Consider the following 59,360-nt stretch of genomic DNA (forward strand, 5'->3'; position numbering starts at 1 on the left):
CCTTTAGTCCCTGTACTTGAGAGCACAGAGCAAAGCAGACGCATCTCTGTAAGCTTAAAATAAAAACAAGCCAGGCGGTGGTGGCGCACGCCTTTAATCCCAGCACTGGGGGAGGCAGAGGCAGGCAGATCTATGTGAGTCGAGGCCAGCCTGGACTACAGAGTTTTGCGCCAGGAAAGGCGCAAAGCTACACAGAGAAACCGTAGCTTGAAAAACAAAAACCACAAAAGACACATTTGCCAATCTAACAAACATGATCAATCACATGGGTGAAGGACTACCAGAGCCCTACAAAAGACATTCTTTCTTTCTTTTTTTTCTTAAGACAGGGTTTCTCTGTTGTTTTGGTGCATGTCCTGGATCTCGCTCTGTAGACCAGGCTGGCCTAGAACTCACAGAGATCCACCTGGCTCTGCCTCCCGAGTGCTGGGACTAAAGGCGTGCGCCACCCCACCCCCCCACCCCACCAAAAGATATTCTTAACCCTACTTAAAACAAGAAATTAGGATACAGAGGAATGGCTCAGCAGTTAAAAGCACTGGCTGATCCTCCAGAGGGCCTGGGTTGAATTCCCAACACCTACATGGCAGCTCACAACTATCTGTACCTCCAATTCCAAGGAAATCATGGCACCAAGCAAGCAGCATGCATGTGGTACATGCAGGCAAAATATCCATACACATAAAACTTTTAAAAATTTTTGTACGTATATGTATTTCTTTTCACTAATTTTTTTCACTTATTTTACATCCAAAATGAATCTTTAAAAAAACAAAAACAAAAACAAAAACAAAACAAAAACAAGGAAATTAGCCGGTCCTGGACGTGCACACCCATTAATTGCAGCATTTGGGAACCTAAGTAGGACTGCCACAATATCAAGGCCACTCTGGGCTACATAGCAAAACCCTGTCTCAAAACTCACAAAAAGGGGCTAGCACGATGGTTCTGCAGGTTAAGGCACTTGCCACCAAACCTAACAAACTCAGCTTGAGCTCCTGGACCCCCAAGGTGGAAAGAGAGGCTTGGAAGTTGTCCCCGATGTTCACAGGTTTGCACATCCACATCCACACATATACACATATATACAACATATACAAGCGCAATTAAAAACTTTGAGCAGAAAACAAGATCAAGAAAAGCAAAATCAAAAAACCATACAACTAAAAATGCTTAAAAGATGAACTCGGACGTGCACCTGCGCCCACCCAGAACCCAAGCACCCCTAGTGTGCCCCATGTCTGAGTACTCACCTCAAATTCTCGGATGTACGGTGCAATGCCACAATAAGGTTGGTTATGATGTTTTTCATGTGGCAGCTTTTCTAGGGGTGGCAGGTACGGGATGGGGTCTCGAGGGGCAAAGAGGGCCAGAAGGTTGGGAGGCAGAAACTGTGTCATCTTGCCAAACCTGAGACCAGAAACCTTACATTAGGGTACTTGAGCACAGGTTCCCTCCAGGACCCCTTCACTCAAAACCAATCAGACAGTAGAGAGGTCTTGAGGATGCAGCTATCCCGAGCAAGCGGGTGGAAGACATCTGCATGAGAAAGGAAGGCCTTGGCAGGAGCTGAGAAACAAAAGACAGAAAACAAGGAGGAAAAGGAGCAGGTGTGGGGCCCAGGGACCTGAAGCACCACGTTCTGGTGGTTGCTGGCTTCCTACCTTGGGGAAGACTATGAGGTAGGGGTCTCAAGGTACTCCATAAAGATCAAGCCAGGGGATCTGCGTAAAATACCTAGGATCCCAGAGGCGAAAGGAATTATGGGTAGAGGTCCAGGATGCGACAAAAAAAAAAAAAAAAGCGAGGAAAAGAGGCAACATACAAAAACGCAAGGGCCTGTGGGTAGGGGACCGCGAGAGGTGGGGGGGGGGGGATGCTGAGGGAACGAGGGCTGGAGCGCCCAGGGGACTCTGGGTAAAGGATGTGGGGGAGTTGAGTCGGGAAGCGGGCCTCAGGCGCGGGCAAAGGGTTCGGGGACCCGCAATGGCTTGTGGGTAGCGGCCCCGAACCCCGTTAAGCCACTCATTCACTCACTCACCGCGCGGCGCTCTCCTCGGCCTGACGTTAGTCTCAGGCCTCGCGGCCGCCGCTCGCCAACAAAAACTCCCGCTCTGGCTTCCACTTCGGCGGCGTCCGCGTCAGCTGGCTTCAGAGGTCCGCGCCGCGCGCGCTAAGCACGACGTCCCTCACAGCCCGCGCGGCCTCAGCTCGCGAGCAGAACGGGGAGTGGATCCGGCCTCGAATCCCTCCGCCGTTCGCACTGCGCATGTGCTGCACAAATCAAAAGAAATCCATAGTGCGGGCCGGGCCCTACCGCGGCTACTGCGCACGCGCAAAGCCAAGACTCCGCCGTCAGAATCCTTAAATGCCCGAGCAGCCGAGACCTGGCCACCGTACTGCGCATGTGTGCTCAGGCCTCCACCTCGCGCTCTATCCAACCGCCTATGCCCGCGAGACACTTACCGATGCTCCACCCCTTTTTCCTTACACTTCCCGGACCTTGTACGCATGCGTCAACGTAAAGCTTAAGAACGATATCCTTCCGCAGCCTGTTAAAAAGTACCTGCCTGAACGGGCTCGTTGTGTTTATATTCTATTTAATGGATAAGTTCTTTCCCAAGTTTCTTCTATGTTCTAGCCACTGTTTGGACTCTAAGGACACAACACGTGACAAAATAGTCTTCTCCTTCTTGGAGGTCACATTGTTCGGAGAGATGATATATTTGTTTAGTGGATATTTCGGATATTTCTTTTTGTGTGTTCTTTTTCTTATTTTTTTTTTAAAACAAGGTTTACTATGTAGCCCAAAATGGCCTTGTATTTTGTGTGTATATATAGGTGTATAAACATTGTGTGTGTATCTGTCTATCCTGGAACTCACTCTAGACCAGGCTGGCCTCCAACTCCCAAGGATCCTCCTGCCTCTGCCTCCCTAGTGCTGGGATTAAAGGCCTGCGCCACCACCGCCACCACCGCCTGGCTTTTTCTTCTCTTCTCTCTCTCTCTCTCTCTCCCTCTCTCTCCCCCTCTCCCTCTCCCTCTCTCTCCCCCCTCTCCCCCTCCCTCCCTCCCTCCCTCCCTCTCCTCCTCCCCCTTCCTCCCTCTCTCCCTCCCTCTCTCCCTCCCTCCCTCCCTCTCCTCCTCCCCCTTCCTCCCTCTCTCCCTCCCTCTCTCCCTCTCCTCCTCCCCCTTCCTCCCTCTCCCCCCTCCCCCTCCCTCCCTCTCTCTCCCTCTCCCCCTCTCCCTCCCCCCCCCCTGACAGTGGCCCCTATAGTAGCTCAGGCTAATCCTCTAGCTTTCACTCCCATACTTGCTGGGATTGCAGGCACCCTGCACCCAGATTATTTGGATCGAAGAGATTATTTGGTGCTTGGATCAAACCCAGGGCTTCCTTCATGGTAGGCTACTCTACAAACAAGTCCTCTCCACCCTGACCTTTAACTTTTGGCAATCCCCCCCGACACAGTTTTCTGAGTGCTGGAATTACAGAATTTTGTCACTACCCAGGGTTTGTAGTTTAAATCCTAGCCTGGACTACAGAGAAGCCTGTCTCAAGAAAACAAAAAAGTTGTTGGGGAGATGTCTCATGTAGGAGGTTGCTGAATAAGCATGAGAATCTGAGTTCCATCCCCTGCACCCAGCAGAAAGCCTCAGCATTAGTAGCTGTAATCCCACAGCTCTGGGGCTCAGTTGCCAACCAGTCAAATTCCAGGTGTAGTCAAAGCTATTGTCGGGATGATTAAGGTGGACAGTGACTGAGGCAAAACAACAAAATTGATGTGTGTTGACCTCCGGCCTCCACCCCAACATTCGGTGCGTGGTTGTGCACAGCTTTAATCCCTGCACTTCAGAGGCAGTTGGATCTCTGGGAGTTCAAGGCCAGCCTGGTCTACAGAGTGAGTTCCAGGACAGCCAGAGTTACATGATAGAACGACGACCCTGCATCCCTTAAAAAAAAAAAAAAAAAAAAAAAAAAAAAAAAAAAGAGGTAGCCCAGGAACCCAGACAAGGTAACCCAGTAACCCAAGATGGCATTGAACCCTCTAAGTAGTGAAGGATGACCTTGAACTTCTGGTCCTCCTAATTCCATCCTCCCAGACGCTGAGATTACAGATTTGTATTGTTATTCCCAGTTCATACAAGTGACAGGGATTGAACTCAGGACTTTCTGTGTGTTTGTTGTTTTTGTTTTTTTTTTTGAGACAGGGTTTCTCTATGTAGCCCTGGCTATCCTGGCTCAGTCTGTAGACCAGGCTGGCCTAAAACTCACTAAGATCCCCCTGCCTCTGCCTTCTGAGAGCTGTGATTAAAAGGGTGTGCCGCCATGCCCAGCAGGGTTTTGTTATTTTAATCATGTCTGTCTGTCTGTAGTGGGGTGTACACATGGGTACAGGTGACCTTAGAGGTTAAAAGAAGGTGTAACCTTTTGGAGATGGAGTTACATGTGGTTGCAAGCCTCTGGATATTGGGTGCTGGCAATTGAGGTCAGGTCCTCTGGGAAAGTGACACATGTTCTAAATCCCTGAGCCCAGGGCTTCCTGCACACTGGGTAATCTAACCACTTTGCCAAGTCAGGTCTTGCTGGACTGAAGGCCGGTCCCCAACGCACTGTTCCTGCCTGAGCCCCCAGAGTCCTGGAGTTACAAGCATTCACCGTCGTACCAGGCTGAATATTGTTGTAAAGATTTGTTTTTATTTGTCTATGTCTGTGTGTACGCAAGTGTCAAAGGAGGCCTGAAGAAAGCATTGGGTCTTCCGGAACTACAGTTACAGACGTGGTTAGTTACCTGATTTGGGTGTTGGGAACCAAACTCAGGTCTGCTTCAAGAGCAGCAACTAATTTTAACTACTGATACATCTCTCCAGCCTGACATAAATTTTTTCTTGACTATCTGAGAGGAAATTGCAGTAGTACTTCGGCCTTCAATACTGTACACAGATCATCCAAGAAACAAGGACACTCTCCAACAGAACCACAGCCTGTCACCGCTAAGAAGAGTGTGTTCCATGGCGGCTACTACTATAATGTAGAATTTGGGAAGTGGAGGTAGGATGATTAACTTGAGCTATACGAGACTCGGTCTCAGGACTGGAGCGATGCGTGGTTCATACTGTGTACTGTTCTTGCAGAAGTCAAGAGTTCTGGTTCCCAGCACCCAGAGTGGGTAGCTCACAAACACCCATAAGTCCAGCAGAAGATCTGCTGCCCTTTTCTGGTTTCCACCAGCACCTGAACTCAGGTGCTCCCCATACTCACCAATATACATATTTTTTTTTTAAAAAGACCCTATCTCAAAACACAATAAAAATTAAAAAGAGGGCCTCAGTGGCACACATCTTTAATCCAGTACTCGAGAGGCAGAGGCAGGCGAGTCTGTGAATTCAAGGCCAGCCTGGTCTCCATAGGGAGTTGCTAGACAGCTACATGGTGAGACCCTGTCTAAATAAATAAATAAATAGAAAGTGGGGGGAAAAAAGAATTTTATGGAGCTCTTAATCATATTTTGACAAATGATCCAGGAATGTTTTTATTTTAATGTAAAATATGATCCAATCAAACAAGTTTGTAAGACCTTACCTCAAAACAAAAGGCATTGGAGAGTCCGTACGCCTTTAATTCCTGCTCTCTGGAGGCAGAGGCAGGAGGATCTCTGTGAGTTCAAGGCCAGCCTGGTCTACAGAGCGAGATCCAGGACAGCCAGGACTACACAGAGAAACCCTGTCTCGAAAAACCAACCAACAAGTGAGTGGGGAGAGGAGAAGAGGAGACAGCAGGCAGGGTGTGGGTCAGCAGCAGAGCATTTGCCTCTCGTGCTGGAAGCCCTGGGTTCCATCCCCAATACCTGAGTCCTTTTTTGTTTATTCAAGACAGGGTCTCTCTGTGTAACAGAGTCATGGCTGTCCTGGAACTTGCTTTGTAGACAGGCTGGCTTCCAACTCATAGCGATCCTCCTGCCTCTGCCTCCTGTGTGCTGGGATTACAATACATGAGTCTTAAAAAGCTCTTAAATTGGGCACAGTGTCCCACACATGTATTCTTAGTAATAGGGACACTGAGGATGGAGAGTTCAGTTCCATCCTGATCTACCCTGTCTTAAAAACAAAACAAAAAAATCCTCCAAAAAACAGAACAAGGGGCTGAAGAGATGGTTCAATAGTTACGAGCTCTGGCTACTCCTACAGAGGACCTGAGTTTGATTCCCAGCACTCACGTGGGGGCTCCCACCCGTCTGTAACTCCAGTCGCAGGGAATCCCAGTGCCCTCCTCTGGTATGCGGGAGTCCAGGCATGGACATCGTGCACAGACATCATGCAAACACAACACCCACACACATGAAATAACAAAATAATTTTTAATTAAAAACTATTCCAAAATAAGTTTAAATATTTTTAAATGTAGCTCACCTTCCCTCTATAATAAGCATATTATATTTAATAAGTAGGAACTTTTGCATCTGAAGTGATTGACAGAGCCCTTGATGTGGACAGGGAGAAGTTGGAGAAAGGGGCTGTTGGAATAGGTTCTAGATTTCAAAACGTTAAGACATCTGTTAAACTGGCTCTGTGGTGCATGCCTGTAATCCTAGGGCTGGCAAGACGGAGGCAGGAGTATTAAGTTTGCCATCAGCCTCAGCTACATAGTTCAAGGTCAGCCTACACAACCCCTATGAGCCTTTGCTTCAGTAGATAAAATGGTTCAGTGTTTAAAGTATCTCCACCAAACAACATCAGAACTGAGTCCTGATCCCCAACAACCATGTAAAAAGCTAGATAGAGCAGACCTTGTTCGTAATCCTAGCGATGTGGGTAGGGGGAGAAGAGACAGGCAGGCTCCTGGACTCAGACAGTAGTGTGGAACAGCTAGCCGGCTGGAGTGTGCTGATGTAAGTCTTGTTTTTCATTTAAGCATAGCACAATGAAGTAGGAGCATTTTTGGAACTGAATGAAGGGTGTTCAAGAACTGGGCCTTTGTGGGGCTAGATGGCTCAGTGGTTAAGAGCACTAACTGCAGGCCGGGTGGCGGCGGCGGCGGCGGCGGCCTTTAATCCCAGCACTCGGGAGGCAGAGGCAGGCGGATCTCTGTGAGTTCGAGGCCAGCCTGGTCTAGAGAGTGAGATCCAGGAGAGGCACCAAAGATACACAGAGAAGCCCTGTCTCGAATCTGCCACCCCCCACCCCCCCATTCTCCCACCCAAAGAAAGAGCACTAGTGCTCTCCAAGAGGATCTGAGTTCAATTCCCAGCTCAGCAACCACAGGTGGCGCAAGGCCACCTACAGTGGGATCTGAAAGCCTCTTCTGGCATAAGGTCGTACATACAGACACTCATACAGGTTCACTCTGTGTGTGTGTCTATTGGTGGATATATGCATGTAACCATGGCTGCTGGAAGAGGCCAGAAGAAAGTGTGAATCCGCTGAAACTGGTGTTATAGTGAACCACGCATAGTGAGTGCTGGGAACAGAACTGGAGACCTCTGGGATGGCAGCAGGTGAACCATCCCTCCGGTGAGCCATCCCCTGACAGTCTATTGGTATGCATTCCACCTGGCTCCTAAAATATTTTTAAGTATTTATTTATTTGTTTATTTTATGTATATGAATGCTTTGTTTTCATCCATACCGGAAAAGAACATCAGATCCCACTATAGATGGTTGTGAGTCACCACATGGTTGCTGGGGCTTGAACCCAGGACCTCTGGAAGAGCAGCCAATGCTCTTAACCGCTGAGCCATCTCTCCACCCCTTAAAATAATTTTTAATTTTATCTATTTACTATTTATTTTGGGTACTGGAGATGGAACCTAAGGCCTTGTAAATGCTAAACAACATTGTAAATAATCATGCCACCAGCCCCTCACTGGGGATTCTACTCAAATGCTTGACCATCAAGCCACATACATATCCAGCCACATACATATTCTGCTGTTTTCTTGTAAATATCAATAACCAGATAACCTGTCCTGGGTCTCACTCTGTAGCCCAGGCTGGCCTCAAACTCACAGAGATCCGCCTGCCTCTGCCCCTAAGTGCTGGGATTAAAGGTGTGCACCACCACCACCCAGCTCCCTTGGGCCTTTCATAGTCTGTTTGCCATACGGAATAACAGTCTAAGGTTCCAGTGATTAGAGTGTGGACATCCGCTTCCCCAGTGTAGACACAGAACAAGGAGCAAGGATTCCAGCTGGCTTAGCCAGTGTTCTATTGCTGTGAAGAGACACCATGACCATGGCAACTCTTATAAAACACTTAATTGGGGTGGCTCACAGTTCAGAGGTTTAATCCATTATCGTCATGGCAGGAAGCATGGCAGCACACAGGCAGACATGGTGCTGGAGAGGTAGCAGAGAGTTCTACATCTGGAGTCTCAGGTAACAGGAAGAGATGAGTCACTAGCCTGGCTTGAGCTTCTGAAACCTCAAAGCCCACCCCCAACTCCCCAGTGACATACTTCTTCCAACAAGTAGGCCACACCTACTTAAACAGGCCACACCTCCTAATAGTGACATTCCCTATGAGCCTATGGGGGCCATTTTCATTCACATCACCACACTGAGCCATGCATGGGTGCCACAGGAAGGTGGGAGGGAGCGTGCTGGGCAGGACCGTAGTCCTAGTCTGTGCAGGACAAGCGACCTACTCTAACCTTTGAGAAAATAAAAACCTCGTGTCAAATGGTAACACGGACTTCACGCTGATGAAGTGTTTTAATGTCATTTGAGGCTCAGGTTTGACACACAGCTAAAGACACACAGGGAAGGAGCCAGCTGAGTCTTGAGAGGCAAGCCATTATCCCAGCTGCTCTTCAGGCTGACGCCAGAGGATGGCCAAGTCAAAGCCCACCTGGGCTACAGAATGAGTTCAAAATCAGCCTGGGCAACTTAGCAAGACTTTGTCTCAAAATAAAAATGAAAAACAAGAAAGGACCGGAGAAATAGCTCAGTGGTAGGGCTCTCCTCTCATCACACAGACTTTGGATGTCCTCCTCCATCACTCTCAACATTATTTGGAGACATTGTCTCTCACTGAACTAGAACCCACACTCAGCTAAACTGGTTGGCCAGTAAGTGCAGGGATCCTGCTATCTCTGTCTCCCCAGGGCTGCCATGAGCAGATTTTTTAATACGCGGTCTCACTATGTAGGCCTGGAACTTTGTGTGTGGATCAGGCTGGCCTCAAACCCAGAGCTCTGCTTACCTCTGCCTCACCAGTGCTAGTACTAAAGGTGTGCGACAGCACACATAGTTTCACAACTGACTTTTTTGGAGGTGGGGGGCAGAGGCAGGATGATCTCTGTGAGTCCAAGAAGGACATAAAGCTGGGAAGGGAAATGGCCAAGTTTAGTTGCGAATGACATCTTTTGGTCCAGGTCTCCATTCCGCCAGCAGAGGGCGTGAGGGATACCTTGCCCAATAGTGACTAGGTATCAATGCCCTTTACTACCTACCACCCTACCCCATCAGCTGGGACTATTTTTTACCCAGTGTCATTAGACACCGGCGGCTGGAAGCCCATCCTCTGTTTGCCCTTCGGCTCCTGATAGTGACCCTGCGCATCTCCCCGGCCAACTCCAGACCCTTCCCGGCAAGCCCCGCCTCCTTTGCCGCCGTTCTTGGCGTCAGCCCAGACCTTCCATACTAATCTCAAAGCACTTACCGAAATTCTAAGTTCAAACTCTGGTGCTTTCAGTAGCCAGGGATCGGGCGCACATACGTAACAGTTCACAGTTGCGGAAGAGGCCCCGAGAATTCGGCAAGCACCAGGACTTGCTGCAGAGCTCCTTAGGAGTGATGGTCAGAAACGCAGAGGAATAAACACAACACTCCAGACACATTCATTGAGAAATACTAGGGAAGAAAGAAAGCCAGCAACGAAACCAGGCGTGGTGGTACACATTTGTCATTCCAGCTGTTGGGAGGCAGAGGCAAGAGGATTGCAAAACTGAGGCCAGTCTGAGCTACATACCCAAATCCACTGTCAGTAAAAAATAAAATAATAAAAGGTAGAGAGATACAGAGGCTCCCAGCCAGAAAAACAGATGTGAGCGGCGACTGGGAAAGCGGATACGTTCTCCCCCAAGATGGTAACCTGGGAGGACAGACTAGAGACAGAGGAACTGGAAGAGGGAAACACTCTGCAGATAGACGCCATGGCTCACGACTGTCATCCCAGCAATCCGAAGGACGAGGCAGGAGGATTGCCACGAGTTCGCGGTCAGCTTAAGTTACAAGCTGAGAAGATTGTCTAATAACAAACACATAAATAAATAGCCATGATGGCATACACCTGTAATCCCAGCATTTGGGAGGTGGAGGCAGGAGAATCATAAATTCAAGGTCATTTCAGCTACACAGTTCTAGGCCACTTTGGGCTACTTAAGATCCTGTGTCATGAAACCAAAAGCCAAACAAATAAAATAGATGACTACAAGGGAATGCTCCTGAGACCCACGGAAACGCGGGTGGCCGTGGGGAGGGTCAGGTGTGGCAACAGCAGAGGGCGCCGTGCGCCCCGCGGGGTCACGCCGCCCCCTCCCCCGCGCCCTGGCCGGACTTTCCATGCTATTTTTACGCGCGGACACCGGACACCCGGCTGGGCCGGCTGCGGCACCGGGGCCGGGCGTCGGAGCCACACGTCCGTCCGCCGGTCGTCCGAGTTGCGCGCGCTATGGAGCCGGGGTGCCCGCCGCCCTGCGGCTGCTGCGAGCGGCTGGTGCTCAATGTGGCCGGGTTGCGCTTCGAGACCCGCGCGCGCACGCTCGGTCGCTTCCCGGACACGCTGCTGGGGGATCCGGTGCGCCGCAGCCGCTTCTACGACGGCGCACGCCGCGAGTACTTCTTCGACCGACACCGGCCCAGCTTCGACGCGGTTCTCTACTACTATCAGTCGGGCGGACGGCTGAGACGGCCGGCGCACGTGCCGCTCGACGTCTTCCTGGAGGAGGTGTCCTTCTACGGGCTGGGCGCGGCGGCGCTGGCACGGCTGCGCGAGGACGAAGGCTGCGCGGTGCCACCCGAGCGGCCGCTGCCGCGCCACGCCTTTGCGCGCCAGCTCTGGCTGCTCTTTGAGTTCCCCGAGAGCTCGCAGGCTGCGCGAGTGCTCGCCGTGGTCTCTGTGCTCGTCATCCTGGTCTCCATCGTGGTCTTTTGCCTCGAGACGCTGCCAGACTTCCGCGACGACCGCGACGACCCGGGGCTCGCGCCGGTGGCGGCTGCTACTGGCCCGGTGAGGGGCGGGGATTTGGGGAGGGCCAGGGCGGGACCTTGGAAGACCTGGCCAGCCAGAAGGTGCGGCAAAGGGCAGGAGGATGGAAGCACTAAAAAAATCCTCGGAACAACCCAATAGTGACTGAGGATGTGCCTCAGAGGTAGACAACTTGCCCAGAATTCCTCAGTGAGGGACTGGTATGTGGCTTAGTGGTAGATCTTCTGTATACAATCACGAAGTGAAGGCTGGGGTTTGTGTGACCTTGTGATAGAGCTGCAGCCTCCCCCTACACTGTGAGGGACCTGGAGAGATGGCTCAGCTGTTAAGATCACTGACTGTGGACCTAGATCCAATTCCCAGCACCCACATGATGGCTCACAACCATCTGTAACTCCAGTTCCTTGGGATCTGATGCCCTCTTCTGGCCTCCTTGAACACCAAGGCACACACGTGGTGCACAGACATGCATGCAGGCAAACCACCCATTCACATAAAATAAATAAATAAATAATTTAAAAAAAGAGTCCCCCAGTGAGGGGCGTGGCTCAGAGATAGAGCCCCTGCCTAGATTCCCCAACTGAGAAGCTTGAGGCAATGCCTCGGTGGTAGAACTCCTGCCTAAAATCCATCAGTGAAGGGCTGGGGGCATGGCTCAGTGGAGAACAGCTTGCCAAGCAGGTGCAAGGCCCTGGGTTCTGTCCCTAGCGGTGTGAAATGAGCATGTGGGGTCAAAGAGGCTGGAAGACTGCAGTGCCGGTGCATCTGGCAGGGAGATAGGAAAGGTGCACGGTCAGGCCAGGGTTTACTGCTGGAGCATGGTAGGTTGAGGTTTAGGACTGAGACCTGAAGTAGCAGGAATTTGCACAGAATCAAGTTGGAGTGTGGAGCTGAGGGCCATACAGCAAAATCTGTAACCATTCTGAGTCATTATAGTCTGGGCTGGGTTGAAGGCGACAGGAAAGGCTAGGCATGCAGAAGGCAGAACCAGAGCGGGGTCCTGCCCTTGGAGATTCAATGTGTGTGCGCACACGCGTGCGCAAAATACTGGAAGGAAAGATTCTCCCTGATCAACCATGAAATCAGGAGTTCCCAGCAGTGAAAGAGCAGGGACTGTATTTTGGTTTATTTAAAGAATTGGGGCTGGAGAGATGGCTCAGCGGCTAAGAGCACTGACTTCTCTTCCAGAGGACCTGGGTTCAATTCCCAGCCCCGGTATGGCAGCTCACAACTGTCTGTAACTCCAGGATCCAGCACCCTCACACAGACATACATGTAGGCAGAACACCAATAAAATAAATTTAAAAAAAATTATAGACACGGCAAAAATGTTATAAACAGGGTCTCATTATGTAGCCGAGGGTGGCCTGGAACTTGCTATATGGACCAAGAATGGACTTAAACTCACAAAGATCCAACTGTTTCTGCCTTCTGAGTGCTGGGGTTGAAGATGTGTGCTATGGCAATTGACCCTGTTTTAATTTTTGATGTTCTATGGTGGAACCCAGGACATTGGGCAGGCCCTCTACCGCTGATCCGAGCCCCCAGCCCCTCACTGGGTGATGCTAGACAGGAGCTCTACCATTGAACCACACCACTAGCCCCTCACTGGGGGATTCTAGGCAGGAACACTATCACTGAGCCACACCCCAGCCCCTCAGAGGATTTCTAAGCAGGGGCTGTGTCAATGACTGCATACATCCCCAACCGTCTTCCCCCTTTTATCTTTAAAGATTTATTTTATTTTATGTGTGTGGGTGTTTTGCCTGAATGTGTGCACATATGCACCTCGTGCCTGTCTAGTGCAATGCGTCTCCAGAGCTGGAGGTGCAGACAATTGGGAGCTGCCATGTAGATACTGCAAATTGAGCCCAGGTCCTCTAGAGGAGCAGCCAGTGCTCTTAACTGCTGAGCCATCTCTCCAGCCTCTCACTTTTTATTTTGAAACAGAATCTCACTAAGTTACCCATATCTGCCTTGAGTTTACTTCTCCTGCCTCAGTCTACTGAGTATGACAGGCTTGTACCACCAGGCCCTTGAGACACGATCTTTTTGCCCAAAGGTCTGAAGAACAGAAAGTCAGCCATCCAAAGAGAGTCCCTAGGGTCCTGGGTTGTACAGGACAGTCAGATCGCCGGGGAACCTTGGGAACATGGCTACTTTGATACTGAAGCAGTGACTAAAGGTGTTGGCCCGTCTCCCTAACCCCTTTCTGTCCCCTCTGCAGTTTCTCACTGGGCTGAATGGTTCCAGCCCCGTGCCAGGAGCTCCTTCCCGTCTGCCCTTCAGTGATCCGTTTTTTGTGGTGGAGACCCTCTGTATCTGCTGGTTCTCCTTTGAGCTGCTGGTGCGTCTGGTGGCCTGCCCAAGCAAGGCCGTATTTTTCAAGAATGTGATGAACCTTATCGACTTCGTGGCCATCCTGCCTTACTTTGTGGCGCTGGGCACCGAGCTAGCCCGGCAGCGGGGTGTGGGTCAGCCGGCCATGTCCCTGGCCATCCTAAGGGTCATCCGATTGGTGCGTGTCTTCCGTATCTTCAAGCTATCCAGGCATTCGAAGGGCCTACAGATCCTGGGTCAGACGCTGCGGGCCTCCATGCGTGAACTAGGTCTCCTCATCTTCTTCCTCTTCATTGGTGTGGTCCTCTTTTCCAGTGCAGTCTACTTTGCTGAAGTGGACCGGGTGGATACCCATTTCACCAGCATCCCAGAATCCTTCTGGTGGGCCGTGGTCACCATGACCACAGTTGGCTATGGAGACATGGCACCCGTCACTGTGGGTGGCAAGATCGTGGGCTCTCTGTGTGCCATTGCCGGCGTGCTCACCATCTCTCTGCCTGTACCCGTCATCGTCTCCAACTTCAGCTACTTTTATCACCGGGAGACAGAGGGTGAAGAGGCAGGGATGTACAGCCATGTGGACACGCAGCCCTGCGTCACACTGGAGGGCAAGGCTAATGGGGGACTGGTGGACGCTGAGGTCCCTGAACTCCTGCCGCCACTCTGGCCTCCCGCTGGGAAACACATGGTGACGGAGGTGTGAGGGACAGCGGGGGTCTTCACGAAGCAGTGGGCGGGAGGGAGGAGGGGCAGGTGCTGGGTTAAGGAACAGAGACTGAATGTGGAGTTATGTCACGTGGTAGCTCCTCGGGGGGGCCTTAAGTAGACATGAATGGCCAGGGTTTGCATTGAGTCCAGGGGGTCCCCATCGGTTGTTCAAATCTACAGGACCCTATGAGTAGCACTAAAAGAGGCTTGTCATGGTTGTGAGTTTCCTGGGTCTAAGTGGGGTCTCATTCAAGTATGTGATGAGCAGTCATGTGGCTTTGTGTCCTCTAGGGCCACGTTGGCTCCACTGTTAAGAGTGATCATGTGGCTGCATAGTCATGCACAGAAGTTATGTGGAGATGCACAGAAGAGTGTATGGATTCGTGCTTCTTCTAGGACCCACGTTATTTTAGGTTCTGTGAGCTATGGAGCCTTGCAGACAGACTGTGATCACCCTGGGTCCTGATGGGAAAAACTGGGTTAGAGTATAAGAGATAGGAGGAAGCAGAGACCCAGAGAGTGAGGGACAGAGACCCCCAAGCGACAATCTCTGCATTATATAATGTTATAGGGCTGGAACCTGTTTAGGGCCATGCAAAGCTGAGATGTGTGACAGTGTGAGTCTTCTAAGGGCCATACAGTTGAGTCTGATGACTTCTTTGGTCTCATGGGACCATGCTGACTCCTGTCACTGTGAGTCCTGTGGGAGTGTATGTGAGGGCCATATGACCATAGGACCATGATAAGTAGTAGCATCAGGACCCAAGAGTCACAGCACAGATAAACTAACTGCAAGGGAGCAAGCATGGGCACGTGGGTGTGTGTGGCCCACTGAGCAAGCTTGCTCGGGGCTATGCACTCTAGCTGGCAGTTTCTGTTGTCCTGGGTCCCCTGCCCCATCTATCTGGAGGCTCTGTGGGAACTAGTAGTCAGCTTACCTTGCTCACTTGGGACCCGGGGCTATGCTGCCCGGAGCTGTAGCACAGAGATTCAAAGACTGGAGCTACAAGGGAAGAAAAACACAGGGAAAGAGTAGGACCAGTGGGACAGAGACCTAGAGAAGAGAGAGGAGAGAAAGGAAGGGTGAGAAAGAGGAAGGAGGAGAGGGAGAGAGACCCAGAGAGAGGAAACCAAGAATGAGGGATGGCCCAGAGTGGTGGATGTCAGACATGCAGAAAGAGGGAGAGATGTACTAAAGAGAAGAGAGAGAAGGGAAGCCATGTAGCCTTGAGCCCAAGGGTCACCCTTTCTGTTCTGAGTCATAACAGACTCTAAGCCATGGCGTCAGCATCCCTCACAGCCAAGGAAGGTCACTACACTCCTGGAGGTGCTCTGTGTTTCCTAGGGCAGAAACCCAAGGCTGTAAAACGCTGTGGCTTCCCCCAAGGTCACACAGCACGTCAGAGGGCCAGGACTGGCATCGGCCTGCCTGTTCACCCCCACAGCTTCTGGTAGGCAGGTATTACCAGAGGCCACTGGTCCTGTGTCTTTTTGTTTCGTTTTGTCTTTTGAGACAGGGTCCTTCTATGTAGCTCCTGGAACTCACTTTGTAGACCAGGCTAGCTTTGAACTCACAGAGATCCTCCTGCCTCTGCCTCCCAAGTGCTGGAATTAAAGGTTTGGGCCACCACTGCCTGGCCCTGCATCTCATAGAGGAGGAAGCTGATATTGGAGGGAGCAGTATTATCCTGGGCTACAGAGAGAAATGTTTTTGGAGTCTTCTGGGACTGAGAGACAGTTTAGGGAAGAGGAGACGTTACAATTACTAACAGAGATCAAGGTATCTGACTGGCATTAACTTATTAAAACCTGTTCACTGGTGCCGAGTGTTGAGTTATTTTTGATAACGATGTCACCTGCTTCAGTCACATGAAACTCTTGCTTAAGACCGGAGGGTAAAGCATCTCAGGGGGGCTGCTGGGAGGATCTGCCTCCTTTGAGACATCAGACATCAGGGAAAGGATGTGAGAGGAGGCCTCTTCATCGCTAGCCATCCTGCTATACAAGAGGAAGGAGGGATGGTGGAGAGGGCCTGATGGTGCTGGGCATGACAGAACCTCGGGGTGGTCGCTTGTCTTCTACGTAGACTCACATTCAGTCATGGATACGGAGACTACCTGCACACAGGCACCAAAGACAGAGATGTAGGGCATGGACTCGATCACAGAGGACATGCAAGAGATGTTGGGTCAGACAGATGCCAGGCAGAAGAGAAGCAGGGTTCAGAGAGCAAGGAGATGGGGGCAGGGGGGAGGAAGAGGAGGAGACAAGAAAAGAGACAGAATTTCCCTGTTCTTTACAGACTTCGCCCTTGAGACTGACTGGAGTTGGAGTCCCTTGGTAGGGATGTCAGGAAAGAGTGAGAGGTCAGAGGGGTGACCCAAATGGACACCCAGGCTAGGAAGTGTTCCTTCCCACCTCCAGTAAACAACTGGAGTGGGCTCTGAGTCACCCTGGCTGGGATGGCAACTTGTGGGGAAAACCCTAATCTGGGGACACCCTTCCTGCCACTTTGCCATGCTATATTTAGGTTGGGGGGGATGGGTGCTGGGTGACCCCCCCAAGGCAAGTGTCAGCTTTCCTCCTAAATATAGCTGGGGGTAGGGGAACCAGAGTCTCACAGAGGGCCATGGGAGAGCAAAGGGCCACCCTAGGGACCGTCCAGCTGCAGTGAGGCCGGCCCTGCTTGAGGGCTCTCCTGCCTTTCTTTCCCAGGTCCACTTCTTGGACTATTTCCCTGCCCCCGGGGCTCTGGCTCTTCTGGCTGAGTTTTTCTCCCCTCTGTCTTCTTTCTCTTCACTATGGCTCACAGTTCTTAAAGGCCACCATGTTCTCCTCGCTCTAAGTACCTTGAAGTTTTCTTATCCGCCCCGAGACTCCCTGGTCCCCAGCCAGGAAATTCCAGGATAGAAGACTATGTGGGGAGCCCCCACAGTCACTGTCTCTGGCGTTGGGCCTTATCGCTGCACAAGCCCAGCTGGCTAATGTCTGGCAGGGAGATCCAGGAGGGGAGACAGGAGCAGAGGGTGGGACCCTGTACTAGACACCATAGCAATTCCAGGCCTGAACCGGGGACTGAAGGAAAAGGCTGGGGCCTGGACCCCCGTGTCTGAGGGAGGAGGGCTGGGTTCTGAACACTGTGTCTGAAGAGGGAGGGCTGGAGCCTGCACCCCTAAGTCTGAGAGAGGAGGGGAGGGGTCTGGATCCCCGTGTCTGAGGGAGGAGGGCTATAGCCTAGTCTCTGGAACTGAAGTTGCCGAGGCCGGGCTTCCGAGGTGCCGGCACGCGCGTGCTAGGCGGGATCCCCTGCCCCTCCTCCGCCGTCGGGCGCCGCCCCGCCTCCTCCCAGACCCAGGCCCTCCCAAGCGCAAACGGCGAGTAGCCGGCTGGCAGCGGGTGTCGGAGCTGCCGGCGAGCCGGAGGAGGAGCCGCGGCGCCGCCAAGGGCAGCCAGGGAGCAGAGAAGGGCGCCCCAGGTAAGCGCTCCGCGCCTCCTCTGGCAGATTCCGCCTTCCAGGTCGCCCAGCCCCCGGGTAGGGAGGGACGGGGGCGGGGCCGACAGGGGCGGGGCTTGGCGGAGGAAACTGAGGCAGGACGGAAGTGTCCAAATGGTAGAACCGATCTCCTCCAACCGACTCAGGAGTAGGGATCCCTAGTCCAATTTTCCTGGATGGAGAAGCAGGGCGTCCCCATTTGTAAGCACCTTGGAGGAGCGGCCGCAACCCCAGAACCTGTGGGTCTGAGGGAGGAGGCGGCCGGAGTCCGAGAAACCTAGTCTGCAGGGGGAGGCATCTGGGGAACCAGAACACCCTCGCTGCGGGAGGATGGTTCTGGGGCCTTGGACCCATGGGTCTGAGGGAGGAGGCAGCGGGTACCCGCACTCCCTGTGTTGGTGTGCTCAACCTCTGCCCCTGCTCACACTCCACACTTCCCACTCCCCCATCTCGGAGCCTGGCCAGACAGACACTCCAGGTATGCGCAGTCGGAGTCTTGGGCGGGCCCTGGCCTGTCCTGCGAGGAGCGAACATTCCAGGAAGCAGCCTCAGGGACCCAGAGCCCTGAGCGTGGGCCGGCAGGGACCCGGGTGTCCAGGCCGGCCCCACCCCCGCCGCGTCCGGTGGAGGAGCGGGAGGAGGGGATGTAATCTCTTCCAGTTGCCTCACCTGCCCCAGCTTTCGGCACCCCACCCCCATCTGCTTCCCATCCCTCCAGAGCTGTCACCTGCGCCGGGAAGGGGCCTCTGGAGTGGGCGGGGCCTCTACTCCAGGGTACCCTAGGCTTGCAAAGACTCTGGAAAGGGTGGCTTTTTGGGGGGCGGGGGGCGTGCCCTTCCCCCATCTGCCTATGTAACCGGTTTCCTTCCCTCCCACAGGTGGTTGCCCCCTCCCTCTCCTGAGATGTCAGGGAGGAGACTACCTGTATCCTACACAGGGGCCCCACAGAGCTTGGGGGCCCCCATCCCCAGAGTGAGGAGGTGGAGGTGCTGCTGACAGGTCTGGTATTCATTCATCTGCTGCTTTCCAGTCCTGGGCCAGCTTCTAGAATGTTCTAGCCTCCCCATCTCCCTCCCAGCATCTCCCAGCACCTGGGTCAGTCTCACACTCAGGGGTTTCTCTGGGTTGTAGGACATGAGGGCCAAATGGCATTGCCCAGAATCCAGTCCACGCCACTTGCTGGCTGTGTGACCCGGTAGAAATCATTTCTCCTTTTGTTTGACTGTACAGCCCTGGCTGGCATGGAACTCACTGTGGAAACAGGGCTGGCCTCAAACATGTGGCCATCTTCCCGCCTCTGCCTCCTGGGTGCTGAGTTTACAGGTGTACATCACCACATCCAGCATTGGCTATTCATTCACACCAGCTGAATAGTTACTATTAATCTAAGAGTTAAGCATTCTCCAAGTTCTAGAACACAGGGTGCCCCTAACGTCCTCCCACAGTCTGCCAGGCTGACAGCCGTGGGGGGGGGCACAGGGGGGACCCTGACTTCTATTACCCAGGCGTCTTCCTTCTTCTCCATTTTCAGGTGTGCAAGCCATGCTCCCTCACCACTCCCGCTCTTTCTTCCTTTTCCTTTTCCTCCTCCCCAGCGTCCCCATGGAGCCCCAACCCCCATCCTCCACCTTGCCCCCGTTTCTGGCCCCTGAGTGGGACCTCCTGTCGCCCCGTGTGGCCCTGTCAAGGGGCGCCCCTGCTGGGCCCCCTCTCCTCTTCCTGCTGGAGGCCGGAGCCTATGGGGAGCCGGCAGCGACCCCAGCCAACCGCAGCCGGCGTGGGGTGAGTGAGACTGCGCCCGCGAGCCGCCGGGGTGAGCTGGCGGTGTGCGACGCAGTGAGTGGCTGGGTGACGGACCGGCGGACGGCTGTGGACTTGCGTGGGCGCGAGGTGGAGGTGCTGGGCGAGGTGCCTGCAGCAGGTGGCAGTCCCCTGCGTCAGTACTTCTTCGAGACGCGATGCAAGGCCGAAAGCGCTGGGGAAGGTGGCCCGGGTGTGGGCGGAGTGGGCGGAGGGGGTTGTCGCGGCGTGGATCGGAGGCACTGGCTCTCGGAATGCAAGGCCAAGCAGTCCTACGTGCGGGCGTTGACTGCAGACTCCCAGGGCCGCGTGGGCTGGCGTTGGATTCGGATCGATACAGCTTGCGTCTGCACGCTGCTCAGCCGAACAGGCCGGGCCTGAGGACTCCAGCTTGGGAACTGCTCAGGTTGAGGAAAGAAAAGAGCTGGATGCTAAAGGACCTCAGAGGCCACCTGGCTGCTCTACTGTGCCTTCTGATTGAGAACTGGAAGAAAAAAATCAAATCTCTCATTTTTGAGAGCTCAATCTGTGTGGAATGTTTGATGAAACCAAATGGAGTTTCAAGGGACGAATAGGAGTTCTCCTGGAGGAACTTGACAGTAATAATAATGGCCAATGATTGCTATCTACTGTGTATTAGACCTTATACTTAACTCTGCTGACCATTCCAACATCAGAGGATCCTGGCTCACCCTGGCAAGAGGGACCAGGAAAGAACGTGTGAAAAAGTGATGTGAGCACTAGGGACTGTTTGCCTAGCATGTATCAAGTCCTGGGCTCTATCCTGAGGACCACATCATAAACCATGCACAGTGGTGGAAATCTGCAATGCCAGCACTTGGGAGGCAAAAGCAGACAGATCAGGAGTTCAAAGCTGTTCTTAGCTGCATAGGGAGTTCGAGGCCAGCCTTGTCAACATGAGAACCTATCTCAAAAAGAAGAAACAAAGGGGGTGGGCTCTGTTGTGATACATGCCTGTAATCCTAACACTTGAGAGGCTGCAGACAGGATTGCCTCTAGCTCCAGGACAGCCTGGGTCGCATAGACTGGCAGGGGCATGGGGCGCAGGGGGCTGGGGGGATGGGTCAAGTGGGAACACGATGGAAGCAGCTGGCCCTAGAACCTTGAGGATGTGGTCAGTGGAGACCATCATGGTGGAGCTGGGGTTGAAATGAGGAGCCTGACCTGGCCAAGGCAGACAAGTATTGGCTTGGAGTACAGCACTCTGCTTTGAGTAGTGAGCATCCAGGGAAGTACAAGCAGGCTTGGATGCCTCATACCCAGAACAGACCCTAGTCTTCTTTGTTTAGTTTTGATTTTGGAGACAGGCTCTCATGCAGCTCAGGCTGGCTTTGAACTCACTGTTGAACTCCTTATCTCCTGCTCCCACCTCCCAAGTGCTGGCATTACAATTTACGCAGTGCTGGGGTTGGAACCTGGGCCTCCTGCATGCTGGGCAAGCATGCCATCACCTGGACCCCGCCACACACACACATCTTTTTAAAAAAATGTTTTGGGACAGGTTCTCATGAAGCTCAGGCTGGCCTACAACTGGAATATGTTGTTGAGGATGACCTTACATTTTTTAAAGATTTCTTTATTTTATGTGTATTCAGTGTTTTGCCTTCATGTATGATGTGCATCATGGTGGTGTCTGCAGTGGCCAGAACAGAATATTGGATCCCCTGGAACTGGAGTTACAGATGTTAGTGAGGCACCATGTGGGTCCTGGGAACTGAACCCTAGTCCTCTGCAAGAGCAGCCAGTGCTCTTAACTGTTGATCCATCTCTCCCGACCCACCTTCATCTCGAGTGCTTGGATCACAGGTGTGTGCATCCACACCCGGGAGACAGGGAGGGCCTCTCTACGGTAGACCAGGCTGGACTGGACAGCCCTCGTTTTGGAGCAACAGCCAATGCCACCGCAGGAGGGTGTATAAACATATTCTTTGGAGGCCAGCTTCTCCCATCCTGAGTGAGCCTGGACCACTAGCCAGGCAGAACGGGCCCCTGATGCTCTGAGGGTGGCTGTATTCCCATCCTCTAACCACCTCCCTCTGTCTCTCTGACTTCCTGTCTCTTTTCTGTGGGTGAGGAGCCCCTTTTTTTGTTTCCTGGCGTATTTCCCACCCCCCACCCCCGTCCCCCAGCCCCCATACCCAGGTGGAAGTTTTCAGCCAACTGAAAGGCAGGCAGGACTGGGGACGCTCAGCCTTCAGCCTTCATGGAAAAGAGCTGTCTGGAAACTGTTACCCCGAGGTAGGCAGGCCTGGCAGAAGAGGAGGCAGCCCCAGGGCCAGGGGCCCTGCAGGAAAGGGGCGTTTAGTTCTCCACCCCCCATCCCCGTCCCCCGACCTCCTGCCTCCTTTCTCCTCTCTTGGGAGTCTCCACCCTTCCCCACATATCTGTGTCTCTGTGCCTGCCGGTCTTAGTAGGGTCTCCTCCATCCTCCTCTTCCAAAATCTTAGTCTGAGTTTCCCGAATTCTCCCCACGCCATTGGCTGGGCTGAGGGTGGGCGGGTTCTGTTACGAGGGGCAACGGCTATACCACAACAAGCCACTTGGCTTCAGAGAGTGTGAGAACTATGGCAGGCCGGACACTAGCTCTGCGATATGGGCCCCCCTGGTCCCCCATTTCTGAAACTGAGGTTCCTGGAACTTGGCCCAGCTGGCATCTTACCAGCAGCGGGGTCGCCCACCACAGGATCCCACCGGCACCCTTTCCTCCGCCCATTCTACAGGTGAGAGGACCCAGGAGACAGGAAAAGGGGGCAGTTCACAAACCTGTGTGCTAGGAGGAAAGAGGACTAGGGTTAGGCTCTTGGTTTGAACGGGGCGGGGCCTGGGAGCCTGCACGCCAGGAGCTGGAGGGGAAGGGGAAGGCTCTTTGGGTCTTTTGGTTGAACTATGCGCCTTCTCCCCAGCCTACGGTCCTGGCACCCCTGCCCGCAGCCGTGAGGCATGACCCGCGCATCTGGGCCTTTGACGAAGTCATCAACAGATGGGAAACCACCTCAGGCTCGGCACACAGGCCCAAGACACACAGCGGGCCCTGTGCTCAGCCCAAGGCAGCAGAGCATGAGGACCCTGGGCGGGTACTTGGGATCAAGTCTTTGGCAGAGAAGGTAGGGTTCTGGAATCCTGCAGCCTGGGGGATGGAGAGTTGGACGCTGAAGCCCCTGCTTGCTCACCTTGAGTCTTTGGACCACCTTCTTGTAGCTAAGAAGACACCAGGGTTGGGGTGTCCCCCTGGACACAAAATACCAGATCAGCGAGACGAAGGCCGAGTACACGGGCTGCCCAGGTCTGGAGCAGAGTGCCCCTCTCTTTGTGGAGCCCCAACCCCCGGAGCTCGCTGACCACCACCGTGGGGGCCCATCCCAGGTAGAGCAAGCAAGCTCGGACACTGTGGGAAGGAGCCTGGGCTGTCCAGAGGGTTAGGGATCAGACTCAATTGCTGGGCTGGAGGAAGCTTGCACTCGAGGATGTAGCTAAAAGGTATTGGATTAGGGTCAGGGTACTGAAACTTGGCCTCTGGAGGAGGCTCAATGTTGCTTCTGAGGCTGTGGCGTGCTGGTGCAATGAACCAAGTTAAGTAGTTGCTCCTCAGAGCTGGACTAGAATATTCTGAGACAGGGTCAGGTTAGCAGATGGAAGTTAGGTTTACGGGCGAGGAAACAGTTAGGTGGGATTGTTATCCAAGATACACTTAATGTCCAGTGTCTGGGTAACTGTTTGGACTAGGAGGGAACTGGAAAGGGGGTGTGGCTGCAGCTGGAGTTTGGGTTTTTGGCCAGTGTTTAAGATGGAGTGCAGGGCTCCCAAGGACCCTGATTTGAGGCACAAAGCCTGAGACCAGTGGGAGAGCTTTGATAGGGTACACCCAGTATCTTTCTTGTCCACTTCCTTTCCCAATACTCCTCAGGCCCTAATCCCCTGGACAAGAAACCCAGAGCTGGCTGGCCAGCCCTTTACAGTGTGTAAGATGGGTGTCCTGGGCCGCCTCCAGCCCTATCTGACCACCTCTGTACGTGACTTCTCCAGGTGAGCCTCTGACCCTCTGCTCTGCAGTTCCAACTGCAGATACAGGAACCACAGTACTGACCCAAGCTCCACTCCGGAGCTCAGAACCCAGAGCCTCCTCTAAGGCAGCAAGAGCCCATTTCCAGGATCCGAACTCTGTTGCTCTTGGTCCTATTCACCTGCTGTTCCACCCACAGGAAAGAGCTGTCTGGACACCCTGGCCAGGACACAGTGGTGAAGTCACAGCGCCCCCGCCACCTTAAGCTGCTACCAAGGGAGCGCCTAGCTCGGGCGCGCCCAGTGCCACCGGCTGTGCCATACCTAGGGGCCCTGCCTCTGACCCAGGAGTCTTATGGGCCCTCGGTGCACCCGCTCCGCAAGCTGGACCGCTTTTGCCCACTAGAGGCCCCCCGGGGAGGCCCCCACCCGAAGCCAGTGCCTGGCATCTACAGCGTGCCCAAGGCCTACTGCACTGAGAACTCCCGCTATGGGAGTGCCAGGGCAGAGCTGGTGTGAGCATGTGAGCCCTGCCCACCAGGCAGACATACACTCCAGCATCGGATTTGTGGGTTGTGGGCAGGTCAACCCAGGCATACCCCACGCTTGCAGAGGAGCCTCCTCCAGGCGGAGCTTACCAATCAAGGAGTTTTATAGCTGAAACCACACCCATTTCTGGACCCATGCATCCTGATTAGGGAGTTGGGTGAGGGGCGGTTGCTCCACCTCTGGTTGAAGGTGTCTGGGTACAGTTGGAGGCCCACTTGGCATGGGGGGAACCTAAGGCCATAGCTGTACCTTCTATAAGGTTGCACCGAGGCATGAGAATGAGCTAGCCTCCAGCACCTTAGGGGCCCAGCCAGCAGCCTACAGGATACTCTCCCCTTTCCCCTTCCGTGATGGGGTGAAGGATCCAAGGGTCCTTCCTGCACTCCCAACGTCCGCTAGGCTCACACCTGGGCTGAGTGTGAGGCCGATCACCGTGACACAGGAGCTGGTCCCTCACTTCCCTGACCTTGTCTGTCACCGCCCCCAAAGAGATTAGTGTCTAGGTTACCCAAGCCTACAGCCGCTGCTTGGTGGCCTTGCCACCCCCACAACCTGCAGGTATAAAGTCAGGTGGCCAAGGTAGGGAAGGCATCGAGAATGGAGAGACTCCAGGTAAGAGTGTAGGGTCCGGGACATCTCCCAACTCCACCAGACCCTGGCTGGAACAGATGGACAGCCCTGTGACCTGGGGGGAGGGGCGTCCTAGCTGGTGGGCTCCCAGCAGGACAGAAATGGATTGGATGGCAGGTGATGGGTCCTGAAGGCCAGGATCTATATTACACTGAATGGGTCCTGAGCCCGGGATGGAAACCCAGGGCTAGACTGAGACACTGGCTATGTCCCAGGGGCTGCTACTGTGGCTGTTGCTGAGCCCAAGTGTGGTATGGGCCTCCAGGGGCCCCCTGCGGCCACTGTGCCGGCCTGTCAACGCAACCCTGGCCGCAGAGAATGAGGTCTGCCCAGTCTGCGTCACCTTCACCACCAGCATCTGTGCCGGCTACTGTCCTAGCATGGTGAGCTCACCAAATGGGCCGGGACCTCACTTCAGACACACTACTGCCACCTCAGGCAGGTGGTGGCAGTGAGTGGGGTATACGGGGATGGCACCTGGGCAGGGGTCATAGCTGCTGCGGGGGTTCGGAGGATCAGGTGGATATTCAGCGCAGAGCCAGGGTGCGGGGGCATCCAGCACTGTTTTCTCCCTGGGCCCCAGGTTCGAGTGCTGCCGGCTGCCTTACCTCCTGTGCCCCAGCCTGTGTGCACCTACCGTGAGCTGCGCTTCGCGTCTGTCCGCCTCCCTGGCTGCCCACCTGGTGTGGACCCCATGGTCTCCTTCCCCGTGGCCCTCAGCTGCCGCTGTGGGCCCTGCCGTCTCAGCAGCTCTGACTGTGGGGGTCCCAGGGCTCAACCGATGGCCTGTGACCTCCCCCACCTCCCCGGCCTCCTCTTCCTCTGAGGCCCACCCGCTAACTCCTCTATCTCAAGGAGCTGGAAGGTGTTCCAACTGTCCCTCCCAATAAAGGCTAATTTACAACTGCTCTGGGGTGTCCTGTGGGCTCTGAGGAACACAGCAGGGCTCCAGTTTCGAACCATTTTATACAAAGTCACAGTGTCAGAACTTGTAGAAAACAACGTGGGAAGGGTTGAGTGGAGGTCAGTTCAGGAGGTGTCCATTGTGTCGCCTTCTGTGGAGAGGGGAGCCAGGCATGAGTGAGGTCCAGGGTGCTCCCATGGAGTCCTCTCCCACAGTGGCAGCAGCCTGGGTGGCTGGGATACTCACTGAGCTCATTGAAGAGGAAGGCATCTTGGTATTCCTTCATGTACTGTGTGGAGCGGGACTCGTCCAGGAAGAGGGAGTATACACGTTTGATGTCGTCCACCTGCACCTCTGTGCCCTAGGGACAGGTGGGACTCAGCTTGTGTCAGCATGAGGTCATGGGTCGGAACCCCCCACCCCCCAGTTTTCTCCTCTAAGATCACTGTGGTTCTTAGTTCCCACTGAATACCCATGTGCCATCCCTTCAGCCCTCCAGGCTAACTTGATGGCTTACCTTTCGTTTCCGGCACACCAGGCTGGCCGCTGTGATAAGCTGGATGGCGTAGCGCAGGGAGGTCTCCAGCCCAATGCGGGTCAGCACTGTGTAGGCATCCTCACTCATCTCCACATCCTCCTCCTCACAGCTGTGGGTAGGCAGGCCTCAGCCAGGCAGAACGGGAGCAGCCCACCCATCCCCAGAGCACATACGGCACGTCTCAGAACCACAGATGAGGAGGTTAAAAGTGCACAGGCACAGGGGGGCCTCCCGCCCCCGCCCCCCAGCTCTCCCCATGGGTAGCATGCCACACTGGTCTTCCCAGATACAGAAGTCGGGGTGAATCCCTCCCACCCAATCTCCGTGTCCCCCATAAAGCGGCCAGGGGTGCCCCACCGGATGCGCAGAATCTGCTTGGTGTCTTTCTCACTGTAGGGGGATGTTGACACAATGAGCAGACGGTCCAGCAGGTCAATGGGGATGCCATGGGGGCTCTGGTAGCTGGTGCCTCGGATCCTGGGGGTCAGGAAGGACCGTTAACGGATGTCCCGGGAAACCATGCTGGCCATCACACCCACCTGAGAGCTAAGGAACTAACCGCATGAGCACAGGCTCTTATCACCTGTAGGGACAGTCCGCCCCGGCGGGGCTAGGGGCTGGCCTGTTCCCTCTGCACAATGGGCAATGGTGGGCAACGGGACCCACAGCAATCTGCTCCAGTCACAGGCAGTTTAGCCACAGCTGGGATGCTGACCTCCAGCTGCCAGACCCCAACCTACCACTCATGCACTCTTCGGGCCTGGGGACTGCAGGGGAACATCAGAGGACAAAGCGATTGGGAGCAGGCCTCGCTCAGCCGGGGCAGACCTCACAACTGGCTCTCCTCGGTGCCCTGGTCTAAAGCTGCCCCCCCCTCCCACCCTGCCACCTTAAACCTAAGGCCTTGGCAAGTCGATGAGTTTGCTGGCCTACTGTGAAGTGGGAGGGACGGAATGGGGTGAAGAGCAGAGCTGGTGAGGTTGCCGGGCCACAGCCTGTTAGTGCTGTCTGCCCTCCGAATCCTCACAACCACATGTAACTCCAGTTCCAGGAGATAGGACCACTCTGTGGATCTGTGGGTACCACATGCATGTGAGCGCATACACACACACACATAAAAGTCAATCAGAAAGGAAGGGGTTGAGGAGAAGGTTAAGAACACATACTGTTCTTGCAGAAGTCCCCAGTACCCACACTGGGTAGCTCATAACCGCTTGTAAGTCTAGCTGCAGGGAATCTGACCTACTGTTATGGACTGTGCACACACCCTGCCATATAATGGGGGAGGGGGTGCCATGGTAAAAACATGAGCAGGCTGATGTGCTTGAAGCTCATGAGCCACCACCAGAGGGAGGCTGGCCCCGAGCCCTGTCCCTCCGGGCTCCCCAAACCCAGGTCCTCTGCAAGAGCACTGTGTCCTCTTAACCTGGGAACCACTGCTTCAGACCTGTTCTCTTTGAGAAAAGGGTCTCTCTCATGTAGCCCATGCTCAGCCTCCACAGTACTAGGACTGCTGGTGGACTGGGCGCGCCGCAGTATCAAAACCCCTGGGTTCTGATGATTACGTATCTGGGTCTGAGTGACTTGACTAACCACAGCAGTTTGTAACGTGTCTAGTAGCTGCTCCTGTGCTCAGCCTCTTTGGGTGCCTTGACCAACAGCTCTGAACTGCACGTCGGACACACTGTCTATCTGCCCAGGACTGTGGGGACAACGGTGAAGGCAAGCTCGGTAAGGAGGTGCTAGGGTACCAACCACGGCGCTCAGCAGACAGTCCATTTACCACAGGCTACCATCAACCCCTGGTCCAGAGTCCCTCTTCACCCAGAAACCTCGACAGCTCCTCACCGGGTGATGCCTCTGTTGGTGGCCATGATGAGGACAGGGGCCATGTCACTCTCTAGGGCCCGGTTGAGGAAAGAGAAACTCTCGATGTCCAGCATGTGGACCTCGTCGATGAACAGCACCTGGAAGCCGTCGGGCACTGATCAAGCTCACGTCCACCCCTCTTTCCCCAGGTCATAGCTGCCCGCCCGCCTCAGTTCTAGTCACTCACCCCAGGGATGATCTCCGCCTTGCCCTCCTCCCTCCACTCAGCCACCTTGGCATTGATCTGTTCTCGGACTTCTGACTTGATCTCCCCGGTGTCTCCTGCCAGAGACATGGGGCATCAGCGGACTAGAGACTGTGTCCAGGACCAGGGGTGGGCAAAGACAGAGAAAGACATGCCACAGAGTAGAGCTGTAGTGCTACGGGACCCTGGACCAGGCCCAGGACCCTGGAAGGCCCCACACAAGACAGAAGGCAGGGACCTGAGGAGGGACTCAAGGGCAATGCCGGGAATGATAAACTCAAGTGGAGCGCAGAGGGCAAACAGGAGGTCTGGGAAGAAAGACTGGGGGGGGGGGGGGGGAGCTGACCTGAGAAAAGGGCCAGAAAGCCCTGAGTCCGAGAGTTGATGACGTCAATCTCGTGGAGGGACACGGTGTGCACCACCTCCTTGCGTTTCTGCAGCTCCCCGTCTGGACACTGCACGAACTTGGTCTAGAGGGCCGAGGGCAGGTGTGAGGGCAGCAAGGGCACAGGCCCCGGGGCCCCACACCGGGAGATACCATGATGTGACAAAAGATAAAGAGACGTCCCAGTGCCAGGTGAGGGGTCAGCCAAGTACCTGGGAGCCCATGGCGTCATAGTCACGAGCTCGTGTGAAAGAGCGGCCCAGCTTGGAAATCTTGCCGGTGGCCTTGTCAATAGTGATCACATCCCTGCAGGAGCAATAGCAAAGAGTGAGAGGCCCAGGCGGCGGTGGCGCACGCCTTTAATCCCAGCACTCGGGAGGTGGAGGTAGAGGCAGGTGGATCTCTGTGAGTTCGAGACCAGCCTGGTCTACAAGGGGAATTCCAGGACAGCCAGGGCTACACAGAGAAACCCTGTCTTGGAAAACAAAACAGAGTAAGAAGACTCTCTCACTGCCCCAGCCATCTTCACGGCCCCAGTGGCTCACCCGGCCTGGACCTTGTCCTTGGTCAGAGACTCGATCATCTTGGTGCCCAGATCGTAGATGGTCTCCATCTCTGTGGTCTTGAGGGTCAGTTTGCCCACCTTGGACCCCTGAGGGGACACACCAGGAAATGCTTAGAGAACCTCATCCCTTTGTGGCCACAGCTTCAAAATTGCCATGGCACAGGAAGCTCGTGGAGGGGATAGCCTTGGAAGGTGGCTACCTGGATGCCAAACTGTACCCCCAATGTGTGCTGCTGCATCACTGTGAGCCCTCAAGAGTGGGGGGAAGTGCCAAGTGCTGGCATGGCTCTCCATGCCCAAATGAAGGGCACTAAGCCCTGGCCTGACCCTCTACTACTGAGCTGCGCATCCTCAGCTCTACTCTTAAGTTTCTGAGACAAAGTATCACAAGACCTCCTGCCTCAGCCTCCCAGGCATTTTAACCACAGCAGAAAAAAAAAGCGTTTTTGTTGATTACAAAGTGAAGACAACTGAAATGGGGCCAGCACACAGCTCAGTGGGCAGGGCTTTGAAACCAATCTTAACGACCTTGGCACCTGCATGGTAGAAGAACCTACCTCCCACAATTTGTCCTCTGACCTCTACACACACTCAATAAATGCAAAACCTAAAGAAAACAAAAAAACTTTTATAAAAGGTTAATTAAAAAAAAATCCTGCTGGGAGGTGGCACACCCCTTTAATCTCGGCACTTGGAGGCAGAGGCAGGCAGATCTCTGAGTTTGAGGCCAGCCTGGTCTATAGAGGGAGTTCCAGGACAGCCAGGGCTACACAGAGAAACCCTGTCTTGAAAAATTAACCAAACAAACAACCCACACATTCTCCTCGGGACATAAGCATGCTTTATACTACTCAGGCCTGGTTCAGGGAATCAACTACCTGTTTCTGGCCCCTGTAGAAGAGGAGGCACCGTTAAAGGCGGACTAAGGGGGAACCTGGGTTTATCTGTACATAAATATTTTAACATTTGATTCTCTTTAATTACAACCATATGTGTGTCTATATGTGGATTTGTGCACGTGAGTGCAGGTACCCAAAAAGCCAGAAGAGGTATTGGATCTCTAGAACTGCTGTCAGAGGTGGCTGTGGGTGCTGGGAACTGAACATGCAATACATGTTCTTAACCACTGAGTCATTAAAGAAAAAAATCATAGTTATATATGCACAAAACCCTGAGGTCCTTCCCCAGCACCACTCAACCCAGGCATGGTGAGGCCTATGAGCCTAGCTCTCAAAAGGTGGGGCACCAGAAACTCAGTCATCCTTAGTTATATAGCAAGTTCAAGGCAAGTCTAGGCTACATGAAACCCTGCATTTAAAAAAAAAAAATCGGGTAGAGGGCTGGAGAGATGGCTCAGCAGATAAGAGCATTTGGATCCCAGTACCCATGCTAATAAATAAACAAATAAACTATAATATAATAATAATTAATCAGGCATGGCCACATGCAGGCCAGTGCTGCTGGGGATGAAAAAAGGGTCACAGGAGCTTTCTGGCTGCCAGCCTAGTTCTAAGTCAGAGAGAGACCTTGTCTCAAAGAAATAAAGCAGCATGACAAAGCAGGACACCTGACATCATCCTCTAGTCTCTGCATGTGTGAACAAGTGTGCACATACACAAGGACACCCAGGGCTGGGGATAGTGGTGCACGTCTTCAATCCCAGCACTCAGGAGGCAGGAGGGTCTGAGGGTTCAAGGGCAGCCTGGTCTATATTGAGATCCTTTCTCAAAAACAAAACACACACACACACACACACACACACACACACACACACACACACACACACACAGCAAACGAAAAAGAGGAGGGTCCTATGACACAGAAGTGAAAAGTGACCACGGGTTAGGTCAATGGGCTGGAGCACTTCTTTACTCAGGCATCCAAGTAGAAACTGAAACATCACATGAAGAACCAGCAACAAGGGTTTATTTATTTATCAAAACAGAGTTTCTCTCCATAGCCCTGGCTGTCCTGGATCTCGCTCTGTAGACCAGGCTGGCCTCGAACTCACAGATATCTGCCTGCCTCTGCCTCTGCCTCCTGAGTGCTGAGATTAAGGTGTGCGCCACCACGCTCAGCTGCAACTCCTGCAACACAAGTCCAAGAGCCTCTAGACTTGATGCATCAGCCCTGTGCAATCTCACCTCAGTCCTTAGGGATGAGATTTCAGACCAACTGCAAAACAGGACGAAGGAAAACCTACTAGACTGTTTACTCTCTAAATTAAAACATTACATTAACTTTAAAGGCATGAAATGAGACAGCTGGGCAGCTGCCTAGGACACACGGGGCCTTAGGTTTGACCCAGCACAGAAAAACCCCAGAAACTCCCTATAACCGAGCAGAACAAACCCAAGTGCCAGACAGACAGACACATCAGGGCGACACTGGAAGCAGGAAGTGTGCGGAGGTAGGTCACCTGGGTGGGCCTCAGAGCAAAGGAGTTCTGCGGGAAGGGAAGCATCTGGTTCTCGGGTACCCACAGTAACTCATCAGCTCACACACTCACCTGGCTAGCTTCTCACTTTACAAGAAAGTCTACCTCGGCCCTGTGACACCCTGCCCTTTGGCTGGAGGTGGCTTGGCCATGAATATGGGTGATGTAGGAAGTGTTGGGACTGAGAAGTCACAGAGACTCACCGTGCCTGTGGCTGGCCGGTCAATCTGGATCTCCACCACCTCTCCTTCAATGATCTCTGTCTCCTCCCTGGGACAGACAACAGAGCCTGGGTCAGACTGGCCCGACACCCTGATTCCCTGAGCAGGATTTGGGCAAGCAGAATGGCTATCTCACAGGATACTCACTTGATACGGACACCAATGGAACGGCGGAAAGCTTGAGTCAGAGCCTCTGTCTTGCTCATCTCCAGAGAAAAGATCTCACTGCCTGCGATGGCTGTGAATGGTGTGTCGGGACCCAGTGCCTGGGCCATGCCTGTGGGAGCAGTGGTCGGGCAGTTGTGACCGCTGGCCCCAGGTCCCTGACACAGTGGTGGGCCATGCTCTTCCTGAACCCCTCAAAACCATCTATGCCTCCCCTCCATGCCCACCCCTACCAGCCCGTTTAGTTTCCACACTCTGTAGTCTTCCACCTTAGCACGCACCACCTTGCAGGGCATGGTGACACGGCCACTTCTTTTGGTGAGTGCTATTTCTGAACCGATTCTGGATGGAGCCTTGACTCTCTGAGCCTGGCCCCACAGTCTTAGCAGAGGTGGGACTGAGAAGACAGCTGGGTCGAGAGAGCCTCAGAGGCAGAGATGCCTGAGGAGGGTTCTGAAGGATGGACAGAGTTCCACAAGGAAGAGAGAGGCGGCTGTGATCCTCAATCACTAGTGGGCTCAGTACAGAGGAGGCTGTCTGTCTGTCCAGTGTTCACCCTCTTCCTTATCCCCAGAACCCCCCCTTTATGAAGACAGCAATGATCCAAACTAAAAATTACAAAACAATGCTGACGTGGTGGCACACAGCTTCATCCCTGCACCCGGGAGGCAGAGGCAGGTGGGTCGGCAGGCGGGTCTCCAGGACAGCCAAGACTAGCGGCAGCTACAGCCTCAGCCTGCTCTGCAGCACTGTGAGATAGAACCACAAATGCAGAAGCACACGCTTCCCCACAGGGCGGCTACACCTGAGGTCTGGACTAGAGCGGGGAAGGAAGGCTGGAGCTTAAGCAGCCTTCTTGGAATACAAGGTCCCCCGAACATAGCAACAGAGAAGTAGAAAACGTTGAGGCTAGGAGTCAGGGGACCCCGTATAACTGCTCAGTGGTCCTAGACAACTTCCTGATGCTTCTATGATTGTTAAACAGTTAACCTGTCCCTAACTCCCGAGGAGAATGTCTGCCCCATGAGGCCGCTTACCCATGGCGATGGCTGTCTTCCCAGTGCCTGGCTGGCCAGCAATGAGGACGGCCCGCCCTGCAATTTTCCCTTCTCGGATCATCTCCAGCACCACGCCAGCTGCACGCCGGGCAGCTAGCTGCCCCACCATGCCCTGGGAAGCCTACAGAGTGGGAGGTGAGAGGACATGGAAAGTGACTATCTCCAGAGCCACCTCTGTGCTCCCACCCCACACCCTGCCTGCTGGAAAAACAAGGTTTTCTTTTTCTTTCTTTTTTTGATACAGGGTCTCACTCTGTAGACCAGGCTGGCCTTGAACTCACAGACATCTGCCTGCCTCTGCCTCCCAGCACGGGGATTGCAGGTGTGCATTACTGTGGGTAAACTGATTCAGTGTAGACTCAAGAGTTCTGAAGACAGGAATAGCCCTGCTCAACTTGGCAGGAGCAGCCCACGTACCCAGCCCCATAGCTCTACCTGTCTTGGTTCCAAGGCATCATCCAGTCCTAGACCCCGGATGTGAGAGTGAGCGCCTGTGTGGGAGGAAGGGAACAGTCACTGGCTGGTTCCAGGCCACGTTGTGTGGACTCTGAGTCAGGGGCTTCCCTCAGAGCTCAGGCTGCCCTCTCGGTCAAATGAAGCCAGGAAGAGGCCTGAGCACGTACAGTCAAGTGTTCAGCATCCAAGAGCTGAATGATGCTACTAAGGTCCCAGGTACTGGGTCCAAGAACTAACGGTGAGGGCCAGAGTGGGAAGATACTGGTACTTGGTACTCAGGGCTCTTATTGCACATCACCCTGACAAGCCAGAGCATGTCACTATCATTCCTGGGCCCATCCACAGGGATGGGGCGAGAGCACAGACAGCTTAGGGCCCAAGCTCAGACCCCATCCAGGAAGAGGTCAGGACAGGAGCCCCTGTGCACCAGATGGCTCTGTAATAAACTAAAGAACACAGGTGCCAGACCCAGTCACAACCCACCTCTACGCCACCACACCCGTGAAGTGAGTGTGTCACTTCTGGTGGAGATGAGATTCAGCAAGCCTGGAACTGTGGGAGTCCTTGGGTTCCACCCAAGCATTGGGAGTGGGAGGGTGTTTCATTTCAATAAAGTAGAACTCATCAGCCAGGCATGGCAGTACACATCTGTGACCCCAACACTCAGGAGGTAGAGACAGGAGGATCAGACGTTCAAAGTCACCCTCAGCTACACAGTAGGTTCAGGGCCAGCCTGGTCTACATGAGACTGTCTCAAGAAGAAAAACAAGGCCAGGCGTGGTGGTGTACACTTTTAATCCCAACACTCTGGAGGCAGAGGCAGAGGCAGAGGCAGGCAGATCTCTGTGAGTTCAAGGCCAGCCTGGTCTACAGAGTGAGTTCAGGACAGTCAGGGCTAAACAGAGAGTAAGTAGAAAGATCCTGCCTCAAAAAAACAAAGAAGAAGCCAGGCAGTGGTAGCACACGCCTGTAATCCCAGCACTCAGGAGGCAGAGCCAGGTGGATCTCTGAGTTCGAGGCCAGCCTGGGCTACAGAGTGAGTTCCAGGACAGGCACAAAGCTACACAGAGAAACCCTGTCTCTAAAAACAAAAACAAAAACAAAAACAAAAACAAAAACAAAAAAAGAAAAAAGAAAGAAGAACACTTAAAGGATGCAGCAGCTTAGGGGTAGAGAGCTTGCCTAACATGGACGAAGCCTCAATAGAGAGCTGCAAGGGCAGTCACCAGCGCAGCTGGTCTCTACCAGGTCTTCAGCTGCAACTGGCTCCCGCCCTTTACACAGGGAAGCATCGATGGCCCATGCTTAAACCACTGTCTTAAGTTTTAGAGACAGGGTCCCACAGTCTCTCAGTGACTCTTGACATTCACGAGGGGCAGTTGTCTTTGCTCCACTTTGCAGGTCAGAAACCCGAGGTGCTCAGAGTCCACCATGAGCCGGTACTCGGAGCCCAGAGCCCTCTACTATGTCCTAGAGGTGACGAGTGACTATTGAACAAGCAGGCCAGCAGGACTCCCCGGAGAGCCCTGCCAGCCTCTGCACCCCATGCTTGCTGCAGGTGGTGAGCTGTGTCTCAGCTGCTCTGGTCATCTGTTGAGTGCTCTGTAGGCAGGGGCCTGAGACACACCAGGAATGAGGCAGGCCCAGTACACCCTCAGGAAGCATCTGACCACAGGCACTTTAGTGTGCAGGGACATAGTTCAGATGCTCCTCGAACTTCCAGAAACCCCATGGAAGCATCAGGCCTATGGCAGCATGGCCTGGGATGAGGGCCCCACCACGTCCGTCCTTCTCTGCCTGCCTGTCTGGACACTCAGCAGCAGTGTCTGGTCCTGACCCTGCTCACTTACCAATTCTCTCGATTCTTGTCACATCCCGGATCTCAGGGACTTTGGTGGTGGCTGCCTGCAGGTAAGGAGGATGGATGTGTGAGATTCCCAGGACTCCCTTCCGTTCCTTCCCTCACAGGCAGGCAACGGTCCAACCACAGACCCCCACCCCCACCCCACCCCGTGCTGTCACTAATGGCAGGGTGATCAGCCCCACTACAGAGAGGCCCAGGAGACTCTCGGACCAGTGCTCTGGTTCCTACTAGGTACATGTCCCACGAAGAGCACAGTCCACACCTCTCTGGAATAACTTGGACTCCATGTTCGCAGTTCAACACGCTAGAGTGCTGTCCACCAAACATCTACCAGTAGGGCCTCCTGTGCATCTGTGCTCTGGAAGCAGCAGCTAACGCCATCCCCTCTCAGAGGAGAGACATGAGAAAAGACCTCCCAGAATGCCTGAGCCCTTGGAACTCTCCACAAAGCAAATACATCGATGTTCACAACAGCCAAAGCCACACACATTCATATGCTAGTGACCGATGAGTGAGAAGCAGGATATGTTCTATTCATTTATGAAATATTATTATGAAATATTATATCAGAGTGATGCTCTGATACCAGATATGCCCGAAAGAACACTGAATGGCTGAGTGGGCTCTACACATGATTCCATGTTGGATCAGCAACTAAGAGTACTCACTGGCTGCTCTTCCAGGAGACCAAGATTAAATCCCCTGTATACATGTGGCGTCTCACAATTGTCTATAACTCTAGTTCCAGGAGATCTAGTACTCTCTGCTGGCCTCTGCAGGCACAGACTTACATGGAGACAAAACAGCCATACACACAAAAGAAAACATGATTTTGAAGACCTGCATGTTGAATGACTCTTATATGTAGTATCCAAAAGAGTTAAGTCCAGAAATAGAAAGTAGAGTAATGGCTGCCAAAGGCTCAGGGAGGGAGGTGTGGGAACACTGGGGGTGCCTGATAAGAGCCTGAGTCAGGAGGAATGCTCTAAATCTGGGGCTAGCCCAAGCTACAGAGTGAAACAAGAGACAGAGAAATCCAGATGGTAGGCCCTTTGCACATCTCGAAATATTGTAATGACTCTAAGAAACCACAGTGCTTAGCATGCCTCCTCCCTGAACAGACTTCCAGGATACTCTACAAATGTTCACAACTTGTCTCTTGCTGTACAATCCTTCCAATTTACTGTCTCTGTAGGAGGCTGGAGGGACTCTAGGAGCACAAGACCCCAAACTACTACTACACACAGGCCCTTCAAAAGGCAAGCAAGCAAAGGCATGCATCCAGGAACCCCAACTCTCCTGACAGATATTCCTGATAAGTTTGTCTTCTACAAGGTCAATTCCGTCCACTGCTGAACAAACACCTTTGAAAATTCAAGACCCAGCAAAGTATAGGCCAGTGGTAGAACTCCTCCATGCTGTGTGAGGGACTGTGTTCCATCCTGTGATATTTCATCTTTTTTTTTTCCCCTGTGATACTTCATCTTGATGGAGTTTATAATTACCATGGAAACAAACTTCTGGGCATATCTGTGAGGGAGTTTCTAGACTGGGTTAAATGGGAAGACCCACCCTAACCGTGCACCAGCATTTATCAACGTGACCCGCGGCCTCAGGCTCCCACTGTCACAGGGACTGTACCCCTTCGAACTGCGAGTGATAAAACAAACCCTCTATGATGGTGAGTTTTACTTTTATGTCAATTTGACACAAGCTGGAGTCCTTAGGGAAGAATAATCTTAACTAAGAAACTGCCTCCCTGAGGCCAGGCGGTGGTGGCGCACACCTTTAATCCCAGCACCTGGGAAGCAGAGGCAGGAGGATCTCTGTGAGTCTGAGGCCAGCCTGGGCTACAGAGCGAGATCCAGGACAGTTGAGGTTGTTTCACAGAGAAAGCCTGGGAAGGAGGGGGACAGGACACTGCCTCCATAAGACTTGCCTGTAGGCAAGCCTGAGGGCACTTTCTTGATGGATAATTGAGTGACGCCTGGGCTGAGGACACAGCAACAGTTAGCTGTATCGCTGTAGACAGTTACAACTCCTGCCTTCAGACACACGTTCAAGAAGAACCCTGGCGGAAGAAGCCCTGGCTAACTCTCCGGTACCAAGAACATTAAAGCCCACTATGCTCACGCTGGCAACACCCTCGGGACTCAGATCCAGTTGTGCTGGCTCCCTGGTGCCCACATGGGGCTCAGGAAGAAATGTCTATGCCCATATACACACAACCCCCAAAGTGTGAAGGCTGTGGGTCTGTCGCCAGGCTTCAGAGGTTGTCCAAGTGGTTCCTGGCAATCTGAGAGCTCCTTCAAACTGTTGAGGCCATAGGTCACAGGATGGAGCCAGGTGAAAGGACAGAACGGCGGCCGCAGGAGTCAGGGTCAGAGTGACAACGGAGCCTCCAAGGACAAGTGTGCTGGGGGGACTCTGAGGGAACCAGCAGGTAAAGGTGCCCGCCCCCAAACCCCACCACTGGAATTCCATTTCTGGGACCCACGTGGTGGACTGAGAAACCACTTCTGCACGTGTACACAGAGTCCTGGTGAACGGTCACCTACACAAATACACACGCCCACAAAATAAATAAAAATACATAATTTAGACCAGATGGTGGTGGCGAGCAGTCACCTACACAAGTACACACGCCCACAAAATAAATAAAAATACATAATTTAGACCAGATGGTGGTGGCGCACGTCTTAAATCCCAGCACTCGGGAGGTAGAGCCAGGCAGATCTCTGTGAATTTGAGGCCAGCCTGGGCTACAGAGCGAGATCCAGGACAGGCACCAAAACTACACAGAGAAACCCTGTCTCGAAAAACCCAACAGGGCCTGGAGAGATGGCTCAAGGCTTAAGAATGTTTATTCACTCCTCTTGAAGAGGACCCAGGTTCAGTTTCCAGCTATAATATGGGGCTGAGAAATAGCTTAGTGGTTATGAGCAGGGCTGCTCTTCCAGAGGATCCAAGGAGGTTCATTCCCAGCAGCACCCACATGGCAGTACGCAACCATCTGTAGCTCCAATCCCTCCTCTGTCCTTTGTGGGCACCAGGCATAGACATACACACAGGAAACTACCCATACAAAGAAAAATCGGGGCTGGAGAGATGGCTCAGTGGTTAAGAGCACTTGCTGCTCTTGCAAAGGACCCAGGTTTGGTTCCAACATGGTGGCTCACATCCATAGTTCCAGTTCCAGGAGATCCAATACCCTTTGCCGGCCTTCTATAGGCACTGAAAGTATATGATGCATATACAAGCTCCTATACATAAAATACACATAATTACAATAAACCTAAGATATATAAAAAGGAACAAAAAATTTGAATTGACTGCCAGGAAGCCCTTCGGGAACTCTGACCTGAGTCTAAATACACCTGAAGTCTTGCATCTGTGCCATATGGGAACGGAGAATTAAAAAACAACACACATCGACAGCCCAATCCAAGGACAGAACTTCAGATGTTTCTCCAACCTCCCTCATCTTCTTCCTCCTTCTCCTCACCATGGCAACACCAACACTCTCCATTGCCCTTCCTACAGCTTGACTGTGCCCAACACCGGAATTGAGGCCACCAGAAGGCCACAGTAGTCCTTCACCTGGAAGTCTGGGGAACTGAAGCCAGGCCCAGTATGTCTGGTCTCACTTCCTGGGGTGTACTCACTTATTTTAACATCCAAATGAGGTTCCAGAAAATGCAAACACTCTCTGGACAAAAGGGCAAGCTCTGAACCCAGACTTTGTTTCTCTTCCTCTCGGTCACACTCTTGGTTCCTGACACATTTTCCCATCCATGTGACACATGCGCTCAAGTACACGGCACAGGTTAATATTTGCTACTCTCTCCAGGGTTCAGCTGCCAGGCTCACAATCGTCACAGACACTGGGACAAAAGACTGTGGAACTGGCCACTGACTGTACCAAGAGGAAGAGAGACGAAGTAACATGATGTAACATGATGTGGGGAGGAGCCAAGATTCTGCCATCCCAGGCTCTTGTTTATTTACTCATTCACACAGAAATCTGAGTAGTGTGTGTGTGTGTGTGTGTGTGTGTGTGTGTGTGTGTAAAAAGAAAGAGAAATCTGAGTATCCACATGCCTCTTCCAACACACTTAGGATTCTTCCCCCCCACCCCAGACAAGGTTTCTCTGTGTATCCCTGGCTGTCCTAGAACTTGCTCTGTAGATCACCAGGCTGGCCTCTAACTCAGAGATCTGCCTGCCTCTGACTCCTGAGTGCTGGGACTAACAGTATATGCCTGGCAGACCTAGGATTCTTCTTTGTTGTTTTTCGAGACAGCGTTTCTCTGCATAGCCATGACTGTCTTGGAACTCTCTCTGTAGAACAGGCTGGCCTTGAACTCAACTCAGAGAAACCCATCAGCCTCCGCCTCCCAAGAGCTGGGATTAAGGTGTACGCCACCACGGCCTGCTGTGACCTACTTCTTAATACATAGTTGCCTTCTCCATCAGCTTTTAAGCCCACGACTAGCTTTCTCCTTCCTCAGAGGTCAAGAGGCCAGCTTCTTCCTTCAGATCCTCTTCCTTCAGATCCAGGTCAGCCCTCTTCCGTCCAGGCATCCTCCCGGCCCTCCTCCCTCAGACCCAGGGATTCAGGTCCAGCCCTCCTCCCTCGGTATACTCTCTCCCAACACTTCCCACAGGCCCATGTGTCCTCCCGAGCCTCCTTGAGAACCACGCGACATCCTCAGCCCTCTTCCTTCAGACTCGTGCATCCACCTCTGCTCTCCTCCCTTACATGAATCCTCCTCTTTATGTCCTGCTCAGACCCAGGGTCCTCCTCAGCATCCTCCCTCATGAGTCCTCCCCATCCGTCCTCCCTCAAAGCCAGGCATCTTCCTTATCACTCTCCCTTCAGACCCAAGAGTCCTCTCCAGACGCCTCCTTCAGACTCCAGAACGAAGGTTATTCTCAGTTCTCCACATGCATCCAACACTTACCACAGTTGCCATGATGCACACCAACCGCCAATGCCTCAGCGGAAACGGAAATAGGCTAGGAGCGGCCTTTGTTCTCTCTAGGCTCCCCGGTCATCCAGTCATCTCTATGGTTTATAAACTCTGTAGCCCTCTCCGGGGGGCGTACACTAGGCCGCGCCCACCCCAGAGGCTAAGTCGGGAGGCGGGTGTCTGAATGCTGGGCGGGGTCCTGACGTCTCCTGCTCCGCCTTCTTTTACCCAGCCTCCCCGCCCCCCAACCGCTAAGACCGATTGCAAAATTCTGAACACTTTTTGTAGCAACCACACGTCTTCCACGATCCCTTTCGTCTCTATCCGCCCTTCCTCCCCAAATTGGGGCCCCGCTGAGACGGACAGTTCTATTCACCAATTACTTCCCTGCTGCGCGGCAACAAGCCCCGCCCCCTGCAGTTCCCGGGAGGGTCTGGCCAGAGAAACTGGATCCCATCCGCCAATAAGAAGACGCCGCAGTCCCCGTCCCCCAGACGCGGACCAATCGTGCTAGGCCAGCAGGGCGGGCAGTGCCTCCTGGCGGCCGCAAGGCTTCACTGCAGCTGTCCGCCCCACTCAGTGTCGCCGCGCTGCCTACCTGAGTAGAAGCGCTCCGGGGCGGGGGTGCGGTCGTGCAATAGGAAGCGGAGTGCTTTGCAAGCTTCCCGTGGGACACCCGCTAACCTGGCCGGACACCAAGTCTGGTGCATCCCCAGCCGGTCTCTCTGGTTTCCATTTTTGGGGCTCGAAGTGCCCCGCTCGTAGCAGCCATGCCTCTCAGCCGCAGTCTCTCTATGTCCTCGCTTCCAGGACTGGAAGACTGGGAAGATGAGTTCGATCCGGAGAACACAGTGCTTTTCGAGGTGGCCTGGGAGGTGGCCAACAAGGGTGAGAACGCTAGCCTCGGTCCCTTGACCGAGAAGGGCAGTCGAGGATGGGGGCCCAAAACTCTGATTCATACGGACACAGAGCTGCCGTGGGGGGACGCTTGGGTCCTGTGAAAAGCGCCTGTGACTTCTGTGTCCTTCTGTGAGTAGGCGTCCTAGGCCCTGGGGGGAAGGGACAAGAGACTACTCTTAAGATGGAAGGAGGCTTCAGGTCCTGCGATCTAGGGGAGAAGGCACTCAGAGAAAGATTCCTGGGTCTTGGAGGGAGGTTTTCGAGGGCCGAGAGACCTGGGATCTAAAAGGGGAAGAGCTGATGTATGTAACCCTGGGGGGCACTGGAGCTTTTGGGTCTATGGTCCAGAGGATGTGACTGTGGACTAGAAAGAGCTGCTCCTAAAAGTTGGGATTCATGAATTCTTCAGGGAGCATGGCGGACCTGACCACTGTAGTGTAAAGATTGGGGGGGGTGGGGCTAGAATTCTTAGATCCAAGGTAGGAAAGAGTTGGGAACTTGAATGCCGAGCTGTGAAGGAGCCCAGGGCTCGAGCCATGGCTTCCTAAGAGGAGTGGTGTCTCCCTATGGCCCAGGTCACTTGCATGCTGGCATGGGAGGAACCCACAGCCCCCAGTTGGGTGTATGGGGGTCTAGGACCACTGCCTTCTTGCTCGTGAGGAGGCTGGGTTGGAATCCCCAGGAGCTGGGCTGTGTGGGTCTGAGTTTTCGTTTTCTGAATCTTGGGGGAGAAAAAGACTGAGTTTCTGAGCATGGTGGGAGCTGGCAGACTCAGGACTGTGTACTGCCAGGGTGCTGGTTCCAGATGAAGAAGCTGAAGACCCAGATTCCTAAATCTGAGGTGGGGTCACAGGAGGGGCAGGGCCCAGCCCTGAGTGAGCATAGTCAAGGGCCCTGGAGGTGAGGAATGTTAATTCCAGGTTCCTTTAGATAACTGTGGGAAGCTAAATGGGGCCATGTACCATTCTTCCCAGTGCATCTGAAAGTTGGGAGTTTAGAACCTGGGTTAGCAGGGCGGTGGCGCACGCCTTTAGTCCCAGCACTCAGGAGGCAGAGCCATGTAGATCTCTGTGAGTTTGAGGCCAGCATGGTCTACAGAGCGAGATCCAGGACAGGCACCAAAACTACAAGAGAAACCCTGTCTCGAAAAACCAAACTAAAACAAACAAACAACAACAACAACAAAAAACCAGAGAGAGAACGTGGGTCTCCGATCCTTGTTTTCCCAGCTCCTAATTCCCTCAGACTAGGAGCCCTTCCTGTCCCAGGACCAGGATTCTAACTGGGGCCTGCTCCTCCTCCACATCCTTTCTCCACTAGACCCAGGAGGGCTGCCCTCCGGTCTGCTCTCCATGACCCAAGCAAGCCCCAGCCCCTACCTCCTCTGATTCCCAAGCTTGGGCTCCTGCTGGTCTTCTGTCCCGTCATCCCGCAGGCAGGTCTCAAAGCTATGGACCAATGGTGGGGTTGTCTGTCCTTTGCACTTTGGCCCACAGTGGGCGGCATCTACACTGTGCTGCAGACGAAGGCGAAGGTGACAGGGGATGAATGGGGTGACAACTACTACCTAGTGGGACCGTACACGGAGCAGGGTGTGAGGACCCAGGTGGAGCTGCTGGAGCCCCCAACGCCTGAACTGAAGAGGACTCTGGACTCCATGAACAGCAAGGGCTGTAAGGTGGGACACAGCCTATGGGGGTGGGTGGGGGCTGGGGCGGTCGGAATGGGCGGACATGACCTGCCAGCAGGGGCCTAGCAACAGACAGTAGAGTGGAAACCGGAAGGCATGGATACAGTGGGTAGCGCTTTCCCAGCAGACCTAGGCAAGAAAGTGATAGACAGGTATGGGATCTGGTGAGGAAGGCCAGTGGGTACCAGATGTCTGTGAAACGTCAGATGGAATGCAGGTGGATTTAGGCTACTCAGACCCTCAGGGTAGAAACAAGCTGGAGCTAGACAGCAAGATAGCCAGAACCAGGTGTTATGTGTAATCCCAGCACTCTGGACCATAACAAGATACTGTCTCAAAGTAAATGAATAAAATAAAGAACAACAGCCCGACAGGCAAAAAGGTGGACTATTGACGAAAAGAGGAGAGACGGGGAATCCAGTCTGAGGGAGCCGATCCAGGGACTAATGACAGGAGGCTGGGGTGGGGCTCAGGGATAGATTCCCCTGCCTAGAACCCCCAATGAGGGACTAGGGGTGGGGCTCAGGGATAGATTCCCCTGCCTAGAACCCCCAATGAGGGACTAGGGGTGGGGCTCAGGGATAGATTCCCCTGCCTAGAACCCCCAATGAGGGACTAGGGGTGGGGCTCAGTGGTAGAGCCCCTGCGGAGCACGGTCCCCGTGTTCACTCTTACGAGAAGCACTCAGGAGACAGAGACAGGAAGATCTCTGTGAGTTTGAGGCTAGCCTGGTCTACAGAGAGAGTTCCAGGACAGCCAAAGCTGCACAGAGAAACCCTGTCCTGAAAAACAAGAAAGAAAGAAAGGAAGGAAGGAAGGAAGGAAGGAAGGAAGGAAGGAAGGAAGGAAGGAAGGAAGGAGGAAGGAAGGAAGGAAGGAAGGAGGGAAGGAAGACAGATGAGGGCCATAAAGAGAAAAACAAAGAGAGGGCAGGTGAGAAGGAGAAAGCCTAAAGAGGTGTGTCTGTCCCCTGGGGAGAGGCCATGAGAGGCGGAAGTCACAAAATTAGGGACTGGAAGACAGACAGGTGCAGGGCGGGGTGGGCTCCAGCATCCAGTCAGGCCAGACCATGTCCCTACGGGACCCCAGAGCGGCCACATCCCTCCCCTAGGGCAGCTGTTCCTAATAATAGACCCCTCCCAGCAAAAGGGCAGACAACAGCTGGGGGGGGGAGGGTTACCCCAGTGAGACTCTGGCAGGACCAAGCTGGGTTGGGACAGAGGGACATCGAGTTTTAGGAACGTGGCGATGGGTAGGAAAGTTGTTAGACGTGTGACTACAGATTACAGAACCGGAGATCGAGGAGAAAGTGTCGGGCTGCAATTCTGTCGGGCACAAATGAGGCTAGGGAGCGTGAGCTGGCTGAGCTCAGGACCAGGCTCGGGATAAGGCAGTGGGTGAGACATAAGGCTGGCTTGTCTGAACCTCCCTCTGCCTCTCTCTCAGGTGTATTTTGGGCGTTGGCTGATCGAGGGGGGACCCCTAGTGGTGCTCCTGGATGTGGGGGCCTCAGCCTGGGCCCTGGAGCGCTGGAAGGGGGAGCTTTGGGACACCTGCAACATCGGGGTGCCCTGGTACGACCGTGAGGCCAATGACGCTGTCCTGTTTGGCTTCCTCACCACCTGGTTCCTGGGTGAGGTAGGCCCTGCTACAGACCCCACCTCATCAGTGCTCTCTACCCAGACTTCAGACTCTCATCCTTCCCTCGTGGGCCAGAGGGTGGGCCTCCCCTGGGCATTCTTGGAATTGTGGGTTTTTAATCCAAGGGTCGACTCTGGTTTGGGGGACATGAGTGCCCAGGAGTCTAGCTTCTTTTCTCAGAGCCCAGAAGAGCCAACCTCAGCTTCATTTTCTCTAATCTTCCAGGTGTAAACACACCAAGGCATTGCCTCCAGGGGGTCCTGTCAGTAGCAGGCTGGTTCACAGGAATTCTGGGAGTTGCTGTCTAGTTGATATTGAGTGCATCTGAGCACTTGGAGGGGACTCTTGGTGCTTACGGATCTTGAGTTGGTTTCAGAACCAGGAATCTGGGCTGCTCCACCACTCCCCTATCCTAGAGTTTTTAAAAGTTTTAGGAAACTAGCGGGGCGGTGGTGGTGCACACCTTTAATGCCAGCACTTGAGGGCAGAGGCAGGTGGATCTCTGCGAGTTCGAGGCCAGCCTGGTCTACAGAGTGAGTTCCAGGACAGGCTCCAAAGCTACACAGAGAAACCCTGTCTTGAAACGCCCCTACAAAAAAAAAAAAAAAAAAAAAAAAAAGTTTTAGGAAACTTAGCTACAATGCCCTAGGACAAACAGGAGCTACTTGGTTCAAAGAATTCTGGACGTTTGGTCCTGTTTTTTACCCATAAAATTTTACTACCCCTGATTGAAATACCAAGTGTCCTGGAATTGTGAGCAGGACTTGGGGACATGGACATGTTGGTCCTTCCAGTTCCACCTTGCTAGGATTCAGACATTGGTAAACAAACAGACAACTTCTGAGGATGAGGTCAGCTGGTTGACCTAACTTGAGTTTAATGCCTTGTCTCTGCAAGTGCTGCCTGCTGTGTGCACAATGTCAGTGGTCACCTCTCCCCTGATTCCTAGTCCGTCCGTGCTGGGGATTGCTGGTTCCTCTGTGCCATGTGGAAACACAGTGACCCTGTCCCTCTTTCCCCATAGTTCCTGGCCCAGAGCGAAGAGAAGCCGTACGTGGTTGCCCACTTCCATGAATGGTTGGCAGGCGTTGGTCTGTGTCTGTGCCGTGCCCGGCGATTGCCAGTGGCAACCATCTTCACCACCCATGCCACACTGCTGGGCCGCTATCTGTGTGCTGGTGCCGTGGACTTCTACAACAACCTGGAGAATGTGAGCTGGAAGCATGGGAGACACAAGTATTACATGACAGCCCAAAGCTCTGGCAGAGTCACGCTCCGTAGAGCCCAGGCTCCCGGCCCTTCCGCCAGCAGACACAGGGCAGCCCCTGGCCCCCCTCCCTCAAACCCAAAGAACAGCCCAGACCCTGTTCTCAGAGTCCAGCTGCCAGTCCGTCTCCCTCAGGACGTTAGTGCAGTCCTGGGGCTCAGCCCAGTCCTGTGCAGTCCTCGACCCTGACTTCCCTCCCTTCCTGCCCAGTTCAATGTGGACAAGGAAGCAGGCGAGAGGCAGATCTATCACCGTTACTGCATGGAGCGTGCGGCTGCCCACTGTGCTCACGTCTTCACCACTGTGTCCCAGATCACCGCCATTGAGGCTCAGCACCTCCTCAAGAGGAAGCCAGGTAGGGTCTGAGCTGTGGTCCCTCCGCGTGGATGAGGTAAGGGAACATGCCGAGCCACGGAGAACAGAACGTCAACTCTCCTAAGCCCTGGCTTGAGATGGTTAACTTGTAAATGAAGCTGGCTGGCTCTGTGTCCTGAAGGGTAATAGGAACTATAGTTTCTTCTTTCTCATTTCACAAGTGGCTAATATATGCCGATCTTCTGAAAGAAATGCAAATACACTGGGCTTTATTTTTGAATAAAGTAAGGTTGGAATTAGGTTTGCTCTTCCTGCTCCATATGCTCCTCAACTTTGCCCTAGGTCCTGATGTGGCTTGTACTTTTTTTGTTGGTTTGTTGTAAGTGTGTGTGTGTGTGTGTGTGTGTGTGTGTGTGTGCATACCAGTTTATATTTCCATGCCTGTATTTGTCGAGACCAGAGGAGAGTGGCAGGTGTCCTCTCTGTGACTATCTACCTACTTTTTAGAGGTTTATGTTATTTTTACTTTTGTATATATGGGGGGGTATGTGCACCCACGTGTGCATGTGCGTGTGCATGTGTGTGTTCACGGAGGGTAGAAGAGGACTTGGGTCCTGACCTTCAGATAGAGTTACAGGCTCTGTTGACCGCCCGAAGTAGCTGCTACAAGAGCAGTAGGCTGCCTTGGCTGCTGAGCTGTTCCTCCCCACACCTTTAATAAGGCGGGGTCTCTCATTGAACCTGGAGTTTTCCATCTTGCTGAGGCTATTTAAGCTCCCAGGATCGACCTATCTTCCCCCTCATCCCCAATGCCGGGGTTACGGGCATACTTAACCATGCCCAGCTTTCATTGAGTGCTGTGGGTTTGATTTGGGACCTCTTTTTTATAAAATGTTAAGTTAGTATTTTCATAAGCATAACTGTCAGTACCTCAACTCCTACAGATGGATGACCATGTGGGGATCTGATGTACTCAGGGACTCTGGGAGGTGTGGCTTTTCATCTGTCCTTCTCCCACTCTGAATTAGGAACTAAAAATACCACTGGTCCACTTCTCCCAAGATATACCTTCTCTTTCTCTTTTATTTTCTTTCTTCAGCCAAGGTCTCACTTATGTACTCTGGGGTAGTCTTTTTCTTTTCTTTTCTTTTTTTTTTTTTTTTCTTGTTTTTGGTTTTTTGAGACAGGGTTTCTCTGTGTAGTTTTGGTGCCTGTCCTGGAACTTGCTCTGTAGACCAGGCTGGCCTCGAACTCACAGAGATCCGCCTGCCTCTGCCTCCCGAGTGCTGGGATTAAAGGCGTGCGCCACCACTGCCCGGCTCTCTGGGGTAGTCTTAGACTGAGGGTTCAGTTACTGAAGTGCCTCAGTTTCCACAGTGTTGGGATTATTAGCACGCTCCCTCACGCTTGGCCACAATACACTGTCTATCTTCATGCTTCCTTTAGGGGCTCAGCCATTTCCTCCCTGCATAGAGTTTTTAAAAACATTTATTTTTTTATTCAATTGTGTGTCTGTGTCTGTGTGCATGTGTGCGTGCTCCCAAGTATATGGACACTGGTTACTCTTCTGGAGGACCCAGGTTCAATCCCCAGCACCCACGTGGTGGCTTACAACTGCCTGTAATTCCACTTCCAGATCTGACACCCTCTTCTGGCCTTAGCAGGCAACATAGCCACATGTGGTGCACAGCTGTACAAGCAGGCAAAACACCAATACACACAAAAGAAAAGGAATAAATCCAAAAAGTAAAATAGAGTGAAAAAGGCTCAAGTGTCAGAGCTGGATCAGTCACACGGAGCTGAGCTCACGAAGGGGCCGTGGGGACAACGGGGAAGTTGCTTTCCCTTCCCGTAGGCATCGATGACTTTGATCAGAATGAAGAATGAAACTTGGCCCTTCTCCCCGAATCCTAGATATTGTGACCCCTAATGGGTTGAACGTGAAGAAGTTCTCTGCTATGCACGAATTCCAGAACCTTCATGCTCAGAGCAAAGCCCGAATCCAGGAGTTTGTGCGTGGCCATTTTTATGGGTATGTGAGCCAGATGGCTAAGAGAGGAGGCCAGGGGTTGAGACTCCTGGATCTGATAGAGGAGGGCTGGACTCGGGACCCTAGCTCTGGGGAAAGAAGACTCCCATATCTCAGGGAGAGGGTGAAGGTTTGGATTCCTTGGTCCTTCAGTCCTGGGACAGCTATGTTCTCCATTACGTTCTTGATATCTAGAGCTATGAGATGGGTAAATACCCATCTAAGGCGGAAATCCTACAACTTGCATGTATCCCTCTGTTACCTGTGCATTGTAAAAAATGCTTTAGCCCTGTGGCTTCTGGGGTTTGTAGTTTTCAGAGCAGGGTTGGGAGCTTGCCTCACTCTTCCTGTGACTTATTTTTAGGCACCTGGACTTCAACTTAGATAAGACTTTGTATTTCTTTATTGCTGGCCGTTACGAGTTCTCCAACAAGGGAGCTGATGTGTTCCTGGAAGCCTTGGCCCGGCTCAACTATCTGCTCAGAGTAAGGCCTGGTCCATGGAGGGGGAGCTAAAGGAGAAAAATGTGTGCCTAGCCAGGGAGCCGGGGAGAGCAGAGACCTACCAGGTGGTTATGGAAACCCTTGGGTAGGAGCAGAGCATAGGAACCCAGAAAGATCAGAAGTCAGGTCTGGTGGCACATGCTATTATACCAATACCTGGGATGGAGGGGGGGCGTGCGACGAGGGGGACCCTGAAGCAGAAGGATCAAAAATCCAAAGTCAGCTCTTTTTTTACACAATGAATTCAAGATCAACCTGGGCAGTTTTGAGACCCTGTATCAAAATAAAAACAGAGCTGGGACCATGGCTCAGTGGTAGAGGCCCTGCCTAGATTCCCCCAGCGAGGGGCTGGGGTGTGGCTCAGTGGTAGAGCCCCTGCCTAGAATCCCCCAGTGAGGGGCTGGAGCATGGCTCAGTGGTAGAGCCCCTGCCTAGAATCCCCCAGTGAGGGGCTGGGGTGTGGCTCAGTGGTTAAAGCACCTACCTATGCAGGAAACTTTGATTTTAATCTCCTTATATTGTTATAAAAAAAAGGAGATCCGAAGTCCCATAATTCCTAGCAGCGATGGCATGGTTGAGTCCAGCATCCTGACATCTCTGTGCTCCTTGTCCCAGGTGAATGGCAGTGAGCAAACTGTCGTTGCCTTCTTCATCATGCCGGCCCGGACCAACAACTTCAACGTGGAAACCCTGAAGGGCCAAGCTGTGCGCAAACAGCTGTGGTGAGCAGTCCTTGGCCAGACCCTGTGGGTCCATACCTACTGTGTCCTTGGGCTTATCTCTTTGTGGCTATCTCTGACATGATCAGGATGCCACACCCATTCCTGGTGACGTCAGCACTTAAAGCATGTGGCCCGGCGGGACAAGTGTGAGCACATGATCCGGGGCAGATCATCCACAGTAAAGTTTCTGCCCTGCCACCAGCTGTGGCCTTCCTTGTTATTTAGCGTGGCCACTGCCTCCTCACCGAGCCTGTTTCCTGCTCTCTGGAAGCCATCCGTTCATTGTCCACCAGTCTCTGAGTATCTGCATGTGGTGGGCACTGTTCTAAGCATGTTTGAGAAGCGAGGAGGAGGTCGGAATACAGCTCAGTTGGAAGAGTGCCGGCCGTGGTGCTCCATTTCTCTAATCCCAGCCCTTGGGAAGGGGTGGCAGGAGGGTCAGAGGTCCAAGGTCATACTAAGCGCCAGGCTTCCAGGGCATGGAGGGGGCAGGTAGAGGACAGAGGGGAAAGAGGAGAGGGGTCCAGGGTGGCTGGGTCAGCGTGTCCCAGCGAGGACGTGGGCTGCAGCCCTGGGAGGGTTGTAAGTCATGAGACAGTAGGGTGATAGTCTTTTCCGAACGTGTGTGCCAAGATGTTCCTCTCTCAGAATATTATTCCTCCTCTTGTTTATAAAACAGGGCCTAGTGTCACTGTCCAAGATTCATGCGAATCCTAATAATAGCTGCCATTCTGGAAGGCTCAGTGGCTGGGCTTTCTCTTGACCTCCCAGGCTCTCTGCAACCCCTGAAGTTGATGCTATTTTTACACTCATCTCATAGATGAGTCACTGAAGCCAGAGAGGAAAGGCCACCTGTCCTCGGTGACACATCTCAAGGAACTCAAGCATTCTCCCGGCCCCTTCCTCCAATTTGAAGTCCCCCCAGGGCATGGCTTCTCTACCCAGACCTCAGTTTCTCTGTTGCTCCAGAGCCTGACAGTAAATAGTAGTTGGTGTGTATGTGGTGTTTTTTCTCTCTCCCCTCCAGGGACACAGCCAATACAGTTAAGGAGAAATTCGGGAGGAAGCTTTACGAATCCTTACTAGTGTGAGTGCCCAGCCCTGGCTCTCTTCCCATTATTGGTAATGTGACCTGTCCCATCACTTCACTCTCAAATGTGTCCCCGTCCCTTGCAGGGGGAACCTCCCAGACATGAACAAGATGCTGGACAAGGAGGACTTCACTATGATGAAGAGGGCCATCTTTGCCACTCAGGTACGGCCAGCAGCCCGAGAAGAGTGCTGGCCATTCCCAGCATTTCCTGGGGCCTCTTGCCTCAAAGGTTTCTGGGAGTTCTGCTTTCTTGCGTGGCCCTTTATAAAGGGTCCAATTCTGAGGTCAACAGAAATGTCATTGTTAAAACACAACCTCCACATCAAAGGGAACAAGAGTGTTTATTCTGGCCCGGTGGTGATGGTGGTGTACACCTTTAATCCCGGCACTCAGGAGGTAGAGGCAGGTGGGTTTCTGAATTCGAGGCCAAGTTGGTCTACAGGGTGAGTTCCAGAACAGCTAGAGAAAACCCTGTCTCAAAAAACCAAAAAAGAGAGAAACAGAAATAGACAGAGTTTATCCTGGAGCCAAGCATGACCATGGACCAGGAACACAGACTCAGGTCACCTGGAGCACCAGGGACCAGCATAATAACAATTTTTTGACTATTTATGATAACAGAACAAAGAAAGTAATAATGAAAGGTATTTTTTAAAATACATTGGTGGAGACCTCAGGTTAAGAGGGGTGCAGCAAAGGGGGCATCTCAGCTAAGGGGACATCATAGGCCTAAGGTGCTGTCTGTGACATTTCTAGTCTTAGCTGGTGAAAACTAGAGTTTCACTAAGTTGATACCTCCCAAAAGCTTTTATCTGTTAGTCATGGCTCTTATTAGGTCAGAGACAGGAGGCAAGGAAGGGCTACTTAGTAGGCTGAGATAGCCCAAGATAAATCTTTGTTGGTGGTATTGGTGGTGGATTTTGTTTTGTATTTGAAGAGTAGTTTTCTCTGCTTAGCCCTGGGCTATCCTGGATCTCTCTGTATAGACCAGGCTGGCCCCAAACTCAGAGCTCTGCCTGTTTCTACCTTTGGAGTGCTAGTATTAAAGGCGTGCATCACCATGTGGCTGTGTCTTACTTCCCACAGAACCCTCTGATTCCTCGGGTGGGAATTAAATGGATGGGAAACATTAGAAAGATGTGGCCCACAAAATGAGAACTTCATTTTGCACTGTACTGACTGACTTCCTTTGCCCCCAAGGCTTCTGGGAGTTAGAGTTCTTTCATTTCCAGGGGTCAAGGGACTTTGGTGCCTGTAGTCAGCATTGGTGAGGCTGAGTTTGGGGAATCTAGACAGCTAACATGCACTACTGAGGTAGGATGCACTTTTGGATAAAATATTTCTGAAGTGAGGCAGCTGCTTCATACATGAATATCGCTAATGTGGGGCTGCTTGGAGTTGGAGTTTGTGGCCCTCATACACCACCAATGTGTGTGCCCTTTAATGAGATGATGTAACAGTTGCAAAGAACTCTTCAGGGTAGAAAGGTCTAGGGTTTCCTGTCAATCTATCTTTGTGTTGCAGCTGTGACTCCTAGGGGCGGGGGATGAATTTTCATAAGAAAACTACAACTCCCAGCTGCCTTACACCTTGCTCTCAAATGGACACAGCGGTCCACTTGACTGCCTCACTTGATCTTAGCCAAGAGACCGAGAAGTGATCCACTGGACGGCTTGACTGGGAGTGTCTAATTTCCTTGGGGTTTCCTTTTTTTGGGGGGTAGGGGGGCAGGGCCAGCATCCTGCTGCCATCCTGGTTGATGTTACATGGTCACATCAACCAAGATGGTGGTAAAGTCACGTGGTTGTATCCATCTTATCAAGGTTCCTTAGGGTTCCTTTAAGGACAGATGAAGGTATATAACAGAATACAGACACTTCCTCATAATCTGCGGAGTGCCTTAACATCAGCTCTGTCTCGGTTTAGCTGGATTTTTTGTCATTTTGTTTTTGCTCAAAATAGTTGAAAGGAAAAGGCTGGGTTCTAGTCTGGAATTTGTTGACCTCTGTTGGTAGCGTCTTCAGAACCCTGGTGTTGTCATGGCCCAGGAGCAAGCAGCAAATGGCCTGTCTCTCCCTTGACACCCCCCCCCCCCGCCCCTACTTGTGATTTCTACAGCGGCAGTCTTTCCCCCCGGTGTGCACCCACAACATGCTAGATGACTCCTCAGACCCCATCCTGACCACTATTCGCCGAATTGGCCTTTTCAACAGTAGTGCTGACCGTGTGAAGGTGAGGGCTGGCCCATGGTTGGGTTGGGTGGTTGGGTGGGTGTGCCAGGGGAAAGGGTTATCCTTGGGCATCATGCTTCTTGTCTCTGTAGTTTATCAACTGTCCTGTCTTAGGGTTTCCATTGCTGTGAAGAGACACCATGGTCACAGGAGTTCTTATAAGGGAGAACATTTAATTGGGCTGGCTTACAGTTCAAAGGTTTAGTCCATTATTATCATAGTGGGAATCATAGAGCCATGCAGGCAGACATGGTACTGGAGAGGTAGATGAGAGTTCTACATCAGGGTCCGCAGACAGCAGGAAGAGAGTGAGCCACTAGCCTGGCTTGAGCTTCTGAGATCTCAAAGCCTGCCCCCAGTGACACACTTCCTCCAACAAGGCCACACCTCCTAATAGTGTCACTCCCTATGAGCCTGTGGGGGCCATTTTTATTCAAACCACCATATGCGCTATTTAGAAAGAACCCTGACTTCTGAGGCCAACTGAATTAAGTTCTTTGGCTTGTTGTCCACTTTGCTGTGTATGTTTAGAGTAGTGTCCCCTCTCTGGGTATTTAGGAAGTAGCTAAGCCCTTTTCTTCCATTGCCAGGTGATTTTTCACCCAGAGTTCCTCTCTTCCACAAGCCCTCTCCTCCCAGTGGACTATGAAGAGTTTGTCCGTGGCTGTCACCTTGGGGTCTTCCCCTCCTACTATGAGCCCTGGGGCTACACGCCTGGTGAGTGCAGACGTGAGGGTGGCCGGACGCTGGGGTCTGCAATGAACCTGCAACAAGGCTCCTCAGTTGAGGGGCGATGGTAACAGCCCATCCTGTCCCCATGTACATTGCTGAGACACAGAAGTCGACGGGGCTCAGGACTAGACGACTGGTGTTCATTCCCAGTGGTTGTCACTAATAACCTCATCTCCAGTTTGCGGGTGTGTAATCCCTCAGAGCCGTGAGCTGCTGATGAGCAAGACTGTTCCCAGTGCTTGCAGACTTGCTGTGTGGCCAAGGCTGGCCTTGAATTCCTGATTGTCTTGCTTCCACTTCCAGAGTGCTGGGGTTACCAGCCTGCACCACTGCGTTCTGTTTTGAGAGTGGTGGCTGTTAGAACTAGAGCTTTGTGCTTGCCAGGCAAGCATTCTACCAGCTGAACTTCCTCCCCTGGTCCCCAACGCCTTTTAACTTCCTCTCCACACCTCTCTTCAGTCCTGAGCTCTGAGTTGGGTTATAATTAGCCCTCATTGGGGAGGAGACTATGGGGGGTTTTTTTGTTTATTTATTTATTTTTTGGTTTGGTTTGGTTTTTTTCGAGACAGGGTTTCTCTGTGTAGTTTTGGTGCCTGTCCTGGATCTCGCTTTGTAGACCAGGCTGGCCTCGAACTCACAGAGATCCGCCTGGCTCTGCCTCCCGAGTGCTGGGATTAAAGGCGTGCGCCACCACTGCCCAGCTTATTTTTGTTTTTTAGGCAGGGTTTTGTGAAACCCAAGCTGGCCTCAAGCTCACATGTATCTGAGGATGGCCTTGAACTCTTGACCTTCCTACCTCTATCTTTTTAGTGTATTATAGGCATGTTCATCAAATCTGCGTGTGTGTATGTGTGTTTCTGTGTCTGTCTGTGTCTATGTATCTGTCTCTCTCACACATACACAGTGAATTATTATTTCTCTTCCTTACAGAGCTTGGGTGAGGGGTTACTCAAAGGTGTGTGGGCAGCTCTAAAGCAGGTATATCACAGAGTAAGTCTTACCCTCTCCGTGACTGCCGAGATGGGGCCTCCCCCCACACTCTAGCTGTAGGACCTCCTAAGACCACAAGACCGAGGAAAGCTGGAGCAGGATTCCATAGATCTGGGAGGAGATGTTGGCAGGAGTGGCTAGAATCTCCAGAGAGGTGTAATGCCCCACCCCCTCCTTCTGTGGGGGCGCATCAGCAGGCCCGGGCTTGAAAGTCATCACATTGCCCTATCATGGGATCTCTGTTGCCTAGGCTTGAACTCATGGCAGTCCTTGCCTTAGCTCCCTGAGCCTTGGGATCACTGACTGCCATTATATCTCACTCTGAGATCTTTCTTACCTCTAGTGGAAACAGACTGTGAGCTGGGTGTGGTAGCACACTGGGAAAGCTGAGGCAGAAGAGTCATCATTTCAAGGCCTGCCTGGGCTCCACAGTAAGACCCTCAAAAGCAAACCACTAACCAGCAGCTAGCATGTATATCTGTAATGCTAACTAATGGGATGCAGAGGCAGGAGGATTAGGAGTTCAAGGTCATCCTTGGCTACCTGGTGAGATCAGGGCCATCCTGGGCTACATGCGACCCTGTCTCAAACAATAGGGCCTGGAGAGATGGCTCATCAATTAAAAACACTGACCAAGCGAGGAAGTAGTGGTGTATACAATCCCAGCCCTCGGGGGCAGAAGCAGGCATATCTCTGTGAGTTTGAGGACAGCCTGGTCTACATAGTGAGTTCCTGTCTCAAGAAAACCAAAAATAAAATAAAATAGAGGACTTAGATTCAAATCCTAGTTGGATTCCAGGGGATCCAACATTTTCTTTTGGCCTCTGCAGGCACTACATACATGTGGGCAAAACACCCATACACATAAAAAATAAAAAAATTTCAAAACTACCAACCTACGACCATGTGATAATCCAAAGCTTATACTTTGGCACACACAGACACACACACACACAGTATCTTTTTTTTTTTTTAAAGATTTTATTTTATTTACTTATTTATTTATTTATTTGTTTGTTTATTTTTTTATTTTTTTGGTTTTTCAAGACAGGGTTTCTCTGTGTAGCTTTGCACCTTTCCTGGGACTCACTTGGTAGCCCAGGCTGGCCTCGAACTCACAGAGATCCGCCTGGCTCTGCCTCCCGAGTGCTGGGATTAAAGGCATATACCACCACCGCCCGGCTCACACACAGTATCTTAATGTTGTTGTGGTTAAGTAAAGTTCTATCTGTCTGTCTGTCTGTCTATCTATTTATTTTGAGACAGGGTTTCTCTGTGTAACAGCTGCCCTGGAACTCTCCCTGTAGACCAGGCCTGCCTCCGCCTCCCGAGAGCAGGGATTAAAGGCGTGCGCCACCATCGCCCCACGGTTAAGTAAAGTTCTTTATGTGAGCCCAGCGCTAGTGTTCCATAAATAAATATCCTCTTCATCACGGACTTTTTCACAGATTCACTTTTCTGAGTCTCTTAGCTTCTCTTCTAGAAATGTGGGGGGGGAGCCGGGCGGTGGTGGCGCACGCCTTTAATCCCAGCACTCGGGAGGCAGAGCCAGGCGGATCTCTGTGAGTTCGAGGCCAGCCTGGGCTACCAAGTGAGTTCCAGGAAAGGAGCAAAGCTACACAGAGAAACCCTGTCTCGAAAAACCAAAAAAAAAAAAAAAAAAAAAAAAAAAAAAAAAAAGAAATGTGGGGGGGCCCTCAGCACCCTTGCGGGTGCAGTGGGCGTACGCTTGGCTCAGTTGCCAGCAGGTGGCAGTGTGGAGGCATCTCTTGCGGAGCAGGCTGGAGAGAGCAGTTGAGTTTGCATTTCCCATTCTTGGCCCTACAGCGGAGTGCACAGTCATGGGCATCCCCAGCATCTCCACCAACCTCTCTGGCTTTGGCTGCTTTATGGAGGAGCACATCGCAGATCCCTCAGCTTATGGTCAGTGCAAACGGAAGACAGCATGGGGGGCCTGGCCCACAACTCAGACCTTTTTTTTTTTTTGACAAACCCTGATCTCTGCCTCTGTAGGCATATACATTCTGGATCGGAGGTTCCGCAGTCTGGATGATTCGTGCTCCCAGCTCACCTCCTTCCTCTACAGCTTCTGTCAGCAGAGCCGGAGACAGCGCATCATCCAGCGGAACCGCACAGAGCGGCTCTCAGACCTGCTGGATTGGAAGTACCTGGGCCGGGTATGACACACTTCTCTTTCCTTAGCCTCCTCTGGTTCTGTAGCCATCTGACTGCTGTATCTAAAGGCTCCAGTGTCCCTGTGCAGAGGGAAGGGGACATGTAGCAGGACCAGAATGAGAGACTGCTGGAGTCACCCAAATGGGCTAGAGCTGGAGATGGACTGGCGTGGTGGCGCACGCCTTTAATCAATCCCAGCTCTTAGGAGGCAGAGCCGGGCGGATCTCTGTGAGTTCGAGGCCAGCCTGGACTGCAGAGCAAGATCTAGGACAGGCACCAAAACGACACAGAGAAACCCTGTCTCAAAAAGTGGCTGGGATTTATCTGCCACTAGCTTGAGTGTAACCTCTGTCTTTGACACGTTTTGCCCTTCTTTCTGCCCAGTACTACATGTCTGCACGCCACATGGCTCTGGCCAAGGCCTTTCCAGATCATTTCACCTATGAGCCCCATGAGGTAGATGCCGTAAGTGAAGCGGGGACCAATGCCGGGCAGGGACGGGCTGATTTGGGACTGATTTGGGTTGGTTGGTGGACACCTCTAGGGACTTACATGGCATCCATTCGCTCTGTTTTGTGCCTGCTCCGGGGCATGCAGACCCAGGGCTACCGTTACCCACGGCCAGCCTCCGTGCCGCCTTCGCCCTCACTGTCTCGACACTCCAGCCCACACCAGAGTGAGGATGAGGAAGAGCCCCGGGATGGACCCCTGGGGGAAGACGGTGAGCGCTATGATGAGGAAGAAGAGGCTGCCAAGGACCGCCGCAACATCCGAGCACCAGAGTGGCCACGCCGGGCCTCCTGTTCGTCCTCCACTGGCGGAAGCAAGAGAAGCAACTCAGTGGATACTGGACCCTCCAGCTCACTCAGCACGCCCTCCGAGCCCCTGAGTCCTACCAGTTCCGTGGGCGAGGAGCGCAACTAAGCCTCTCTCCCCGGCTCCCTGCCTGTCCTGTGTCCCTCCTGGGGGCCTATACAGATGGGAGGGTGCCCAAGCACCACTCCAGACCGAGTGGGACCCCTACCAGTGTGGTCCATAGCCCAGTTCAGACACTCCATCCCTTCGGCTCCGATCTTGGGAGTCCCCACACTCCACTCCGCTGTGCCTTTCTCGAATTGCAGAACACATTCTTTAAGCTCTGGCTTAGATTGGGTCCCAGAGGCCAGGAATCTGCCTTTGTTCTTCAATGCCAGAGGTTTTAGGACACCTGGTGTATTGTTTTCCAGGCTGCGGCTTCGTTTGATCCTACAGCCATACAGAGGATGCTATGCACAGGCCTGCCCTCAGAACCACCTCATGTTAGAATCTGTGTGGCCTCCCTGCAACTGGGACAGCCAAGTTCAGAGTTAGGACACCTCAGGGGTTAACATAGTTGAATATGGGGCCGGAAAGGTAGCTCAGTTGTCAGTGCTTGCCTAGCATGCCCGAAGCCCTGGGATTTAGCTCTAGCACCCCCTAAACCTGGTGTGGTGGTGCACATCTGTAATTCCAGCACTCAGTAGGTAGAGGTATAATGGCCAGGAGTTTAAGGTCATCTGCTGCATAGGGAGTTAGTTCATGGCTAGGCTGGGCAACATGAAAGGCTGCCTCAAAATCCAGCAAAGCAAAGGTCAGAATGTTTATGGTCCTCCATTTCAACCTACAACTGGGATGCCCGGACAGGCTGCAAGGTTGGTCTCCCCGGATGTCATGTTCATTTCTTCAAGGGAGCATGCAGAGTTGAACCAGAGGTTATTCTTCCCCTTGGTCCGGTGTCCCCTCCAGGAAATGCCTCTGTTGAGGACAGAATGGCTGTCAACCCCACAACTGCCCAGCCTACTGTGAAACGGCTGGGCTCTGGCTCCCAGTGGCCAAATCGGGAGTCTTGTCACTGTGCTGCACCCCGGTCCCCTTTCCTGATCTAGAAACAAGGAGCCAACTGGCTTCTTGAAGCCCCACATGTACCTCGAGGCCTTTCTGCCTGCAAGCTTTTCCTGCCCCAGCTTCTGTGAATGGGCGGGCCCCTCACGTGCCCCTCACGTGCTGTGTCTGGCCTGAGGCCTTTCTTGGTTTGCGTTTGGAGGGGGAGGGCAGAAGGCGTGTGATTGGAGTGTGTTCAGAGATGAAAAAAATATACCTGTATTTAAGAGTTGCAAGTGTAACTGGACTCTTGATTGGTGGGTCTCCCTCCTTCCCCAATTCTCTATTTTTAAGTTTAATTTTTACGGATAGGCTCTTAGCACATACCCCGGGGTGGCTCAAATTCACAGCAGTCCTGCCTTCAGCCTCTCAAGAGGAGTCCCAGCTTCCTCTTGGTTTTAGTTGTGCTCTTGCCTGCTCCACAGTCTTCTGTGGAAAGCTTTGGGTTACTGTTCTGAGATTCCAGTGCTGTTCTTCAGGAAAGGTGAATCTGACTGCTTAGATCTGAGATGCAAGTGGAAAAGATGCTTCGGTGACCTGAGGTGGGAAGCAGCTGACATGGAAGTCACTGGTGTACACAGCAAGGATCTGGAGTGCAAAGCCTCCCTGACTGTAGAGTGAATTCCTAGTGCCAGCTTGGGCAGTTTGGCAAGACTCAGTCTCCACAAGTGAGAAGCAGCCTAGGGGTGTGGCTAAGCAGGATGTCAGCCCAACGGCGAGGACCTAGGCCCCACTTCCTGGACTTAAGTTGTGTTGGGGTCATTTTCCTGCTCACGTGACTGCTTACCC

The 59,360-nt window shown here is 52.9% G+C and overlaps 7 protein-coding genes and 1 long non-coding RNA gene across 11 annotated transcripts in view; 5 read left to right on the forward strand and 3 right to left on the reverse strand.

Annotated features, from left to right (window-relative positions):
- The window catches only part of Snrnp70 (small nuclear ribonucleoprotein U1 subunit 70), a 20,538-nt gene extending 18,279 nt beyond the window's left edge, over window positions 1–2,259 (reverse strand). The window contains exons 1-2 of one of the 3 annotated variants that reach the window (XM_059279008.1): window positions 2,042–2,259; window positions 1,254–1,410 (exon numbers count right to left, since the gene is read on the reverse strand). In XM_059279008.1, the coding sequence (XP_059134991.1) occupies window positions 1,254–1,400 (147 nt within the window). In that variant the 5' untranslated portion in view covers window positions 1,401–1,410; window positions 2,042–2,259. Of the gene's footprint in view, window positions 1–1,253; window positions 1,411–1,664; window positions 1,784–2,041 lie in introns of those variants that run through there. The other 2 variants (XM_059279013.1, XM_059279020.1) reach the window with 2 other exon arrangements.
- An 8,300-nt stretch (window positions 2,260–10,559) lies between these two features.
- Window positions 10,560–15,253, forward strand: Kcna7 (potassium voltage-gated channel subfamily A member 7). Its single transcript, XM_059253451.1, is given in 3 exon segments — window positions 10,560–10,616; window positions 10,618–11,226; window positions 13,433–15,253. Coding segments are annotated over 3 exon segments (1,482 nt in total). The 3' UTR covers window positions 14,249–15,253.
- A 2,583-nt stretch (window positions 15,254–17,836) lies between these two features.
- Ntf4 (neurotrophin 4) lies at window positions 17,837–20,489 on the forward strand. The gene is made up of 3 exons (XM_059253452.1): window positions 17,837–17,947; window positions 18,625–18,745; window positions 19,278–20,489. The coding sequence occupies exon 3, from the start codon at window positions 19,289–19,291 to the stop codon at window positions 19,925–19,927; it is 639 nt and encodes a 212-aa protein (XP_059109435.1). The 5' UTR covers window positions 17,837–17,947; window positions 18,625–18,745; window positions 19,278–19,288; the 3' UTR covers window positions 19,928–20,489.
- LOC131902453 (uncharacterized) lies at window positions 19,092–21,861 on the reverse strand. The gene is made up of 2 exons (XR_009377087.1): window positions 21,706–21,861; window positions 19,092–20,030 (listed from the first exon to the last, which is right to left on the reverse strand). It is a non-coding gene; the product is annotated as an uncharacterized LOC131902453 (long non-coding RNA).
- Window positions 21,862–22,057: 196 nt separating this feature from the next.
- On the forward strand, window positions 22,058–24,238 carry Saxo3 (stabilizer of axonemal microtubules 3). The gene is made up of 5 exons (XM_059279038.1): window positions 22,058–22,287; window positions 22,471–22,671; window positions 22,766–22,930; window positions 23,472–23,590; window positions 23,767–24,238. The coding sequence occupies exons 1-5, from the start codon at window positions 22,132–22,134 to the stop codon at window positions 24,083–24,085; spliced, it is 960 nt and encodes a 319-aa protein (XP_059135021.1). The 5' UTR covers window positions 22,058–22,131; the 3' UTR covers window positions 24,086–24,238.
- Window positions 24,239–24,936: 698 nt separating this feature from the next.
- On the forward strand, window positions 24,937–25,653 carry LOC131923856 (lutropin subunit beta). Its single transcript, XM_059279066.1, has 2 exons — window positions 24,937–25,128; window positions 25,329–25,653. Exons 1-2 carry the CDS (start codon window positions 24,952–24,954, stop codon window positions 25,569–25,571), a joined length of 420 nt encoding a protein of 139 aa, XP_059135049.1. The 5' UTR covers window positions 24,937–24,951; the 3' UTR covers window positions 25,572–25,653.
- Window positions 25,654–25,692: 39 nt separating this feature from the next.
- On the reverse strand, window positions 25,693–40,734 carry Ruvbl2 (RuvB like AAA ATPase 2). Its single transcript, XM_059279053.1, has 15 exons — window positions 40,376–40,734; window positions 35,399–35,453; window positions 33,528–33,583; window positions 33,072–33,213; window positions 32,017–32,146; window positions 31,852–31,918; window positions 29,192–29,298; window positions 28,859–28,952; window positions 28,608–28,731; window positions 28,244–28,338; window positions 28,036–28,154; window positions 26,545–26,664; window positions 26,167–26,296; window positions 25,896–26,010; window positions 25,693–25,800 (listed from the first exon to the last, which is right to left on the reverse strand). Exons 1-15 carry the CDS (start codon window positions 40,385–40,387, stop codon window positions 25,775–25,777), a joined length of 1,392 nt encoding a protein of 463 aa, XP_059135036.1. The 5' UTR covers window positions 40,388–40,734; the 3' UTR covers window positions 25,693–25,774.
- Window positions 40,735–40,963: 229 nt separating this feature from the next.
- On the forward strand, window positions 40,964–58,803 carry Gys1 (glycogen synthase 1). 2 transcript variants are annotated; one of them, XM_059279077.1, is made up of 16 exons: window positions 40,964–41,272; window positions 42,781–42,962; window positions 44,421–44,612; window positions 45,640–45,825; window positions 46,093–46,237; window positions 48,112–48,229; window positions 48,591–48,711; window positions 49,345–49,451; window positions 50,479–50,538; window positions 50,628–50,706; window positions 52,663–52,776; window positions 53,366–53,492; window positions 56,325–56,420; window positions 56,511–56,674; window positions 57,057–57,137; window positions 57,270–58,803. In XM_059279077.1, exons 1-16 carry the CDS (start codon window positions 41,155–41,157, stop codon window positions 57,594–57,596), a joined length of 2,217 nt encoding a protein of 738 aa, XP_059135060.1. In that variant the 5' UTR covers window positions 40,964–41,154; the 3' UTR covers window positions 57,597–58,803. The 2 variants fall into 2 exon arrangements, with proteins under 2 accessions (XP_059135060.1, XP_059135070.1); XM_059279087.1 differs by having other exon boundaries at window positions 57,057–57,128.
- The last annotated feature ends 557 nt before the right edge of the window (window positions 58,804–59,360 follow it).

Source organism: Peromyscus eremicus, chromosome 1 (genome assembly GCF_949786415.1).
Source record: "Peromyscus eremicus chromosome 1, PerEre_H2_v1, whole genome shotgun sequence".
NCBI classification, from domain to species: domain Eukaryota; kingdom Metazoa; phylum Chordata; class Mammalia; order Rodentia; family Cricetidae; genus Peromyscus; species Peromyscus eremicus.

Excerpts from the sequence above, each read along its gene's own strand:
- Ntf4 (XM_059253452.1), top strand. The coding sequence starts at position 19,289 with ATGCTCCCTCACCACTCCCGCTCTTTCTTCCTTTTCCTTTTCCTCCTC.
- Saxo3 (XM_059279038.1), top strand. The coding sequence starts at position 22,132 with ATGGCAGGCCGGACACTAGCTCTGCGATATGGGCCCCCCTGGTCCCCC. Across the intron at positions 22,288-22,470 it reads TTCCTCCGCCCATTCTACAG|CCTACGGTCCTGGCACCCCT; the intron begins GTGAGAGGACCC and ends CCTTCTCCCCAG. Across the intron at positions 22,931-23,471 it reads ACCGTGGGGGCCCATCCCAG|GCCCTAATCCCCTGGACAAG; the intron begins GTAGAGCAAGCA and ends AATACTCCTCAG.
- LOC131923856 (XM_059279066.1), top strand. The coding sequence starts at position 24,952 with ATGTCCCAGGGGCTGCTACTGTGGCTGTTGCTGAGCCCAAGTGTGGTA. Across the intron at positions 25,129-25,328 it reads CCGGCTACTGTCCTAGCATG|GTTCGAGTGCTGCCGGCTGC; the intron begins GTGAGCTCACCA and ends CCTGGGCCCCAG.
- Ruvbl2 (XM_059279053.1), bottom strand. Across the intron at positions 31,919-32,016 it reads TCCATTGGTGTCCGTATCAA|GGAGGAGACAGAGATCATTG; the intron begins GTGAGTATCCTG and ends TGTCTGTCCCAG. Across the intron at positions 25,801-25,895 it reads CTTCCTCTTCAATGAGCTCA|AAGGCGACACAATGGACACC; the intron begins GTGAGTATCCCA and ends CCCTCTCCACAG.
- Gys1 (XM_059279077.1), top strand. The coding sequence starts at position 41,155 with ATGCCTCTCAGCCGCAGTCTCTCTATGTCCTCGCTTCCAGGACTGGAA. Across the intron at positions 44,613-45,639 it reads CCACCTGGTTCCTGGGTGAG|TTCCTGGCCCAGAGCGAAGA; the intron begins GTAGGCCCTGCT and ends CTTTCCCCATAG. Across the intron at positions 48,712-49,344 it reads GGCTCAACTATCTGCTCAGA|GTGAATGGCAGTGAGCAAAC; the intron begins GTAAGGCCTGGT and ends TCCTTGTCCCAG.